Raw genomic sequence first — 52,825 nt, forward strand, 5'->3', positions numbered from 1 at the left:
CTAAACAATATAAAATATATTATATATCATGTAAACAAGTAATTTTTAACTAGACTATTATTTTATTGCAGTTATGTTATCAATCAACTTTGCATGTGTGGATGATAGGACAAAATACCATTTTACTCAAGAAACGTGCAACTTTCACTTTCACTTTCTAAATCGCTCAAATGGGTGTGACCTGATGGGACAGAGCGAGAAGTGCAGCCCCGTGCCATTCTGCCGGCTGCAGTAAGGTCCTTCTAGGTTGAATGAAGCACCCATTGTCGTCTTCGCCTTCGCATTCAGAATGATGGGTGAACGTCATTTGGGTCGGAGTTTCTCCAGCAATCCAGATGCTGAGGCGAGGGTCCTGGTAATAAACACCGGCGGAACTATAGGAATGGCTTATCATGATAACGGTAAATAATAACGGAAGCGCTCGCACACCTGCATGAGGGTTAACACTTGATATATAACTAATATTGCACTCTACAGACACATTGTGTACAGTATTATATTAATATTATTACACGTTAATGGGATAATTTTTTAATTTCCTTAATATAACTTCCAAAGCCAAAACTAAAAGTTCAAGAGCAGTTTAAGTAGTGGGGGCAAACGATAACGCATACCCCACTGTTAAAGAGTGCTTCATCTGGAAAGCACTTGCTGTGCGCAAACATCTGATAAACGTCTTTAATATGTCACTTTTCATAAACATCCTCAAAATCATAACTAAGACATTTTCTAAATGTCCATTATGTCATTCTGAAAATATAATGATATATATTTTTAAATAACACGTATTTATTGTCATAACCGCGATGTTTTGCAAAACATCATGCTTAAAAACTTTTCTTACTGCTAAAAATTCTGTCGATTACGGTGAAATCTGTTTTCTCTCAGGTACATCGCCATTGTAAGCTTCATAATAATTCTACATCACTCTTGTCAACATACACTCTCAAAAATAAAAGTGCTTCACGATGCCATAGAATAACCTCTTTTATTTTATTTATTTATTTATTTATTTTTCTTTTTTTGTCTAAATGGTTCCATAAAGAACCTTTAACATCTAAAGAACCTTTCTTTTTCTGTTTTTTGTTTCTGTTTCTCTTTGTTATAAAAAGCTGAGAAAGAGATGGTTCTTTGAAAAAAAAAAAAAAAAACGTTGACTGAATGGTTCTTTGTGGAACCAAAAATGGTTCTTCTATGGCATCGCTGTGAAGGACCTTTTGAAGCACCTTTATTTTTAAGAGTGTAGTCCTAATTTCAACAAAAATTTGTCTTGAAAATTGGTCCTTATCCTTTACAAAAAAATGTACATTTGTTATTAAATCCTTTACACAGATTTATAGTTTAGTTAAGGAGGGAGCTAGAGCAGACTACAACACAAAAATATGAGTCATAGCCTAATAATGCAACAGTACATTATTAGCATTATTCAGCATTAGGATTTTTCAATAAAGATAATGTACTGATTTTGACATGTATGAATATATTTGTATTAAATATATGTATATTAAATATATGTTAGTTAAATCTTGGGTTTAAGTCATTGTATAAATAACATTCTGTGCAAACAAATTTGAGGTGGTTGTTTTGCAACAAGGTGGACACAATCTCAGTCATAACAGGAGACCTGCTGGTGAAGAAGTAAAAGTTACTACAACAACAACAACAAAAGAAGTACACACACATACATAAGAAGAGAGAGAGAGAGAGAGAGAGAGAGAGAGAGAGAGAGAGAGAGAGAGAGACAGATTGGGGGAAATTAAGAAAAGTAATACGAAAGTGAAGGTGCAGTTCAAGAGAAAACCTTTAATTATTTTGCACTTTAATTATTTTTAAAAAATATTTTATGTAATGGCCAAACAAAAAATAGGGTTGTCTATGGTTTCACAATTAGCTGTGGGTGTAGGATGGCCCTGTGTGAGATTTTCCAGTCTGATTTCCCAGTTCGCCCCTGGACGTATTTCAGATTTGGTGACGGGGGGACATGTTTGTTTTACTTAGTAATGTATGTAACCTGATCTCATGACGAAAACGTACCTGTGGGAACTTTTTTGCAAGACATGAAGTATGTAGTACCATGTACGTTGTGACATATAGTGGACATGTGAAATGTCCACAAAGCTGCACTAAAAGAGTGGTCGTTCTTTTCTCCCCGGAACAGATGAACATACATTTTATCTGATATTGGTTTTGTACGTGTCACCTCAGTTCTGACTTGAAATGTCCATTGAGTGGGGCTATAATGGCCGATAAAATGAACAAAATGGAATGTGATGTAAAAACACAATCGCAAGCATTTTGTTTTAGCTTGTTATTTGATTTCCTCTTTCAGCTCTTTCATCATGAGTCATGTTTTTCCACAGTATTCAAACCCAAGGGTTTCGAATCATAAGTCCAATTCAGCGCTGGGTTAACTACCTAGTAAACTTGTTACACCTTCTGTTTTACCCTCTCTAGTGTTCATTTCAGTTGGAAACTGCAGTGATATGAACTTTTTGGAACTCATTTTGCGTCTTGCGAAAAGTTCTTAAAGGTATGTTTTCGTCATGAGATCAGGTACTTTATATACATACCAGAAAAATGTAAGTTTGGAACATACACGTTTGTGTGAAATTGGGTAAAAGTACATCAGAAAATTTGGAAATGGTAAAGAAAACTTATGGAGAAGCTATATGTTGCCATCTGCATTACAACAATGCATCTAATCAAAGTGCTTTGGCTGTCAGAGAGTTTTTGGCTGTAAAACACATAAGGGTGCGTCCCTATCCACCCTACAGCCATGGCTTGACTCCTTGGGATGTTTTCATATTCCCAAAGATTAAGAATGGTTTGAATGGACACCATTTTGGTAGTGTTGATAATGGCCAAAGTGGATTACGTCATCTCGCTTGAAGACTACCAGGGATGCTATGAAGACTGGAAAAATCGCTGGGACGCTCACAAGGTGCATACTTTGTAAAATTGTACAATCTTTCAATAAAAGAATTGTCAGGGGTGTAAATATAAACCACTAATTTTTCTGAAGAAACAACAGCGACACCAGCAGGTAAAGTTACAGCGTCAGTCCACGTCAGTCTGGATAAACAATATAATGGCATTGATGAGAAGACATTTTCCCTTTAATTTGGGTTGGAGCTGAACTCTACGGGACAGTGACCCCCCAGGAGCAGGATTGGACACCTATGATTTAGACACAGCTGTACATTTATTATCAAAAGTTAAATAAGAGACAAAACCTCTCAGTAAATCTCAGAAGCCACAGGAATATAACAACCAACATAACAATGATGAGAACGGACCATGAAATGAAAGAAACACAGAGCTTAAAGGAACATTATGCCCCTTTTCACTAGATCTAATAGATCTAATGTACTTCATTTGTAAAGTTTAATTTAAAAATTATTCAATGATTAGACATTACAAAGTTATTTAATATTAAGCCACTATATTTAAATTATATGATATACACTGTGATGGGTTTTTGGCCTCATTTTGAATTTAGTTTGCAAACATGACGGTTTGTCACTTCGTTCAGTGTGTATATTAGTTTGATGCATTTGTTATTACATGTGTCTTTTTCATAACTTTGCAGTTCTGTCTCCAGAAGAAAACGCTCTTGTTGAAACACTACGCAAAATCCCTTTTCTACATGATGAGCAATATGCACAACAGACCGCACTGTGTGGCAGAACTCCAGAGAACACATTGGTGCTGCCGTAAGTTCCCAGGCAGATGCACACAAACATGCATTCAGGTTAGACGTTAGTGGTGGTGCATCTATTTGTGTACAAAATACAGGTTTGAAAAGTTGGTTTCTTGCACCAGTCTTAAAGAAATAGTTTTCTGAAAAAGTAACTCACATGTTTTCTTGCAAATTAAAATTAAAGTTACTTTACTAGATACTTGAAAGAGTAATCTGATTACATAACATTGTGTTACTTGTAATGCATTAACCTGTCCTGTAGTTGATGGCAGATTTTAATATTAAAAATATGACATGTGTGTGTTATTTTGACAGGACATCCACTCATTCAGATGATGCTGTATTACATGGGTCCTGTTAGTACTGGTAGCATAATTTGTGCCTTTCTAGAATTATGTTCTTGCATGTGTTTGCATTTTAAACATGCTTGCATGTTTTGTGTAATATATTTGCTGGTTTGCTAATTATCGAACTGTGCTGACAGCATGCCATTCATTGTGTAATACTATGACATTATTTGTCTTGTTCACATAATGATGTGTGTGGTATAATATAATCTTTTATGTAATAATTTTTAAGTTAACAACACTTTGGAATTATTGACACCAAGTGATACAACACAAAATGAAAATGTAAAATATTTGAATGACTATCATTGATATGTATTAATCCCAAAGGAAATTCAATTCAAATTCAATTCTATGTAAGTACTGCTACTTCTGATTGGGCTGAGGCTGGAATTTAGCGACTTGGAAGTAAAAGTATTTGATGAATGTATACTATGTGTTAGCACCCTTGCAATTCTGTCAGAAAATTCAACCCTTCTCTCAGAAAATTGTTACAGTTTCAAATGTTTTGGTTCCCACATGTTTATTGATGTTTTGTTTGTTTGTTTGTTTGCTTGGGCTTTTTTTTTTTTTTTTTTTTTTGTTTGTTTGCATTGGAACAACACACACACACAAAAAAAAAAAAAAAAAAAAAAAACAGAGAAGAAAAGTCCACACGGAACCCAAAAAATGCACTGGACAAAAATATTGGCACCCTTACCTTAAGTTTTGGTAGCACACCCTTTGGAAAAAAATATCTGAAAACAATCGCTTCCTGTAACCATGAATGAGTTTCTTACACCTCTCTCCCGGAATTTTGGACCACTCTTCTTTTGCAAACTGCTCCAGGTCAATTAGATTTGAAGAATGCTTTCTTCCAACTGCTGTTTTGAGATCTCTCCACAGGTACATGGGATTCAGATCTGGGCTCATTGCTGGCCATTTCAGAATTCTCCAGCTTTGTTTGTAACCATTTCTGAGTGCTTTTTGAAGTGTGTTTCGGGTCATTGTCCTGCTGGAAGACCAATGACCTCTGGTGGAGATGCAGCTTTCTGACACTGGCCACTATGTTGCGCCCCAAAATTCTTTGGTAATCATCAGATTTCATGATACTGTTCACACAGTCAAGGCATCCAGTGGCAGAAGCAGCGAAACAACCCCAAAACATCTTTGAACCTCCACCATGTTTAACTGTAGGGACTGTGTTCTTTTCTATGAAAGCCTCATTTCTTTTTCTGTAAATAATGCCATGATGTCCTTTACCAAAAAGCTCTACTTTTGTCTCATCTGTCCACAGTATGTTCTCCCAGAAGGATTGTGGTTTTGTTGCATAAGTTTTGGCAAGCTCCAGTCTTGTTTTTTTATGCCTCTGTGTCAGCAGTGGTGTCCTCCTGGGTCTCCTACCATAGCGTCCCTTTTCATTCAGATGGCGACGGATAGTGTGAGCTGACACTGTTGTACCCTGTGTCTGCAGATCAGCTTGAATTTGTTTGGAAGTTAATCAGGGTTCTTTATCCACCATTCAAACAATCCTTTGTTGTAATTTTTCATTAATTTTGCTCTTCCGTCCACGTCCAGGGAGGTTAGCTACAGCGCCATGGGCTGTAAACCTCTTGTTGATACTGCGCACAGTGGACACAGGAACATTAAGATCACTGGAGATGGACTTGTAGCCTTGAGATTGTCCATGTTCTCCCACAATTTTTTCTCTCAAATCCACAGACAACTCTTCACATTTCTTTCTTTTCTCCATGCTCAGTGTGACACACAACACAAAGGTTGAGTCAACTTTTCTCCATTTTAACTGGTTGCAGGTGTAAGTACTACACATTTTTTTGTTTTGTTTGGTGTGTGTGTGTGTGTGTGTGTGTTGTTGTTGTTGTTGTTGTTGCAGTGCAAACAAAAATGATTAAGCATGTGAGAAATGTTGCATTTTCTGACAGAATTGCATATATATATATATATATATATATCCAGTATCACATTCAATAATAGCTTAACATGGTTATGCTCATAAGGCCATGTTAGAGATTTTGCACAAATGGAAAATTTTTATGCCATCATTGTATCCAGTTACTAATGATACTGAAGTCAGCTGCAAGCAAAAACGTACTCATCCATTGATGCACACAGTTTTTGCTACAGGAGATGCCCCTGAAATATGCAAAACTGTCACTGTTAATGAATAATCCCCCTTTTGTTTGTTTGTTTTAGCTGATCTAGCTAAACTGCATGTTTGCCTGTAAATGGTCACTGGTTTAAATAAGAAGTTTTGCTTTACTTTTAGAGCTTATTGTCAGCATTTGGGTATTCATTAAGCATTACACTTTTGCCTTTTTTTTTCTTCCCACCCCAGACTGTCCAAACAGAATAAGAGGATTGTATATACAGTTATAGAGTACTCTCCACTCCTCGACTCCTGCAATATGACTGCAGATGACTGGGCCACCATTGGGAAAGACATTGAGGTGCTTCTCTGTTTGGCTTTGACTTGCAGGGCTCTTTGCTTACAATGTTTACATTTACAATGTTTTACACTTAGCTACAACAGTGTAGATGCATTTTCACCAGTCACTTGCATCAGTGCACCTAAATATTTTTTACAACTGCATGCAGTAATTTGTAACTCACATGTGATTACAGTAGTGGGACTGTTGAACCCTGAGCTGGACACAACTGCATGTAGTGACTTGTGAACAGAACTGATCATGATAAATCATTTGATTCTGGTATTATTATCATCATCATGTAGATAGTCTTTGAATTTCCGAGATTTTAAACATTGTTCCATCATATTTTATAGAAACACTATGATCAGTATGATGGCTTTGTCATCCTGCACGGCACAGACACAATGGCTTACACCGCCTCTGCCTTATCCTTTATGTGTGAGAACCTGGGAAAGCCCGTCATCCTCACCGGATCACAGGTAACATGTTTTAAAGGCATGGTTCACCCTAAATCATTTATTTACTCTAATGTTGTTCCAAACCCTTTTGACATTTTATTTCAATAAGCTTAGATTGAGGACTACTAGCTTCACAACCATCTTGTATATGGCAGGTGCCCATCTTTGAGTTGAGAAGTGATGGAAGGGACAACCTCTTGGGGACGCTGTTGATAGCAGGAGGACAGTATGACATGCCTGGGATAGCAGGACAGCAGTTTGCCATCCCTGAGGTTTTGTTTTGTTTTGAGAATTGACATTATCAATTAATTTTAGCATTAAAATGGTTTTGTGTTGAAATAATCAGATATTTAAAAATACTTTTTTTAATATTGTACAAGAAATATTTTTTTCTTATTCATTAAATACAGTTTTAAGTGTATTGTGTAAGTGTAAGTGTAACGTTGTGCAAGGAGCAAGAAAATGTTTGTCCTTCTTCACAGGTTTGCCTCTATTTTCATCATAAGCTGTACCGAGGAAATCGTGTCACCAAAGTGGACGCTGAAAGCTTTGACGCATTTTCCTCACCAAATCAGCCGCCATTAGCCAGTGCTCAAGTCGACATCAAAAGTGATTCTTCTAACATTTATGCACAGGCTTTTTCTGCCTTGCAATTCAGGAAATTATGAGTAGAAACTGCATGTGCAGACAAAAATTATTAAAAGAAATTAAAAAAAAAAGAAAAGAAAAGAAAAAGTATGCTTGATATTTCATGTTAACTCCTTTATAGTGATGCTGCTGTGTTATTAATTTCATTCAGACATGTTATTTTGAGTATTATGCTTTATTTCTTACTCTTTAGTTAACTTTAATGCTGTGCGGCATGCCAGTACAACCGCCAAATTCAGTGTCAACACACAAATGAACCGTAATGTGGGTCTCCTGCGACTTTTCCCAGGAATCACTGCTGATACAGTAAGGCTGTTGTAATCTCTACCTTTATTTGCTACATATTATTGACATAGTCTTCATTCAGCACATGAACATGTTCATTATTTGACAATTTTAAATAAATAATGTTAGAAGTTTTGGATGAACTATTCCTTTAAGAGGTTTCAGATGTTTATAGCTATCCTTTCATCAGGTCAGGGCCTTCTTGCAGCCTCCTATGGACGGGATCGTATTGGAGACGTACGGCAGTGGTAACGCCCCAGACAACCGTGCTGACCTACTGAATGAGATCCGTAATGCAACCAGGAGAGGACTCATTATGATCAACTGCACTCAGTGTCTCAGGGGCATGGTCACAACCTCATACGCCACTGGCCAGGTACGGGTGTTTGTTTGGGAAAGGCCTCATGTGGGTGTTTTCCTGGAGTGTGTAATCAATTAATATTCCCTCTCAGGCTCTGAGTGAGGCTGGTGTGGTTGCTGGGCTTGATATGACCTCGGAAGCTGCTCTTTCAAAACTCTCCTATGTGCTGGCAAAACAAGACCTCAGCATAAGAGAGAAGAAGGAGGTATGCAAAAATGTCTCTTAAAAATAAATTTAAACTACATATGACATATATTGTTAAACCTGTTATTTGTTCATTAGATGCTGAGTCGCAATCTGCGTGGTGAGATGGTGGCTGACCCGGGAGGAGCAGAGTATTCTCGGCGACACTCACTTTGTTCAGGTTATAGCTAAGTCCCTCAGCATTGGCTGTAAAGAGGCTATGTAACCGGAAGTTGTTTTGTTTCTAACATTGTTTTGCACTTCAAACACTCCAGAGTAGGGGTGTGCAATAGAGAATATGCACTGACGTCACTTGGGACATATCTAACATGACTGGCTTTAGTAGAGTAAACTGAAATAAAACAAATGATTATCTACTTAAATTAAAGGCAGTTTAACTTGATGGTGAACCTTACAACTTACTAAAGAACCAGTGGTTCATGACATTAACATGTGGCCAGGATCCAGTTTCTTGGCATTTACCTGATTTTAAGTACATAAAGCAAAGCTTGTTAGCACTTTATCTGCTAGACCAGAAGTTTTCAAACCTTTATCTGCTAGACCAGAAGTTTTCAAACAAGAAGGTTCCTTTAACAGACACACCTAATTCAGCTCTTGCAATCTCTACTAATGAGCTGATGAGCTGAATCAGGTGTGTTAGATGAGGGAGACATACAAAATGTGTCGTGCTAGGGTCCTCCAGGACAGGTTTGAAAACCCTGGTGCTAGACAGCATTCTAAATGCAGTATAGCAAAATCTGTCTGTATGTCCTTGCTTTATAAAGAAAATACTGTATAATGCTACCTGTTGTTAGTGTTTTTAGGCCATTGGTTTAAGTGGCAAAGTGCTTGCTGGCTGACAACCTTCAGTATTATAGAAGAATGGCTTGATCTGAGACTATACAGTGTGCTTCTATGAAGTGTTTTGGTAGTTTTAATGCGATTTGATAAATTAACTGCTGTGTCAATTTTCATTCATTTATAATAATTTATCATTTAATCGTTTTGTTATTCCATTTTATCTTATAATAATATAATTTATGTATTTGTTTTATAGAAATTTATCGTTTAATGGATGTTGTTGTGAAGCAGTTTGGTGTAATAAATAAACTCTGCTCCTTTTTATCATTATCACTTTGTCTCCTGTTTCTTCTCTCCCCTGGCTTTTCTTCTTGGCAAAAATACAGTTATGGGTACCAGACAAAATGAATGTTTTCTGATATTTCTTGCATGGAGGGAAGATCTAACAGCTGGTTTTTCACATTGTTAAAATAACAATTATGGTATTATCATAGACCATATATACACCACTAATTCGGAGTGAATTTAGTATAAACAGTGGTGGACAAAATTATTAGAACACTAGTATTTTCAACAGCTAAAAAAATAGTTTATGTAATCTTTTATAGCTACCTGAAAAACTATGCACAGGTGCACCTAGGGCAAAAGCTGCTTTAAACATGAAAAAAAGGTTGATTTAATTTAGTTAATAGATGGTCATTGATTAATAATATTTATCTAATCTAAATTTAAACTTTCTCTTTTTTTTTTCGTTTCATTTTTATCCAGTTTATTAGGGTTTCTATAAGTTGCTTTGGTCGCTTTCACTTTCGTTTTCGAATTTGCCAATCAGAGTAAAGTATGAGGCGGAGCGACAAGTGCAGCCCCCGTCCCACGCGCAGCCATTCTGCAGGCTGCATTAAGGTCCTTCACGGTGGATGTCTTCGCTTGGTCCAAATCCTTCGGCTGTCATCATGAGTGTCTCCAGCAATCCAGATGGTGACGTGAGGGTTCTGGTAATGTACACCGGTGGAACTATAGGAATGTCTTACGGTACTCAAGGTAAACGATAACGGCAGCGCTCACACGATTGTATGAGGGTTCACATTTGATACACGACTAATCTAATATTGCACTCTATTGAAAGATTATGTACAATAATGTACAACGGCGTAAACATTAATGCATTGGTATTTAATGTGTCCAAATGATAATCTTTAGTATGTATCTACAGTTGCCCTGTATTTGTATATATACATATGGCATCAGGTGAGCAGCATGATGCTGCAATAATGGATGCTGCAGTGTCAGGACAGCAGCCCTAGGACCACATTTCTAGGCGGTGTCATCATGCCCATGTTCAACTGTGATCGTGTTAACAGTCAACTGTGGGTCATGCATGTGCACGTAATTACCTGGCTTTCCAGTAGATGCCGCGACAGTCGAATGCGGAAAAAAAATAAATTAAAAAAATGAAAATTAATGTTTTTAAATGTCTGTGTAATTATTTGACTGTATTGTTTTCTTGGTATGTTCTCATGTTCTCATCTTGCACCACTCAAGCCACGTCCGTTATCTTGAGACATGTGTTTCAATTGACATTGATGATGGTTTTTGAAAACAGTTTTAGCGCATTAAATTAACTTGATTTTTTTTTTTTTTTTTTTTTTTTTTTTTTTTTGTAGCTCAGTTTTTTATTGTCACAAAAACTACAAAAACTACAAAAAAAAAAAAAAAAACTACAAAAAAACAAAAAACATAATAACAATAAATAAATAAATAAATAAATAAATAAATAATCAAATAATCAAACTATCATGAAAAAAGTAGGCCATCACAGATTCCGGAACATTTCAAGCAGCGCAACTGTTTCCAACACTGAAGACAGAAGCAATGGTTGCTGAAAATTCAGCTTTGCATTACAGAAATAAAATATATATTTTAAAGTATATACAAATATAATGCTGTTATATAGTACCGTTAATTCAAATTTAAATTTTTCACAATAGTATTTTTTTCTTTTTGTATTGACAAACATTTTTATCTAGTTTATGTAAGTTTCTGTACTTAAACCTAAGATGGGATTGTGGCCGTACACTCCGTAGGTACGAAAGCTTGCAATCACTCATACTCATAGAAACTTGCAGTTGCTTTGGAATGCATGTTTGCTTTTAGCTTTCACTTTCGCCTTTCGAATTCGCTCAAGTTGGCATGGCCTGCTAATTAGAGTTAGCATGGGGCAGAGCAATAAGTGCAGCCCCGTTCAAGGCACAACCCGTCACCTTTCTGATGCATGATCAGGACCACATTTCTTGGCGATGCCATCATGGCAATGTTTAACTGGGGACTGTGTTAACAGTCGACCGGTTGACAGTGGGTCATGCATGTGCACACAATTAATTTTACCTGGCTTTCCAGAAGATTTTACAGAGCACAGCTTTAACCAGCTAAAGAGAATGTGACCTGAGACTGCCTTGGTGATTTATAAAGGGTACCATCATCATGTTGTCCATACAGACAAGGATGAGGTGCCCTCTTAAGGCCGGCAGGAAGGTTTTCAGGGCCATTATTTTGAGACAGTTGATGTTCCGGTATTGTAGTTGATGTCTGGGAGGGGGCAATATTGAGGCCAAGCATCCTCTGGAAAACTTTGAGGGGGTGAGAAGCCCCCAGTATGAGCCATGCCTCTAGTTGCTGAATTGTCAGTGAGCATTCTGGCACGAACCAGGCCCAGATTTGGGCCAAATCGATAACTGTCCCTTTGGAAGACGAGCCCCTGGGCTAGAAGACAAAAAGTTCTTGGCTACACAAGCCAAAAATGGGGATTCCCATCTGCTTCAGGGGGGAAAGAGCTGCATCCATGCACTTTTAAAACTGCACGGGGGCCACAGACAGTTTGAAAGGCAAGAACATGAATCTCAGGAAAGTTAACATCCTCAATGGGCATCTCAGTTCAGGTGTCTGAAACCGAGGATGGGCCTAAGCCCACTATCTTCCTTGGAAACAAGGAAGTAGCAGATGTAAAGGGGTCTGCAAGCAAACTGGAGTGAGTAGCTTTGTTCTCTGATCTGCAGAACCCAGCTTATGACACCCGGGATGGCTTTCCAAGGCTGGAGCCAGGCAGCAAGTTTTTTTTGCGTGACAGATCCTGATGACTGCTGTAGCTGACAACGGGGACAAGTTCTTGATGTCGGGCTGCTGGGATAATTGGTGTGAAACTCTGAGAGTATAGCACAGGATCTAAGATATCCTCTCACGGCATCCAAAATCTTTTGTCCGGTCCATATCCCTCCGAGTCAACCAGCTATTCTACTCAATTGCCCCATCCTTTGGATAGAGGAACAAGAGACTCATGGTAAGATCTGAGGAGTGATGGAAGGTAGGTGCAATTCTGTATTGTAAAGGTAGTTTTAAGTGGTAAGTGGTTTCATTTTAAATTGTTTTTGCATGATAAATGGACCAATAAAGCAGGGATTAGCAGCAGGGCAGCTGGAGGTGGATCTACTTGGTATAGAGCCAACCTTCTGCCCTGGATGATAAGCAGAGGTGGCGGCTTTGCTGTGTGATGGCTCCTGTGCCTACTCACTGTCCTTGACAGGTGGACATGAGCTGAGTTCCATACCATCTCGCTCTACTGGAACCAATGGTTCACAGTTGTAACTTCTAAAGGATCTCCTGACCGGGGAAACAGGGGCAGCTGATAACTGAGCATGCACTGAATGGGTTCTGCGTGTACTCACACCATGGTAGGTATTGGCTCCATCTGTGCCGATGAATGGGGCAGTATGTCTCAGCTGCTTGTACGAGTAAGAGACCCATGGTGCTGGGTGACAAAACAGACATGGTGCAAATATTCTTCATCTCCTTAAATGAGGAAAAGGGCTACTGAGTTCAGTGTATTAACATCTACCTCGACTGATAGGTCAGGGCTCCACCCCTCATATCTTACCAACACTCCCATGGTGATTAGTGATTTAGCCATCTGCTCTGTGTCTGTGGTGGGCTCTGGCTCCGCAGGGACAGTAGCTGTGGATGTGGATGGATTAAAGTCCTTGTCTCTCACGCAGACTGAGACTTGCCTGGAAGAACACACACAGGCTGTCATTGTTATAATGGACTAGATAGCACAAATCCAAGAAGTATGTCTCTCAGTTAAAACAATTCTAAGGGCCCCGGTCACAGAAGGGGCCCAGCAGAATCCCATATTTTGGCATATGATTTTATGATCTATTATCTACAATAATCTATTAGGATGCATGCTATAATGAAAGCACCCCTTTGTGTCAAGAGCTTGTGTGTCCTCTTAAGACAGTCGTTTACAGATTGGTTCTGAACATCTGACTCAATGTGCATCAGGTAGATGGCAGACAAGAGATGGCAAAATCAGAATACCACAAGAGGAAAGAAAAACAAGAAAAAGAAAAGAGAGTGAGATGAGGAATACAGCTAGTCACCCAGTTTTTCAACAAAACAAATCTGTTCCCTGTTTTGTGTTATGATTCTGAAGCTAGCCTGTATGAAGCTGAACATAAAATATAAATCACTCCAATTTTCATCCACTGCTAGTCGCAACAATATTCCAAAAATCTATGTATTCCCATGTACTTAATGAATAGTAATGGAGAAGCATTCATAAAAAGATTAAAGTTAATCAAACAACAATAAAACTACTACAGTGAGTATATTCAAGGTAGCACTGAAACAGCTCTCTTTGAGGAATTGTTTAGGCTGTAGTCATATAAATCTGCTTTAATTGTCCCAGGTAAGTTCATGAAATAAGCGTTGTATAATATCCAATTTGTGAGTGAATTGTTTGAATTGGATCATTTCAATCAATTGGAGAAATTAATGATTAATTCATAAATAGAACTGATTTGGCTCTCGAGGTCAAATCACTACTCCAGTGATTGCTGATTGCGTGTGCTGGTGTGTGAAACTTATGATTCACTCGGTGAATAATAATAAAAATACATTTCCTTGTTCTTGTACAAGCTATTCCTTGACTTATAAACTGTCTCTTCTGTGTCAGAAACAAATACTGGGATAGCCACTCATCCTTTGGCTGAAGAAGATCAGGGGGAGGAGGAAGGGACTAAGATTCCTGAAACAGAAGGTGAGCCTTAGAAAACATACTTTATTATTGTTGTTTAAATGTATACAATTTTAACTTTATCATGTAAATGGTGTCAGTGTGTAACAGCTCATAAGATATGTGTGTGTAAAGGATTTCTGAGTAGAGAAAAGCTCAGAAAGGATTGGCTTGATTACAGCAAAACCACAAATGGGTTAGACTGTATTTCATGCTTGATTTTCTGATATAAGCTGAAAGGAGGTTCCCAGAGTGCTTTAAGCAATAGAGATACAAGGGATACAAGATGTTAGAAGTGTTGTGGCACAGAATCAGTGACATGAATATACAGTTCCTTACTAGAGTAGCTATAGGAAAGGACTTTGCAAGTTTCCTGCAAATAGGGCATATGAGTGAAGATACTGTCTCAGTTGTGTGCCATCCACTAATACAAAACTACCACAGTGATCTTACACTTGAGTTGATTAATGAGATAAGACATCTCAATGCAATATATGCAGCTACTTTCCCTTCAGAGTTGTCCCCACTTAAGCTTTTAAATCAAATCTACAAGATGCAGCTCCAGAGTATGTTCAGTGAAGTGTGCATAGTAAGTGTAATCTTGTAAAGAACTACCTCAGATCAACAATGTCTCAGGAAAGAAATGGTCTAGCCATGCTTTCTACTGAACACGATTAAGCAAGGTGCCTTGCTGTGAGAAAAACACTATGTTTGGCACTTGTGAAATAATACAGCTTATACGATACTCAAGGTTACAATAGTGTTTGTGTATAAGAGAGACAGTACAATGGTATTAATTACTTGTACTGTATACAGCAGAGGTCTTCAACCCTGGTCCTGGGGACCCACTCTCCTGCAAAGTTTATTTCCAACCTGCTTCAGCACACCTGTATTTGTATTATCAAGCAATCCCAAAGAGCTTGATTAGCTGATTTAGTTGTGTTTGATTAGGGTGTGATGTAGTTCGACAAAGGAAGGAAGAAGTCAGAGTTGGATTGTCTGAGGCTCATGCTTTTCATTATAAAGTTTACAGTTACAAACAAGGGTGCGCTCATGAGCTTCAAGCAAAATCCACAGCACTTTGGCAATTCCTCACATAAACAAATTGGTAAGCACAGCCACGAGTCCTCAGTCTGTCTCCCTTTCTCCTGCTTTCCATTTCTCAGCGGCTTTTTACGGTCATTAGATTCCTAATGGGGGTGAGAAGGTTAAATCCATCTTGGCTTCACTCCATATCCTCTTGAAATTTGACTCTGGTGCTTAGAGCATTTCAGAATGTCAAGTCTTTTCAGTCAGTAGAGCTAAAGATTCTGTCTTTGAAGACTTTGCTGCTGATTGATTTGGCTTCCAGCAAAAGGGTAGGGGACCTGCAGGCATTTTTGGTCAACAAGTAATGCCTAGAGTTTGGGCCGGCTGACTCCCATGTAATTCTGAGACCTTGGCTACATGCATGTCTACATGCCCAGGGTTCCTACCACTCCCTTCAGGGACTAGGTGGTGAACCTGCAAGCGCTTCCCTTGGAGGATGCAGACCCAGCCTAAGCTTTGCTCAGAGCAGCTCTTTATCTGTTATGGAGGCCAGCACAAGGTGTGCCCTGCCCACTCAGGTTGTGAGCTCACTTGACGCCTCACTGACAGATGTCTGTAGAGTTGGGCAACACCCAATGTTTTTGGTAAACTCTGTAGCCTTTGTAGTGAGCCAGCGTCCTCCTGTGTTCTCACCTCAAAAGGGTAGTAGCACCAAGAGGCTCTGGCTTAGTGTCGGCTTTCTGCATCATAGTAAGTGCTTATTTTGCTCCAGAGAGTTCCCTGTTGGGCAAACCCTGTTGAGTTCCTACATCACCTTCTGCAGCCAGACGTGGTGGAGCGTCTGGCTCCAGGCCTTCATTTGCTGTATTCTTGAAAACAGGTGGTAGGCTGGGTGCCCATATGTAGAGACTCTGAGGGGATCCCATGTGTGTATTCTTTGACGGTATAGCTTCTAGACCTATGTTTCCCCTTGGCAGAGCCTGCTCTGCCATCTCTACAAAGGTGTAGCTGCCCTAATTGGGTCTGAGCAATCCCAGAGACATCCATATTCAGTACAGCCCTATGCGGTTAATCCATATGTGTAAATTCCACTTAGAACCTCCCTGTGGAGGATGTGGCTCCACAGCATTCCTTTTTCAGTGGAAATAACACGGCTTCCCAGTGTCATCCAAGTCTCACTGAGTGGGTTGTGCAGGAACAGCAGTGATTGACCTTCTCTGCGTAAGCCCTGCCCTATCTTCTAATAGGGGAATCAGAAGGCTTGCACAGGGCATGGGAAGGGGCAGCATCAGTGGCGCTTTGGTAGTGTTTTTTCCAATTTGTTGTTCAAGACGAGACGCCGAAAGTGACCAACTAAAAAGAAACATCTCGGTTACTTGTATAACTCACATTCCCTGAAGGAAGGAACGGAGATGTCATGTCCTGTCGCCACAGTCGTTGCACCACTGCTGAGCGGCCGGGTCACCGGCTTGGCTCCTCAGCAAAAACTTGATTATGTGTTGCACCTACTGCCTATTTATACCCATGCTGCAGGGTGCGGCATTCAGATGTAAATATCGCATGCCAGTGTGCACTAGCTTGTTTAATTTACACTCAAAGTAGATTGGTCTCTACGGCAAAATTCCTAATTCGTCAGTCACGCCATGACATCTCTGTTCGTCCTTCAGGGAACAAGGGTAACACAAGAAACCCTAACATTTAGTGTTACATTTCATTTTGAAAGTTTCATTTGTAAATTATCCAATAAATAGACATTGCCACAAAGTTATTTAATATGTAAACCATTTTATTTATTTCATTTCCAGCATAAACAACAGTTTTGAAATACTATAACATATTTAATCTTATATGCTGTAACAAATTGGTAATACTGTGATAAGTATTTTTATAACACCTAATAATAGGAAATTTGTTTCAAAATATTAAACTGTGCAAGATTATACAGTATACATTGTATCAGATATACAAGATCATTTTGGCCCAATTATTGAATTTGGATCACAAACATGACAGCGCTTACATGACTTTGGTGTATTTGTTATTACGTGTGTATTTGTTCATAACTTTGCAGTTCTGTCTCCGGAAAAAAACGCTCTTGTTAAAACTCTACGCAAACTCCCTTTTCTGCACGATGAGCAATATGCACAACAGACTGGACTGTATGAGAAGACTCCAGAGAACACGCTGGTGGTGCCGTAAGTTCCAAGGCAGATGCACACAAATATGTACTCAGGTTAGAAGTTTGTGGAGGTGTTTATCTAGGACAAGGTCAAGAAAATGTTTTTTCATATAGCACATTTAAAAACAACTAATGTCTTTCAGTGTGCTCAGCTTTTCTACATTTCCATCTGAGAGCTCATATATTGCTATTCAGCCAAGGTTCAGACCTGTGTTTAGGTTTTGAAACTTTAAGAGGAGCAACGGAATCTAAAAAAACAGGAGCAGGCATTATTGAAAAGAGTAATCATCTCTTCTATTCCAAATTTTGAGTTTTAGCACATTCTCAGACAGAGTAAAGAAAGCCTTAGAGAAATGACTGGCTGTATCAGAGGTAACAACACGTGAAACAGACCCTGAGCAATATGATTTTTGAACTAGACCAGTCATTGTGACATTAAAAAGAACAGGTTTATGCTCAGATACATAAAAAATCAGAAATTTCAACATTAGGAAAACCAATGGTTAGGACAAGTTCAGGTGTATGACCATGTTCATGACTAGCACCAGAAATATGTTGTGTATGATTAAAAGAATCAGTGAGATCAACAAAATCCTTAACCAATGGCTTAGAAGGGCAGCAGACATGGATATTGAAGTCAACAAGAATAATAAGGCTGTCCTTAAGAGACACAACGTTAGACAGAAAACTTAAAAAATTACAGTAATTTGGGGTGAGCTCAATTAAAGAATAAAACTCACCGCTGTGAAGGCTCAATGGTATCTCATGATAATTTGTATGTATTTTACATAAAACGTGGTTCTACAAAACACATTTATTTCATGTTAAACTGACACTACAATGTGCAATACTGACGTATTTTCAGCATCTAAATGTAAAATACGGACATTAACGACACCTAAAACAACTTACGTATGAACAACTTTACTAACTTAACTAGCAAATCCTTAAGGATTTTGAAATCGCAGCATTAATTTTATTATTATTGTATCCAGTTGCTATAACAATGGCATTATTAAATCGTTTACTTTCATAATATGAAATGATAATATTTTGTTCTGCTCTGTGTGATTTCTGCTGCCAACTTCAAAAACGTTTTGAAGAATACATAATGTTACAATTCTACACTTTAAACCCTTAAAATAAATAGCATTTCTGCAATCATTTAGTCATTACTTATCATGTCATGTTTACTTTGTTTGCCATAGGACACAAAAGGCATGTTCTCTGACATGTGGTGACTGTTGTGACTGACTGAACAGAACCATAAAATAGACCAAAAATGGAACATAATTTTAAAAAAATAATTAATTTTATTTGTGCACTGAAATCCAGATCTTCAGAATTCATACAACTGCGAGCGATGGCACTGTGGTGATTAATGGGCAACAAATGTCAACAGATCTTCAATCACAAATTGTGTTGAGCGAGGAACAAATGACAGACACAAAAGCCAAACTTGATGCCCTATGAGACTACTAAAAGTCTGGGAAAAATGTGATTTATGAAAGGTATATGTTCGGGTTTTGCAAGGTGGAAGTGGACAAGCCTTTTGACAGCTTTCTCAAGAGGCTGCGGGAACGAGCACAGAGACTGAAATGGCAGGATGGCAAAATGAATAATGAGCAAACGCTCAGGACTGTGTTGCAAGTATTGTGAGGGTGGTCACAAAAAAGGCAGAAAGCGGTGTCCCACATATGGAAAGACATGTCGATCATGTGGTGTATTCAATCATTTCTCCAAGGTGTGTAAAGCCCAACAGAGAGACGACAGGGCAGGCTGAGTGAATGTAATGATGAATGATGGTCAGGATGAGCAAGGACCCTACAGTGAGGGTCGACTTTTCATTGCTGAGGAATGCATTGACACAGTAAAGTCCCTAGGTCCAAGATGGTTCATTAACCCGACACTTAAAAAATACAGGCCTGTCAGCTAGACACAGGAGTAACTTGTAATGTTATGATTCACATAATCAAAGAGAAACTGGATCTTGAAAGTCCCCTGCAGCTGAGTACAACAAGACTGAAATTGTATTCTGGTTCCACAATGCCTTCCCTGAGGAGATTCCACACAGAATGCACCGTAAAGGGCACCAAACACAAATTAGTCTTTGAAGTAGTAGAAGCCGATTAAGAGCCTCTACTCTCGGGTGACACATGTCAGCAGCTAGGACTTGGATCCCAGAGGAGCGTCACAAACTTGCTGCATGCTCAGCATGCCTCTCACAAAGCAGTTAATTTTCAGTTTAAAGGACGTGTTTAATGACTCAGTCGAGTCTGGCAACGTATCGCCAGTGCAATGCGCACCACGGAATTGGCCGGTGGCCTTGCAAGCCAGAGTAAAAGAGCAACTCGAAGTACATGAGAGATGGTCACATAACATCTGTCATAGAACCTACCCTATGAATCAGCAACATGGTAGTCATAGCCAAGCCAGACAAAGAAAGGATATGTGTAGACCCTAAACACCTGAATCAAGATCGCATTACCACATACCAACACTGAAGGACATTCTGTATAAAATATCCAAAGCATATCTGTTGGTACTGGCGGATGTTCATGATGCCTTTTTACACTGTAGACTGGACAATGAGCGCAATTTAATGACAGCTTTCTGGACACCATGGGCGCAGATGAGATTGTGTAAACTGCCTTTCTGCTTTTCAGTGGCACCTGAAATCTATCAATGCAAGCAACACATGCTGTTGATGGGACTCCAAGGCATAGAGCCCATCGCAGATGACATATTGGTTGTTGGCTGCAGTGACTCGGACGCAGAAGCCAAGTTAGATCACAACAAAAATCTCTGCACACTACTGGAATGCTGCAGAGCCAGGAAACTCCGACTGAATGAGAAAAAGTTCAAATTGAAAGCGTGCAAATTGTGCGCTTTCATGGGCACATCTTATCAATGGAAGGTTTACGGACAGACCCAGAAAAAACTAAAGCTGTTCTGACAATGCCGACACCACAGGATGTGAAGGCTGTTCAATGCTTCATTGGATTTATGACATATCTGGCCAAATTTCTCAAAAAGCTCTTGGAGGTGTGTGAGCCACTTTGCTCTTGGACAAAGGTGTTGCGTGGTACTGACTGCCCAAACATGAAAGAGCGGTTCAAGAAATAAAACGCATGATTACAGACATGCCCATTTTGAAGTATTATGACACTGACATGCCAGTGGCAATACAAAGCGACACCAGCAAGAACGGCCTGGGCTGCTGTGGCATTCGCCTCTTGGGCACTTTACTGAACAAAACTATTCCCAAATCAAGAAAAAATGCTTGAGCATGATTCGCATGTCAGAGGTTTTATCACTATCTGTTTGGCAGGAAGACAATCATAGCTGAAGCCGACCATAAGCCTCTTGTGACGTTTTTTAAGAAACTACTCCTGAGTGCTCCCAAACATCTCCAAAGCATGATGTTGCAGCTGCAAAACTACAACCTGACTGTCGTGTACAAGCCTGGCCCTGAGATATACATAAGTGATATGCTCAGCAGAGCAGTGCTTAACAAGCAGGTGTCCGATAAGCCTGGACTACTACAACATACTGTGAGTACCATGGACAGCTCCTCAGAGGAGGAATGACGAAGTACGCACTGAAAGACAAAATGGCCAGCTTTGCCGCAGTAGAAATATAATCCCTGAGTCAGATGCTCCTGTTTCTGCTTAGGTGTTAGCTGGAGATGGCCCAGCTGCATGGGCTCAGTGTCAGCTAAAGATGAAATAGCGGCATCGAAAGAAGGGGACTCCAGGTGGCGCAATGGAGCAGTGGATTGACGCCACTGATGACGACCGTTGAGACGGCCCTCCACACAGAGAGCGAGATCGACCAGATTGTCCAGCTCACAGGGAAGGTCAGAGGCAGCTAATTCATGATCCAACCCATCGAGGAAGTGAGCAGCAGCAAGAGTCTGGAACTGAATTGCATATTCAGTGACAGAGCTTTTTCTTTTAAACAAACAGGACAAGTCAGCCGCCACCTCATGCCCCCGGGCTGGTCAGTCAAACAACCTCACCATCTCCTGGTGAAAATCATCAAAAGCTGCACAGCAGGAAGCCCGAGAGTTCCATTCGTGGGACCGACCTGAGAGAAGTGTGAGAACATATGCCACCTTTGCCTCTTCACTGGCATAACGTCAAGGTTATAGTGAGAACACCAGAAAGCATTGGGAGAGAAAGGCTTGACAGGCAATCGGATCCCCATCGTAAACCGGTGGATTATTTGCTCGAGAGGATAACGTGCGTGGATGACGGGACACTGGTTAGCAGTGCCCCAATCCCGCTGATGATCATCAGCCAGCATGAGGAGCTCACAGAGTCGGGCATTTTGAGCGTCCACTTCCTGGGCGATGGTATTGAGTTGGGTAGAATGCTGGCCCAGCAAAACTCCTTGTTGAATGAGAGCAGAACGGAGCAGACTGTTCTGTCAGGAAATAGGCTGGATTCAGTTGCGTGTTCAGCAGAGACTTTATTGAACAGAAAGATCAGGTATAGTGTGGGATGCTTCAGCGGACAGTTCATGTTGAAGAACTCCCTAACACCCCGATGGGCAGGTGACAATGGCTGGCAGAAGCCGCAACCGTGGCAGCAGCTTAATAATCTGAGCATGAGGCAGTGTAGTCTACTAAGGAGTCCGTAAAGAACCAGAGAAGGAGGGGGCAGAGAAAAGCCCACGGGTACATGAGCGCACAGAGGATGCAGGAAAACAAATTTGCAGCTACAAGCAATGGAGCCTGAGTGAGACAAGACAGGACAGGTAAACTATGACAAACTATGGCAGTCACAACTATGGCATAAACCACAACAGTCTGACAAAAGAAGAGAAACACAGGGAGCTATAAAGGGGAAGAAAATGAGATAAACAAGAACCTAGTGTGGGAGAAGATGAGCTAACAAGCAAAGAAACAAGGGCGCAGAGAAACAACCATGCAGACAGCAAGCACGTGGCGAGCTGTCAAAACAAAACCATGCACACAACACAACACCACATCACACCGTACAAACACAGAGACAGCAATGATACAGGTGATTAGACCCAAGATCTGACTCACAATATCAGATATACCAAATATAAAAAAATAGAAAATCAGTGATGATAATCCACATTAGAGCTGTAATCGGGCCTTAAAAGTTAGGCCCGACAGGGCCCGAGCCCGACAAGTATATTTTGATTGGCAGCTTTTTAAAAGCCCGAACCCGTTTACAGCCGACATTATTCAAATATGCGGAAGCACACAGCTCTTTTGCCTTTTGTCAAGAATAAGTAATTTATACATGTTTTAACATAATTTATTAATGACTAACATAGGCTATAGGCCACTTGGAAGTTGGAACAAAGAAATAAAATAAGTCCTCTGTAACATTGTAACATCTTAGCACTCTAAATAGGGGAACACTTAGCCTATAAAGGGGCCAACGCGCCAGTAAAAATGACTCTTTCTTAAATTAAATTAAGATAAGTTCTAAATTAAGATGGGTATTGGCAATAACGAAACTGAGATAAAGGCTCCGCGGGATTTGCCACTTCTCTCCACAATCCGGCCTCAACGCGACGGTGAATAGCAGCTGAAATGTAACAAGAGAATAATGCCAACATTAGCCTATATACTCTGTCTATATTACTCATTTAAGACTCAATTAGTATTTAGTTATAATTAAAAAACCTTTACTCACCAAGATTAGGCTACATATTTTTGTGGAGGAAAATTATTGAATCCACTGTAGTTTCAGCGCGGTCCTGCGCTCACTGATGGCGCGTCCAGCAGCACCGAACACCCTTACACTGCTGCTGCGACTGTCTGGGATGCATAGTACTGATCTGGCTAATTTTGCCAAAACGTAATCACCAGAGGCAAGCCTCCGTTTCACCTCCTCAGCATCCATTTTCGCATCTTTCTTGCACTAATCGGAATGCATCACATGACCGCTCATTTACCGCGCAAGCCCGAGCCCGGCCCGAGCCCGTGTAAAATGATATAAATTAAGCCCGAGCCCGACCGAACCCGTTGGGTCCCGTTGGGTTTCATCGGGTTCGGGCAAAGATCTTCAGCTCTAATCCACATTCAATTATTTGACCATGTTAGAGATGTTTCACCAGATTTTGCACATTTACTAATGATATCCAAACATCTGAAGTATGCTGCATCCGCAAATGTACTTATCCATTGATGCACACAGTTTTTGCTTTAACTACAGTAGATGCCCCTGAAATATAATCCATTTTTTCCTTGATTTAGTTGATCTAACAAAACTGCATATTTGCCTATAAATGGTCACTGGTTTAAATAAGATGTTTTGTTTTATTTTTAGAGCTTGTTGTCAGTGTTTGGGAATTCACTAAACATTACCATTGTGCTGTTTTTTTTTTTTTTCTTTTTTTTTTTTTCTTTTTCCACCCCAGACTGTCCAAGCAGAATAAGAGGATCGTATATACAGTTATAGAGTACTCTCCACTCCTCGACTCCTGCAATATGACCGCAGATGACTGGGCCACTATCGGAAAAGACATTGAGGTGCTTCCTTTTTTTACCATCTTTATGTTTGGTTTTGAGTTGCAGGGCTCTTTGCTTACATTTTTTGTATTTTGCTGGGTGAAACATAACAGTGTAGATTTATTTTTTCCAGTCACCTGCACCTGTGCACCTAAATATTTTTTTCACAGCTGTACGCAGTAATTATCAGTCACATGTGATTAAAATAGTGGGATTGTTGAGTTGGACACAGCTGCATGTAATGACTTATAAACCGTGCTAATCATGATAAATCATTAGATTCTAGTGTTATTATCACTTTTATTATTATTATTAGGGGCCAAGCACCGAAGGTTTACATTCTGATTGCATTCTGCACCTTGCCCTGACAGTCCTCAAAAAGTTTGGGGGCAGTGGCACCTTGTGGTCAAAAGTTATAAAGAAATTGACAAAAATGCTAATAACTTCTGTTTACATTAGCCTGTTGTAATGAAAGTGATTTCAATAGATTCCATGGGTCAAGCCGAGAACATTGATACCCATTATGCCAATATTGGCCAAACTTCCTGTCCGCCATTTTGATTCATGTACAAAACATACATTTTCGAACTCCTCCTAGACCGTTAGTCCGATTTTCACCAAATTTGACTCAGATCATCTTCAGACCATGCTGGTAAAAAGTTATTTTTTAAAAAGGATTTCGTGTCGATATACGAAACTGTGTTCGTTTAGCGCGTCAACGAATTTGCTGGAAAGATGCCAAACTCCATCTAAGGCTGTATCTCTGCAAAGCTTTGACATATTGACACCAAATTTTATGTGTGCCATTGTCACCTCACACTGACCACGCCACATCAATTTGGTAACAGCGCCACCTATTGGTCAGAAGTAATACACTATTCATTAAACATTAATAATGAAATTTGCAAAAATGCTAATAACTTCTGATTGCATTAGCTTATTGTAATGAAATGATTGTCAATGAAATATTCCTTGGACCATGCCGACAACATACATACCAATTATACCACACTTCACTGAACTTTCTTTTCTGCCATTTTGATTAATATACAAAACCTACTTGTTCGACCTCCTCCTAGACCGCTGGTCTGATTTTCACCAAATTTGACTCAAATCATCTTCAAACTGTGCTGACTCAAAGTTATGGATTTCGTGTTGATAGATTAAACCATTTTTGTACAGTGCCACTACACATTTGAGGCATGATGCCAAAATGACTCTGAGGCTGTTTCTCTGTAAAGATTTGACATAATGACACCAAACTTTGTGTGTCATTGTCACCTCACACAGAACACACCACATCAATTTGAAAACAGCACCACCTACTGGTCAAAAGTGATAAGCCATTAAATTGTTATTGTTTGTATTTATGATTTTTCAGCCATTTCAATTCATATCATCCTAAAATGGCTTTAATTACTCATTGCTGTAGTCGGTCTGCTGCTCCTTGCCGTGCTTAGCTCCTCATTCTGCCTCTTTAGTGCTTGGCCCCACAATTGCTGCTTGCAGCTATATTTATTATTATCATCATTATCAAAATTAACTTTGTATTTCTGAGATTTTGCAAACATTTTCTATCATTTTTACAGGACAGCTATAATGAGTATGATGGTTTTGTCATTCTGCATGGCACAGACACAATGGCTTACACCGCCTCTGCCTTATCCTTCATGTGTGAGAATCTGGGAAAGCCTGTCATCCTAACCGGATCACAGGTAACATATTTCACCCTAAAATTATTTATTTACCCTAATGTTGTTCCAAACCCTTTAGACTTTTTTATTTAATTAAGCTTAATAAGGACTAGCTTTACAACCACCTTGTATATGGCAGGTGCCCATCTTTCAGCCAAGAAGTGATGGGAGAGAAAACCTCTTGGGGGCGCTGTTGATAGCAGGACAGTTTGACATCCCTGAGGTGTGTGTTTGTTTATTTGTTTGTTTTTCCTCTCTGTGAGAGATGCCTTTACAGCCATTACAAATGCAGTGCAAGATACCAAGATCCAATATTTGTGATGCTTTAAAACTCATATTTTGGAGCATGTTCACCAGGGCTGCAGCTATAAAATAGTTGACAAAATTGTACTATCAAATTAATTTTAGCATTATAAACATTTAAATAATAATAATAAAAAAAAACATGGAATAGAATTTTTTAAAATAATATACAGGAAAAAATGTTCATTTTTCCTATTTGATTAAATGCAGTTTTCATAAATTATTGCCAGTATATATGTCTTGCAGTACACTGTGTTTCTGACATGCCAAACATAGCACAATAAAGATACTTATAAAAATTTGATTATAATGCAGTTTGAATTGAGTGAGAAACAAGAAAAAGCCCTTCATGTCTGTCTTTCTTCACAGGTTTGCCTCTTTTTTCATCATAAGTTGTACCGAGGAAATCGTGTCACCAAAGTGGACGCTGAAAGCTTTAATGCATTTTTCTCACCAAATCTGCCACCATTAGCCACTGCTGAAGTCGACATAAAAAGTAATTACATCACTTCGAACATTTATACACAGTCTTTGAGTCTTTTAAACAATTACTTTACCAAATTCTTTAAATACTAATTTACTCTTTTCCTTCTCATATTACTTTAAAGCCTAATTGCATGGTTAAAAACAAATCAAAATATAGCTGCAAGCAGCGATAACGGGCCCTCACACCAGTGCAACCACAACACCAGGAGCATCAGGAAAATGGTGCCAGCGGGCACATGCATTTACAGTAATCTTCTGGCAGTTTGGATTTAAGGGTTACAGCAATGAAAGGGTTACACTTTAAAATCAAATGTGTGAAACACACACATACACCCACACAGAGAGAGGGAGAGAGAGCAGTCAGTGTGAATTTAAGGGTTACAGCAATGAAAGGTTTACATTATAAGATCAACACTCAGACACACACATAGACACACAGGGAACAAACAATATATGAAACTTTGGCAACACTTTACCAGCCAGTTTAATTTGTTGTTCTAATTATTTGAACTGAGCAATAAATGGTCAGACTCAAAAGATTTCTTATACTATCAGTGAGAGAGGTTTTAAAGATTAAAAAAATAATAAATAAAGATTTTAATGCTCTTTAAGCATTTATTCAGTAATTGTGTAAAGGTATTCTGACAGTACAGAATACCTATGCATTCTATGCAGTGTTTTTATTCTGATACATTGAGAATGAGCTCAATAGAATTAGACTTAAAAAGATTCCTTATCCTATGGTCCCTCTGGTGGTCATCCCTGGTATTACAGTCTTCATCTGCCAGATTATGATGTATGATATTTTTATTGATTTTGGAGTCTCTGAGCAAGGTAAAATGTTGAAACAAACTATGTTTCCTAAGAATGACTTGTTCTTTACATGTAAAAAGTTTTGAAGAGTTAGGATAATGCATTTTAAAGATATTATATTATATAAGAAAATTACTGTTACATTTTTACTGTTACTTTAATAAATTGCTGTATAAACACCGTTCAAAATATCCAAAATGTGCTCGCAATTTAGCATCTTTAGTATCTTGGCATCATGTTGACAAAGTTCGGTGTGAACTACTTATTCCTGCTTTGAGGAGTATGAATTTATTTACAGCCTGATTTTTTCCCAAAAATCCACATTCAAATAAAAATAGCTGACTTCCTGTTGGTCGCAGCTAATGGGTGTAAATTAGAAAGTTGTCCAGCTTGATGAGAACAATATATGTACCGAGTTTGGTATCTGTAGCTAAAATTAACCCCCCCACTTTGACAAAAGGTGGCGCTATAGAGCGCCTCCTCCATGCCCATTTATGAGCTTTTGACAGTCTCTAACTATCATTAATACTGATGTGTGTGTTGAGTTTCATGAAATTCTAAGCTTATTAAGTGCCCCAAAAACACAGGAATCAAATGTTAAAGTTTGACACGTTGCCATGGCAACAGCATTTAAATGGAAAACCGTTCGAGATATTAAAAATCCCCTGGCAATTTTGCACCCCCAATGTCTTGAGATCATGTTGACAGAGTTTGGTGGCAATCCGAAAAAAAAAAACCTAGCAGGAGTATCGCAAATTCCAGAGCATGCGCTTTTCAGAAAACCTTGAATATCTGACTTCCTGTTGGGTGAAGCATGGACTGTGAGCACGAAAGCTGTTCAGCCTAATGAGGTCTATATGTGTATGAATTTTCGTAACTGTAGGTCAACCGGTGTGCGCTACAGAGCCCCTCAAAAGTCGCCTTTTTAGGGCTTGGGCCCTAATGACTACACTTTAACTTACTAATGTGTACAATTTATCACAACCATGTAACATATTGAGATGTTCATTTAAATTTGGCATTTCACTATTGAGTAGCTGACAAATATGTATGTGAATGTATAGAGAAAAACCTTTCTATAAGCTTTTTTTCCCCACTATTTTGACTGTTCACTTCAATAATCCTGGTGTGAAGAATAAATTACAAATATTCAAAAAAAAAAAAAAAAGAAAACGGCACATGTATTACCTATGCAAAAATTAAGAAAGAAATGTTTAATAAGTATGTCATATTGCAGGACACTGCTTGAAATTGTATGTGAACTTCCTAATTAGTACTGCTGTTGTGTTATTAGTTTTATTCAGACATGCTATTTTGAGTATTATGCTTTATTTCTTACTCTTTAGTTAACTGGGATACTGTGTGGCGAGCCAATACAACCACCAAATTTACTTTCAACACACAGATGAACCGTAATGTGGGTGTCCTGCGACTGTTCCCGGGAATCACTGCTCGTACGGTAAGGCTGTGTGGTTTTTGCTAAATCTCTTCATTCAGCATTTTACATTTACATTTTTAATTACATAATGATAGTTTTGGATGAACTATTCCTTTAAGAGGTTTCAGATGTTTAAATGATATTTCTTCTTTCATTAGGTCAGGGCCTTCTTGCAGTCGACTATGGACGGGGTCGTATTGGAGACGTACGGCAGTGGTAACGCCCCAGACAACTGCGCTGACCTGCTGGATGAGATCCGTAAGGCGACCAAGAGAGGACTCATCATGGTCAACTGCACTCGGTGTCTCAGAGGCACAGTCACAACCTCATACGCCACTGGCCAGGTACAGGTATTTGTTTGGGAAAGACCTCATGTGGGTGATTCCAGGAGTGTGTAATCCTTTAATGTTCCCTCTCAGGCTCTGAGTAATGCCGGTGTGATTGCTGGGTTTGATATGACCTCGGAAGCTGCCTTTTCAAAACTTGCCTATGTGCTGGCAAAACAAGACCTCAGTTTAGAAGAGAAGAAGGAGGTATTCAAAAATGTCTCTTAAAAATACATTTAAACAACACATGACATATGTTGTCAGTTATTAAATTATTTACATTTATTCTTTAAGGTAAATTGTTTTTATTCTTTTACAAATATATATATAAATGTTCAGACTTCTTAAAAAGGTTTTCTTTTGACAAACTGCAAGCCATTTGTTTTCAATTAATTAATTAAACCTGTTATTTGTTCATAAGATGCTGAGTCGCAATCTGCGTGGTGAGATGGTGGCTGACCCAAAAGGAGCAAAGCTTTCTTTCAGTGACAGTCACCTTAATCAGGGCATTCCCTGGTCCATCAGGTCATTCAAGTCCCTCAGCGTTAGCTGTAAAGAGGTAATGTAACCTGTAATTTCTCTGTTTCAAACATTGTTTTGCACTTCAAACACTCGGGAGTAGGGGTGTGTGATATAGAGTATGCACTGACGTCACTTGCCCACTGGGACACACCTCCTCAGCTGGACTGAGTGGCAATCTTGCAACATGACTGGCTTTAGTAGGCGAAACTGAAATAAATGCATGTGTACAGTGTTTCCTCACCTACTGTATGGGGGATTGAACTAACGAGAAAGTTCTGAAGCTTAGACAATGTTTTTAGTACATCATCCTGATATATGTCAAATGATCAAGGGAAATTTGTTTTCTCAGTTCATGACCCCATAAACAGTTAATTACAAAATATGTGGACTTTTACCTCACTAGCATAATTAATTTAGCAATAAAGGTGTTAAAAATGCAGATTGTGTGTTTGAACATATCAGAGGGTGAGATTCATTCATAGTGAATTCCCACCCAGTTTGTAAATTTGTATACTGTAGCTCTATATGGTAGAACCATATTAAGAAGAAGAAGAGGCTGATGAACAGTTGTGATCAACTATATTATTACTGATATCCACAGAAGCTTGAAGATGCACTAAAGCCCAGTCCGGCCTGTGCTGCTGCTAAGATTGGAGACATTGATGCTTTAGAGATCTTAAGGGAAATGGTAAGAAATTGATACCTGTTCAGACACCTTTGAAAGTATACATGCATACATGCCTTAGAGCAAGATTTGCTAGGAAGTGGGGTTTTATAAGAGTTTGCCCCTTCTCTTTAGGTAAGGTGCCAGTGTGATTTTAATGACCACAGAGGATGGTGCTTTGTAACAGTATATTGTTCCCATCACTATACTGGGGCTTTAGGACCCACAGAGACCACAGGTTGAACTCCACTGCTGGCCCCATTAACACCTCTTCCAGCAGCAACCTAGTTTTCCCAGAAGGTCTCGCATTTAGGTACTGACAAGGCTCAAGGCTTCCTAAAACAGGGGTGGGGAACCTTGATCCTGGAAGGCCTGTGTTCCTGCAGAGTTTAGCTCTAACCATGAAAAAAAATGTTCAGGTGTGTTTGATTAGGGTTGGAGCTAAACTCTGCAGGGACACTTGCCCAGAGGATCAACGTTCCCCACCCCGTCCTAAAACCATCAGCAGTCAGTTCTCCACTCATGCAGGAACTCAAACCAACCACATCCACTGCTAAAACTCCCCTCTCCTTATTCTGTCTCCTCACTGACACAGAAGTATCTAAACTTCTTATCTTTAGCCATCCTATGACCTGTCCTCTAGACCCAGTCCCCTCACACCTTCTTCAAGCTATCTCTCCTACACATTTACCAGCACTAAAACATATCCTCAACCCTGAAAAAAAAAATACCAACCTGTATCCTGAAGACCTTGATTAGCTTGTTCAGGTGGGTTTGGTTTGATTAGAGTTGAAGCTAAACTCTGCAGGGACACCAGCCCTCCATGATCAACGTTCCTCACCCCTGGTCTACAGGGTGATATGGCTAGCAAATCAGCTGTGCTGGTTCACAGTATCAAGTTCAGTCTAGCAAAACAAGATACAGGACATGATTCATGTCTTTCTACATAGGGCACTGACCTGAGCAATCCCAATTATGATGGCCGCACTCCCCTTCACATCGCCGCATGTGAGGGGCATCTGAATGTAGTGAGGTATCTCCTGAATAAAGGGGTCACCATCAATGCCAAAGATCGCTTTGGTGATACACCTCTTCACAATGCTGTTCGCTTGAGGTAAGACTGATTTAAAGACGTAGACCACCCAAAATTAATTCTGTCATCATTTACTTGTCATTACATTTGTCATTCCAAACCTGTTATGAATTTCCTTTTTTCTGCTGAACATGAAAATATATTTTAAAAGAAATGTTGGTAACCAGTTTCAGGTTCCACTGACTTCCATAGTATTTTTTTTGTCCATAATGGGATGCATTTGGTTACCATGAGACAAAGTATATGATGGTATATATATTTTTTCAAGCCTCATCGCACTGTTAAATACAGACTGAACGGCGGCTCAAAACTTCCGACCACTGCACGCAAACTTCATCTTAGGGACCTGCACGGGATGGATTTTTTTGTCCCGCTCCCACAAGATTTTGTCCCGCGCCCACCCGCAAAAGTATGTTATTTCATCCTGTTCCCGCCCGCGACATTCATGTTTTGTCCCACTCCTGCCTGCAAAAGCCTGCACAAAAGTAACTATGTATTTTTTTCACTACATCAATGAAATGTTCATGAAATAGTTCTGTAACAGCTCGTAATTTCCACAAGATCTCACTGAAACCACTGCTATTCTTAACAGAAAAGCAAGCATCGGCTGCGTGCATGCATGGCAAAATGCAAGCAAAAAAAATCCCTTAAAGCTGACATCTTAATTCATCGTGATCTCATAAAGCTCTCATAACACAATAAATATATGCACAATGAATCTTCCACAATGTCTTCACTTTGCGTGTTGTAATGAGAGGATTTGTGAGCATGCAACATTCAGCACTGTGCAAGAACTTATAAGCGGTGAGTGGATTTTAACTTAAACACCACTGATTGGCCAATGCGTTCCAGAAATCAACAAATGGCTACACTGCTCAAGCTGCAAACACGTGCACCTGTTAATAATTTTTATGTTATATTAGTTGTTTTTATGCAATAGATGAATAACAATTTGTTTTTTATTTTATGTTTAGATATTTCTATTTTGCGATTCTTGCAAATTGTTTTATTCTCCCGCATCCCGCCCACACCCGCACTCGTCAGTCAAGTTTTGTCCCACACCGCACTCTGTTGCGTCATGTCCCGTGGGAGTGCAAGTCTCTACTTCATCTCTTGGCTGCATGAAACAAACCGTCACGCTAATATGAAGGTAAAGACGATCAGAGTAATACTAACGAACTTGCGCGTGCCTAATGTATGACACTCTTGTATATCAGAGTCGTACATTAGGCATGCATAAGTCCCCTATTGATTCACAAACTATTCGCGGTCTAGTGAGTGGTCTTTTGGCATCCCCCTGTTGTCCTGTTTGGCAGGTTCACTTACTTACGAAAAAGTACTCTGAAGTTGTAAAGAGTGTCTTAATTAAAGAATTCAGGAGCTTTAAATCTGTAAATGTATATATGTTAAAAAGTTAGAACTGAGCAGAGGGTTTTCTTTTAAATTAAAAAGTATAGCTTTAATTTAAAATTTGTTTGAATTTTGAGTTTTTTTTATAACATGCAGTAGAAGAATAAAAAGGCAAAACAAATGTTTTGGTTAATAAAAAAGGTTTAAAAATAAAGAGAATTAAGAGAAAATGTCAGGCATAGGGGGGTCTTGCAAAACTGACTGGAGAAGGAAGGGGGGCCCCAGTGTAAAAAAGGTTGAGAGCCCCTGCTCTAGTAGACACTTAGAGAAAGCCGTGTCCGTAGCACTGTGTGAAAACACTCCAAATCAATTGTACCGCGCAGCCTGTGGCGTCATTAGTGGCATGCCCGGAAGTGTCTGGAGACGTGAAACAGTCAGGCCCTAGGCATGGCAAGAGAGACGTTCCCCTTTAAGGTGTCTTACACTGTGTCCTCTAGTGGACACTATGGGGAACAAAATTACCCATATGCCATTCCTTGGTGCATTGCCTGTCCACCTGGTGAGAGAGCACTAAACATAGTGGCAAACATACACCAATAATGCCCGGACAGTTAAACTAACTTGGGGGAAATAGGGAACCCAACCAACATTAATATTAAGGAGGAACATACCAAGTTGGAAACACAACTGTCCTCAAACATCTATGTTCCTAAAGACAATGGGCCATTTACTTAACCCTCTGGACTCTAAGGGGGTTTTGAGGTGGTTCTTAAACAAGTACATCTTTGATAAACTTCCATGTAAGTAAAGAAGAACTGCTTCTTACCTTTCCCTCAGCAGTCCTGCGAATGCATACAATGAGCACATCCCACATTCTCCAGAGTCTAACATACTCCATCCACACATTTTCACAAAGAAATAAGCGCAACAAGGACATTCAGATCTCTCAAGAATGAATACTCGTGCTTCTTGCCCACACACACAACATATGAGTCATGTGAATCTGCAGGCATCAAAGCAAAGCCTCTAAATGAGGCTAAACATGCGCGCTCCTCACTCATGCACAAAACACATCAATCAAGCGTGTCCTGAGGTCCTCAAATTAAGGCATGCACTACCTGGAATGGTTTGCTAAATGTTGCCTGTATGTACACAAACATATGGCTCCTGAAGACAAAAAAGCTGATGTCATGCATTACAGGCACCCTCTTATACTTCCGGGCATGCCGCTAATGATGTTATGGGCTGCACGGTCCTATGGATTTGGAGTGTTTTCACACATGCTTTAGACAGTGCTCATGCTGATGGCATTTCCCAGTCCTGGGGGACCTCTGCTCTGCACATTTTGCATGTCTCCCTTATTTAACACACCTTATTGAGATCATCAGCTCGTTCGTTATGTTCATGGATATCTCTCCTAATAAGCTGATGATCTCAATCAGGTGTTTTAAATAAGACATGCAAAATGTGCTGAGCAGGGGTCCCCCAGGACTGGGTTTGAAAACCACTGCACTAGAGGTGAGTTAACTCCTTGAAGGGGAACCCTATTTTAATAGACTTATGTTTCTCTGTGCATAACTTTTCTATATCTGTAGGCACACCAATGTTGTGGAACTGCTGAGGAAGCCTGGAGCTCACTTTTCCCAGGATGAAATGGAGAGTGTTAAAACAGAGTTGTGCAGGTTTTATTTACCTACTCATAATTTCTTCACAATCCCTCCTTCTCTTATTGCTTTTATAAACCTGAGGACACAGTGAATTGATAATTGACACAACCCTAACAACACACAAATGTCTGGCTGATGTTGACCCCAAAAGTTAAATTGGCAAGATGTAGCTGAAAGAGCGCATGCTGACTGGGAATATGTTGCAGAGTTAGCATCTGACTGCAATTGCTCTCTGGCTAATGTTTGGACTATGCAAAGCTGTAAATCCCGGCCGCTCTGCGTAGCACAGCGGTTCCTAATTCCAATCCTCATGACCCCCCCACTCTCTTCACCTGCTTCAAATCATCATGAATTTACATGGTCCCTACACAGTGTTCTTTGCTCTCTACTTCAAGAATGAGAAAAGTTTCCTTCACTTTGAAACATTCATTTACAAATTTGCACTATGCCACTGCTGCAGCATCTTCACACACACACACGAACTTACTAGAGAAGTGTGAAATGTGACAATATACCTCTGTAAATAAATACAATTTAAATTCATGTCTCACACAATTTAATGCCCTTTGAATGGTACATATATGTTCACTTAGAACTGGAATCATCATGCTGTGAAGTGCACATCTCAGGAAACTATATGGTCGAACAGTACAAACATCTGAAGTGATAAGAGATACATACAAAATGTGTAGGGTTGCAAAGACTGGAACCCTACATCCTACACCGTACAACCCTACAAAATGCAGAGTAGTTGCAAGGACTAGAATTGAGAACCACTGTACTAGCGGACCACTTCTCCAACAGTGGTCTGCTGGTTTATAATAAATGTTTTCTGGCGGCCCACTGTCGATCTAGGGTTCATAATTCTTCCCACTGCCCATAATGTCCATCCACACAATAATAAAAAAAAAAAAAAAAAAAAAAAAAAAAAAAAAAAAAATCAAAAACAATATTCTTTCTCCTTCTCCATGTACGAAAGCACAGCAAGGCAATGAAGGATCAGGCAGGGCAAGACAAGACAGGACAGGAACCTACAAAGGAGCATTGGACAACAAACTGTCACAGGAATGCAAACACACAAGGAGAATAAATAGGGAGCAAACAAGTCTGGTATTTGACTAATTTAAACTAAAAGAGTGTGTGCCTTGGTCATCTGTGAACAATTTTATGTTTTACCAGTTTGACCGGGCACTATGAATATTGGACATGAGCACTCCTGAACTAAAAACAAACTGGTATGACCTAAACATTCCACTGCTCAACATCTAGTCCTTACCCTCCGAGAAATTGCTGGAAATACATTAATATGTTAACAGCAATTTTAAAAATAGCTACCGTGACCATTAGTTAAACAAGTTGGTTATGAGCCAGTCTCCTCACCTGTCCTGTAGTACACTGAGCGCCTTACTAGTAACTTTTAAGTGTCACAGAATTAGTTTTTTTTTTTTTTTTCTGATTTACCTCAAGCGAAAACTGAAAACCACAGATGTTGCTGGAATTAGTCACTTTCTCTCTGGTGGGTTGCAAAGAGATGAAAAACTGGGCACACGCAAATAGATAAGCACGGCATCGCCCTCTGATAGTGTAGACATTTGATGAGAAAAAACAGAGCACTGAACATATCCGCCTATGCCTGGCTGATAGTTCTTATTTGATATAGAACAACAATTTACAAATAATGTACTCACCCCTTTGTCATCCAAGATGTTCATGTCTTTCTGTCTTCAGTCGTAAAGAAATTATGGTTTTTGAGGAAAGCATTTCAGGATTTTTCTTCTTATAATGGACTTCATTGGTCATTTTTTTCAAAAAATAAAAAATTGTATACTTAAGCAAAAAAGCTTGTGTAGCACAGGCTCTGGGATGCGCGTCCACAATGTTATCCATCTTATTTTCTCCTACAACTTTAGAATCGTCTGACATAGTTGTACCTTTTTGTTTGTAAACAGCGTTTGACTTACTTGCACTTCCTTAGTCTTTGCGCTTTGTAAAGACTGGGTCTGTAGTTCCGCCTACGTTACACGTGACCTTTCGACCTGATTCAATAGTACGCAGAGTCGTGGACGAGCATCCCAGAGCTAGTGCTGCACGAGCTTTTGTGCTTAAAAAGTATACAAATTTTATTGTTTCGCTAGATAAGACCCTTCTTCCTCAGCTGGGATCGTTTAGAGCCCTTTGAAGCTGCATTTACACTACATTTTGGAAGTTCAAAATCAGGGCAGAAAAATCCTGAAATGCTTTCCTCAAAAAACATAACTTCTTTACGACTGAAGACAGAAAGACATGAACATCTTGGATGACAAGGGGGTGAGTAAATAATTTGTAAACTGTTGTTCTGGAAGTGGACTTCTCCTTTAAGGAGGCCGATGTTTCACTTAGGCTGACGTTGGCCAGAAGTATGTGTGCTGTCCAGGAAATGTTTTTATTATTATCATTCAGTAGTAGTAGTAATAGTATTACTAATTAATTTTATAGTAGTAGTACTTTTATTGCAGTAGTACAGTTAATTACTTTAACACATTAATGTAAAGTTTACTGTGACACATAAACACAGTAAATGTGTTATGAATGATGAATGCACTTATAGAGATTCTAAGAAAATCTGTTTTTTACAGTCTTGCAGCAAGTGGCAACTTGGAAGAACTGAAGACTTGGGAATTAGCTGGGGTTGATCTAACCATGTGCGATTATGTGCCAATGCTCATTAAAGTGGTGAGTTAATGCAGGTATTTGTGTGTGTAGTACAGAACTATACCCAAACAACTGTCAGTTTTGCCGACATTTAATTAATATTGCAGGATGAAATTAGTTACTATATACTGTTGCATTGGGTAAAAAATTCTGTGTTGTCAAAGCAATGTCCTAATGTTAATAAATGTCATAAATTCTTCCTGTAATCTTTTCATGAATCTCACCTTCAGGCAAAAGCTGCAGGACATAAGAATGTTGTTGAGTTCTTAAAGCAGCCTACTCAGTGCCAGGTAATTCAGGTAGGAAACATTTATTGAAAAATGTGTAACTAACATGTTACTTTTTTCTGTATCTGTTAATTCATTCTAAAATACGAAATTAAATGAATCAAGTAGTGCGACTCTTCAAAAATGTAATGATACTAATAAATTCATGAATATTTTTACATACAGTACTGTGCAAAAGTCTTAGGCCACTAGTATTTTCATCAGCTAAAAAATGGTTTAAAGTCAGTTAAAGTCAGTCTTTTGCTGTAGTGTGTCAGTAGGAAATATCAGATTACATTTCCAAACATTCATTTTGCCATTAATCTTAATAAGCCAGTGAGATTATTGCACAAGGAGTCTGACAACAGTGAGGGCTCTGCACAGAGATCTGATCTCATCATCATCCAGTCTGTCTCTGGAATGACATGAAGAAACAGAACAAACTCAGACAGACTAAATCCAGAAGAACTGTGACAAAGTCTCCAGGATGCTTCAAGAAACCTACCAGCAAAGCTGCAGCACTGTTAAAAGTTTTAGGCACTTAAAAACACTGCAAAATGAGGATGCTGTCATAAATAGATTTTCTTTATCAATTACCTTCTATTAACTAAATGAAATCAACAGTTGGTGCGATCATTCTTTGCGTTTACAGCAGCTTTTGCCCTAGGTGCACTTGCGCAAAATTTTTTAGGTAGCTTTGCAGGTAGGTCTCTTGAAACTTGACGTTGCCACACTTCTTCTGGATTTACTCTGTTTCAGTTTGTTCTGTGTCTTCATGTCATTCCAGAGACAGACTGGATGATGATGAGATCAGATCTCTGTGTGGAGCACTGGCTGTTGTCAGACTCCTTGTGCAAACAAAAATCTCACTAGATTATTACAATTAATGGCAAACAGAATGTTTGGAAATGTAAACTGATATTTTTTTACTGACACACTACAGCAAAAGATAGAAATAACTTACTTTAAACCATTTTTTAGCTGGTGAAAATACTAGTGGCTTTTGCACAGTACTGTATATAACATGAATTTTTTTTTTTTTTTTTTTTGCACGAAAACTAAACAAAAAATGTTAATAATTTAGTTTAAAAAAAAAAACTTCCTTGAAAACTATAACGATATAGATGCAGGTATAAAGATATTTTATTACTTTTTACTTGATAGTTACACCATATGTTATAGTCATTAAATTGAAACTTTTACTTTTTTTTTTTTTTTTTTTCTTTTTTTTTTTTTCAAGACTATGCAAAACTTATATTTGTTGTTTTTAAATATTTTACCTAGAGTGGTTTGTTTCAAATGGTTCTGTGGAGTGACGTGATTTGTTAGAAATGCATGTATTCCATTCTGTATTGTAATGTATTCCACATACATAAGGAATGTGCTATTTGAAATATTTATATAGCTTGTATATTACTAATGTAAGTTATGTTTGTCAGCTCCCCAAAAGAATTGTATCAACTGAAATATGCTGTATATGCCTGTCTTTCCATGGATTGATACATATTAAAAAAATTAGTTCACTTTCAGAATAAAAATTTCCTGATAATTTACTTACTTCTCTCATCCAAGATGTTCATGTCTTTCTTTGTTCAGGCGAACAGAAATGAAGGTTTTTGAGGAAAACAGGAATCTAAAATTTGTCTCCATATAGTGGGAGCCAACTGGTCTAAGTTCTAATGCAGCTTTAAGGGATCTACACAATCCCAGCCAAGGAATAAGGGACTTATCTAGCAAAACGATCAGTCATTTTCTTAAAAAAAAGAAAATGACTGATTTTTTTTTTTTTTTTATGCTCACACTAGCTCTGCGATGCAGGTACACAACTTGGCGTATTATGTAATTATGTTGGAAAGGTCATGCGCAGTTCTTCGTCTGTGTACTCCTGTTCAATCATCGGACATTGTTGGCATTTGACTTTCCTTTTATATATGTATGTGTATATATATATATATATATATATATATATATATATATATATATATATATATATATATACACATACACACACAGTAGTCAACATATATATATATATATATATATATATATATATATATATATATATATACACTACCGTTCAAAAGTTTGGGGTCAGTAAGACTTGTAATAGTCTTTAAAGAAGTCTCTTATGCTCATCAAGGCTGCATTTATTTGATTAAAAATATAGAAAAAAAAACAGTAATATTGCAAAATGTTTTTACAATATAAAATAATGTTTTTTATTTTAACATACTTTAAAATAGAATTTATTCCTGTGATGAAAAGCTGAATTTTTATCAGCTGTTACTCCAGTCTTAAGTGTCACATGATCCTTCAGAAATCATTCTAATATGCGGATTTATTATTAGAATGATCAATGTTGGATAATATCAACAGTTGTGCTGCCAAATATTTTTTGGAACCTGTGATTTTTTTTTTTTTTTTTTTTTCAGGATTCTTTCATGAATAACAAGTTTAAAAAGTACAGTGTTTATTCAAAATATAAATATTTTATAACAATGTAAATTATTTATTATTAACTTTTAATAAACTTTTAATTATTAACTTAATACATCCTTGGTGAATAAAAGTATTAATTTCTTAAAAAAAAATAAAAATGTACTGACCCCAAACTTTTGAACGGTAGTGAATTTTTTTTGTTTTTTTTTTTTTGGTTTGTTTAGAAAATGACAGATCGTTTCAGTACAGAAGACCTTTCTTACTTGGCTGGGATTGTGTACTGTTCCCAGTCTCTGTTCCTGTGTTGCCTTATTTAGTCATATTCCTGTTTTCCAACCTGTCCTACAGGCCCCCTGCCCTGCACATTTTGCATGTCTCCCTCATCTAACACACCTGATTCAAATCATCAGCTCATTAGACCTGATTTGGGTGTGTCTAACAAGGGAGACATACAAAATGTTCAGGGCAGGGGGGCCTCCAGGACAGGTTTGATAACCCCTGATGCAGAGCCCTTTAAAGTTGCGTTGGACCTTAAATCCATTGGCTCCCATTGAAGTCCACTATATTAAGAAAAATCCTGGAATGTTTCCTTCAAAAACCGTAATTTCTGAAGAAAATGAAGAAAGAAAGAACATCTTGGATGACATGGGGGTGAGCAAATTATATGGAAATTTTTATTCTGGAAGTGAACTAATCCTTTAACAAAGGGGTCTCCAAACTTGGTCCTGGGGCTGATGTCCTGCAAGGTTTAGCTCCAACTTGCCTCATCACACCTGCCTGGAAGTTTCTAGTAGGGGCCTGTGCCTATAATACCTTGATTAGCTTATTCAGGTATATTTAATTAGGGTTGGACCTAAACTCTGCTGGACATTGGCCCTCCAGGACCGAGTTTGGAGACCCCTGCTTTAACAAGTATTTTGTCATCAGACAGTGAGTAATGAGGTAAAAATAGTTTCATTCATTTTACCCAGAGTAAAATTGTAACACATATTTAATATTTCATGTGAAAAAATCTCTCTCTCTGTCTCATATATATACCAACACAGCAAACACCTTCTCAAGGTGGGAAAGAATGCTGCAAAGTCACATAGAAGTGATTGTCTCGTAAGTGAAACTGACAGGAATATAGACCTTCTTTGATGTGTTTTCACCCCAGTCTCTGTTCTTGTGTTTCCTTATTTGGTCATATTCCTGTTCTCTTTTAGTTTTATTAGTCATTCTGTTCAGCTGTGTTCCCTCGTTACCTCATGTATTTAAGTTCCTGTTTGTGCATTCCTCTTTTGTCAGGTCTACTAGCTATGTACGTGTGTTTGTTCCTGCTCCTGTTGTGGATTTACCCCTGTGTTCACCTATTACAAAGACTGTTTACATTTATTCGTGCCTCCTGCATGCTTCCTGAAACAGCATACTGTGAGTCCTGTTTCCTGGAGAAACTTGCCAGTTCATATGCCGTCGGACCAGGTGCGTGAGCCGGTGACCACGCCCGCCACCAAAAAAGAAAGCCGTGGCCAGTGAGATCGCCAGTGAGAGCTTTTAATGGACCTGGGTATAAGGAAAGCGGAGGGAGATCTTATAGACTTGTATGTTGACCTGCCCCCTCTCCTCCCTCCTTCTTCGGGGCCCTCTGTCACCCTTGTTCCTACGTCCAGCCCAAAGAGGGCTCTGGTTTCCATGTCCAGCCTTGAGAGGGCTCCTGTTCCTGAGTTGAGCCCAGAAAGAGCTCCTGTTTCCAAGTCAAGCCCTGAAAAAGACTCTGTTCCCAAGTTGAGCCCAGAAAGAGCTCCTGTTTCCAAGTCCAACCCAAAGAGAGACTCTGTTTCTAAGGGCATCCCCAAGAGCCCGGAGGCTCACAAATGCCCGCCCTCCAACCCACTCCTGCCTCTTCCACCTCTGTCATCTGGCAGCCGCTCTTTTTACCCTCAGTGCTCCATCTGTGCGGTGGGCTCGCTGCGAGTCTGCCAGTCTCCATCTGCGTTATGGCTGGAGGATCCCTTGTCTCCGCCACCAGCCTCGGAGTCCAGGGCTCCACCTTGGCCCGGCAGTCCACTGGCTCCACTGGGCTCGCTCGTCCCTCCAGCTTTACCTCGGTCTGTCGTCGACCATCCTGCGCCTCGGGACTCCACTCCTCTGGCTTCGCCTCGTCCCTCTGGCTCTGTCTGGCTCCTCCATCCCTCAAAATCCACCTTGATCCTCTGTCGCTCCGGCTCCACCGCGGCCTCCCGGATCCATGCCTCTGTCGCTGGCGCCATTGGCTCCACCTTGGCTCTCCATCTCCACCTCATCTTCGCCGCTGTCGGTCGGCCCCCTGGAGTCGTCAGCCCTTCCTCCTTCTGTTTAGCTGTGTTTCCTCGTTACTCCCATGTATTTAAGTTCCTGTTTGTGCATTCCTCCTTTGTCGGGTCTACAATTTGTGTACATGTGTCATTCCTCATTCCTTGTGTGGATTACGCTGTGTTTCTTGGTTTTATTAAAAACTGTTTCGCTTACTTACGTCTCCTACGTTCCTTCCAGCAGCGCTATGTGACAGGAACATCCACTGCTGTGATAAAGGCATGTCAGGTAATGTGACATGGTCTTCGTGGCATGTTTTTTAACTAAAGTTACCAAAATCAGCAGCTTTAAGTTGACAAATAATACCTGTTTTTTACTTTGTATATTAGCTGTATATTGTTCAGGACATTTGATGTGTAACTGTTCAGGTGCAGTTGTAGTTTACACTGAGTTGTGCTGTATTCCAACAATGTTTGACCATTTTTATATCCATAAAAAAAAACTGTGATTCTGAATAACCTGGAGTCTTGATACATTAATATTTATATAAAACGATGTTGGACAATTTTTTAACATTAACATGTATCCAAATAATTTCAGAAAGTGATAAATAATAACACTAATCTGCATTTTGCAAATTGAACATTGCATTACTGCTTTAATTTGCATGAAAACATTATTACATTTTTGTCTTTCTGTCTTTTCTCTAGAATGGTGAATATATCAAGGCGTACTTTCTGCCACTTCTATTATCTTCCTTACTTGGACAAACATCCTCTTCAAATATAAAGAGCCCCACCCATACTTTTCAGGTTTGTCCCTCTAAGCAGTAAACAATAAGATAATAATGCATTGTGATGTTGTATTGCGACAGTAAAACATTTATATATCCTATTCATGTACAAGCACATTATTCAGACTGTATTACGGTACAGATACTGTAGCTGCTAATGTTAGACAATATGTCATAATTTCAATGTGATGTATTTATTGTTTCAGTGTATAATGAATTTAAATATCTGAAGATGTCAGAACTACTAGCTATTATTCTTTCAATCCAGTGTTCTTCATGTATTCACATACTGAATGTGCTTTATCACCTCTGCTGCTGTATTAATGTGAAATTATAAATAAAAGCATAAGGATGATTTTATGTACCATATTTACAGAGATGCAAAACAAAAAAAAAAGTAAAACCAAAATGCATATTAAAGTAGAGCAATCTCAGTGTTTTTCTTTGTTCTTTAGTTTTGTTCATCAGCAAATCTTTCTTATTCGTAGTAGTCATGGTTGTGTCGTTACATGACTAAAGAACAAATTACTCAGACCCAAAGCCCAGAGAGGTGAACTAATCATTTTATTTTCGGTACAGACTGCAAAGCCTATAGAGTCCAGGGTTCCTCAAATCTTGCCCTGGAAATCTTTACCCTGGAAATCTTAAATTATCAAATCTTTACCCTGATCAGACTTACCTACCTGTCATATCTAATGATCCTGAAGACATTGATTAGCATGTTCAGGTGTTTTATTAGGTTTACAGCTAAACTCTACTGGAAAGTTGATCTTGTGGACCAGATTTGAGGATCCCTGCTTTAGTCTATGGGGCTGGGATGACAAATGACTCAAAACCAAACCCAAAGACTTAAAAGGTGAACTAATAATTTCTGTTTCCTGTAAAGAGTAGGATGTTGTGCTTACGCAGTCAACACGAAATTAACAAATTCCTCACTGAGACAACTAAACAAGGAGACAACTTTCTCCGCCTGTCACGCAGAAGACCGGGGTTCGATTCCCGACGGGGAGAGCACCGATCCCCTAGCTGCTCCCTGGGTGCAATAGCAATATGGCTGCCCACTGCTCTGGGTTCACGGTGTGTGCATGTTTGTTCACTACTTAGTACTGTGTGTGCACTTGGATGGGTTAAATGCAGAGCACAAATTCTGAGTATGGGTCACCATACTTGGCCTCATGTCACATCCTTTCCTTTAAACAAGTGAATTTTGCCAAGATATTTTCAGAGATGATAGACAAGATATTACAGAATAATAATTTAATGGAAACCTAATTTTGACAAAACACATTGACATTGACCTAGTTTTCGAATTTCCTGAAAACCCAGCGTGATATCCGACGGGTTTTCCAAGATCACATCACTTATGTAAATATATAAATAAGGTAATAGGGTCATTCCAGCTGGAATCATCAAATGGTCCCCACCTGACCCCCTCAGATTTGTCTGAAAAAAATCTATGTGATGGGTAATATGCCCAATAGATCATATACAAAATTTCAGATCTCTACTGTGCATACTTTTTTTACAAAAAATCTGCACAAAAGGTTTGTTTTTCACCCCGTTTTGGCATCACTGTCTGAGTGACCATGTTCAGACTAAAATATCTCCAGGACTATTTGTGCCAGGTCCATGACATTTTCTGGGCTAAGAGTCCTAGTCCAGAACTGCATGAGTTACCACTCACAGCATTGTTACTGAATTTACACCTGAATGCTGGCCCTCTACTTTTCTTTGAAACTATTACTTTAAGGGTTTTCCGATGTCCATAGAAACCTCAATCTTCAATGTATAAGCATCAAACTTGGTAAATGGTCTGATATGTACCATGTCTTTCACATCCTTTGACATCAGACAATAGAGTCTTATGGATGTTGAGATATTAAGGTCCAAAAATTGAAAAAAACTCATTTACACCAATGTTCAGAGCAATATTTCCCATGAATGACACCAGGTGTGAACATGAAACTTTTTTTTTTGAAAGAGCAATTATTACATTTTTCTGTAATCATTTTTTTAAAAAATCATTGTTGTGTGACATTCACAACTACTGTAGTACCAGCTATTTTTCATATGCCTAAATTAATGCTATAATGCAGCATTCCATTGTGCTCGGGACTCGGGGAAATCCGACCTCCACCTCGGGAAAGTGCAATGGAACGGCCACTTAAGTTGGGGTTCCGAAACACACACTCGGTCCAGTTCAGTGCAGACCAAGTCGGTTGGAATTATCCATAGGCATCCATATTTTTGCCAACTGTTACAATGGAACGCATTTACGACGGACATCGGGAAAACTAACTCGGATTCACTGACTACCGACATTCAGTGGAGTGCAGTAGTAAGTACCTAATCTTGATGTTCCACCCAATCCAGTGAATAATACATCCAGTTTCATTGAGAAAGCAGGGCAATATTGATTAGAAATAATAATATTCAGGTGGTATGAGATCTAGCAATCAATCAATCAATCAGTCAACAATGATCAATTCTGAGGTCAGTCGAGTATCAGGAACACCAGGATTCCATGTCAACTTTGAGGTTGACCCAGTTGAACAAGGCCTTCACATCACAGATATGGCCCCAGGACAATATGTTACTTGTGTGTATGACCGACAATGGTGGGTTGGTATCATCAGAGACGTCTCTGACACAGAGCAAGACATTCAAGTGCTTTTTTTGCATCCCCATGGCCCAGCTAGAGGCTACTTTTGGCCAAAAAGGGAAGATGTCTGTTGGGTGCCTCTCCAGCACATCATAATGAAAATTGATGTGCCAGTTACTTCCACTGGATGATGCTATGTCATAAAATAAAATGAAACTGTGGATTCAGACACTTTCATGAACACTTTTCAGTAACTGTTATGTCACACATTTATTTGTGTTGGTGGTATACATTATTAAAGTGACTCATGTCTGGAAGTATGTTTTTTTGTATTTTGTATTTTTTGTATAAGTGGAACATTAATAAATTCTGTTGAAATGCCCATACCAAGTTGAATAGCAAAAGTGAACAACAGGATCAGTGACGAAACTCTGAGTTTAAAAAAAAAATCATTACAGAAAAATGAGGCAAAACCCCATCCTAATTTTTTTAGATTTTATCAATAACAATATGCTCTTTCAAAAAAATAAGTTTTATGTTCACACCTAGTGTCATTCATGGGAAATATTGCTCTGAACATTGGTGTAAATGAGTTTTTTTCAATTTTTGGACCTTAATATCTCAACATCCATCAGACTCTATTGTTTGATATCAAAGGATGTGAAAGACATGGTACATATCAGACCATTTACCAAGTTTGATGCTTATACATTGAAAATTGAGGTTTCTATGGACATCTGAAAACCCTTAAAGTAATAGTTTCAAAAAAAAGTAGAGGGCCAGCATTCAGGTGTAAATTCAGTAACAATGCTGTGAGTTGTAATTCATGCAGTTCTGGACTAGGACTCTTAGCCCAGAAAATTTCATGGACCTGGCACAACTAGTTCTGGAGATATTTCAGTCTGAACATGGTCACTCAGACAATGATGCCAAAACGGGGTAAAAAATAATTTTTTTTACAGAATTTTTTGTGAAAAAAGTACGCGCAGTAGAGATCTGAAATTTTGTATATGATCTATTGGGCATATTACCCATCACATAGATTTTTTTCAGACAAATTTGAGGAGGTCAGGTGGGGAACTTTTCCAAAATTTGATGATTCCAGCTGGAATGACCCAATATGCGTTCTGAAAATGTAAACAATTCAAATAATAAGGTATCTAGAATTATTCACATATTCTGAAATGCCCATGATGGCACTGTGCACAACACAGTCACTGTTGTTACACTGGGACAACATCTTCAAAATGCCTCTGAAATGTCGAATTAAATTGACAAAACACGATGCAGCATCGACACAGATAGCCTAGTGGGACCAAAGCATTTGTGGAACCTGAAAGATTTTTCTGAAGGACAGCAGGCAGTTTAACTGTTTAACATGAACAGCTATCACTTGACAAAAAAAACACAGCTGTGGATCATTCCAGTAACAACACAGTATCAAGAATCAAGGAGATGTAAACTTTTGAACCGGGTCATTTTTTATAAATTCAACTATTATTTTTTCTTGTGGACTATATGTAAACATCTTATATATGAAATAGTTTATTCAGGGCAGTACTAAATAAACAATAACAATTTTGTATGATCCCTCTTAAAATAATTTAAAAATTTTTTTTAATGATTCTGAAAGGGGGGTGTAAACTTTTGACCTCAACTGTAAGTTAACCCCTTAACCCCTTAGGTGTCACCCCCCCATTTTTGAACATGGATGTTAAAGTGCACTATCCAAACTTAAATTGCATCCAGAACACTTAAGAAGAGGTGATGTCAACCCCTCAGAGGACTTCAGATGATGCCAACCCTGAAACAACATACAGCACTACTGAATTCTGCTACTAATTTATAGTGGTCTTTGTCTGTTTGATTACGTCATTAATTGATTAATCTCTGCAATATGTACATCAACTTGACATAGTCACCACTAGTAAGCTACTACTAAATATAATGTAAAAACTTTAATTTGCTGTGAAGTTGCTTTGCAACGATACGTATAGTGAAAGTGCTATAAAAATAAATTTGAATTGAATTGAATTGAATTCATGAACGCTTTGGAATACAGACCTAAGGCTGGACTCTTTTTTTTTTGTTTTGTTTTTTTTTATGACGACAATCTGCCGACTATTGCGGAGGTGGAATCATTTCAATATATTAAAGTATTAAAAAGTTATTTAAGTTTAAATGTACTGTAAATAAAATGCATTGTACCATTTTTGATTTTATATAAAATAAATATTTTACAAAATATTTTTGAATCCAAAATATAAAATTAAAGCCTTATGTCTAAATAAGTTTAAAGTTTGATATTAAAAAAATTGAGGTTCCAGTGAGATTTTATTTAGGGCATTTTACCACAAACAGCCACCAGTTGCCATCAAAACTTCATTTATTTTTTGTATGCATTTTTTCTGTCACAAATGTCTACATTTCTCTGTCATTTCTATGTTGTTTCTCACCAAATATGGACTTAGACCTTTCCGATGATATGTACTTTGTCAAGATTATAAAAAGTTTGGATTCTAAAAGGCCGTAAGTTGACTCGGGTCAACTTACCCCTAACCTGGGGCAAATTGAGCCAAAGGAACACTTTTTCATAAGAAGCCATATTTTTAGAACCCTTTGTCATAGATACATTCTGATCATTTAAAATGATAACGAAACATCCTGAAATTACTTTAGATATTTTAATTGTACTTGTGCCTCATTTTCCTTTAACCTGAGGCTCACATAAGTAAAAAATGTCTCATCTTACCCTACTCTCGCCTAAAATAGCTTTGACAGCCAAATTACTGGAGTTCCACAACTACCAAAGAACTTTGTTCTTTCCCACCGGAATTGTGTGTGTAGGTGAGGCAGAAAGTGAACCAAAGCGCTGACAAGTTTCTGTGCCTGTATTTGATGCATCTGTCTGTACTGTATGTGTGTGTGTGCGCGTGTTTGTATGAGAAAGAGCGGGAGAAAGAAAGCGTGCTTTTAGTGGATAATAAAATTTAATTTTGCAGGGAAAGATGGAAATAGTTTATATCTTTTGCCATTGTAGGTAGCCTATAGAATAAACTGCACTGATAGTCAATTTTCACATATCATCTGATTCTGGACTATTAATGCATTTGTAATCCTGTGAAGTTTTATTTTAAAGCCAGGGTCATGAGAAAGCAAATTAATATGTAGCTGACAGAAATCCTGTCACATGCCACTCACATAGTTTTCCTTTAAATTACATTGTTTTTGTCACAAATCATTGTTAATGTGCAAAATGACTCCACCACTGTATTGTGCATTTGTCTGTGGCTCTAATAAAGTCTGTGTGCTTCAGATAGAGCTCTGCTTTGTCAAACACCAAACTTCAAACTCATTGACGTCACATTGTTCATTAATAAAGTGAACTTTTGCCGTTTTGGTGATTAAATTGTTTTAGACCGCTGCTTGAATGTGACGCGTAAAGATGAGGACTCACCAAGCCTAAGCGTCAGTCGGCTTTAGTTTTTCCACATACCAAGCCGAGCTGGAATGGTAACACTTTACAATGAGATTATGTTTGTAACTGTTAAGGTTAATAAAAGCTGGTGAGGTATTGTTCCTTGTCAGGTTAGTGTGTGTTCATTTCAACATTTAGTTGAAACCTTTTTTCTTAGTAATAGAGTTCAGCAATATTTTCATTTTCATTCAGTATCCATTTTAAAAATGGCTGATTAATCAGTTATTTGGGCATTGTGGTCCAACCGACAGTTTACTGATGTCTGGTGCTTGCTGGATTAGAGGTTGACAGACAGTGGATCCGTCCACCTCTAATCTCAACGTCACGTTGTATTCACTAGGCTTAACATGGTAGTCAGTGTTACCGGTCACATGTTTGGCCTGACACTGATTATATTATTCAAAACAGAAATGTCCTCTCTTCACACAGACATTAAACTACTAAGACATAAACTGAACAACTTTCACGGGCATTTGATGAACAGTAATGAAACAACGGGTCCCTGAACAGGGGTCCAGTCCAGGCTCTTTCAGCCTACTGTGGACTCTTGGAGGGACTGTGATTTCCTGGAATAACCTGGCTGTTATTGTTGCTATCCTGTTTAGGGATGTGGAGATGAAGCCTCATCTAGCACTGAGTTTTCCTCTGACTCATCCAGGAAAAGATTCAGTTCTGAGAGTCTTAGAAACAGTGCCATCTGATGGTTAATACAAAATAAAGCAGCCAAAAGCTTGTGGAAGTGACACAAGCTCCATCAGAAGCAGCAGCCAACACACTCCATAGTTTCAATGTTATTTGTACAAATAAAAGCCTTATGTGTGTATTTGTGTGTATGCGTGTGTACCTGGTATTTCCTACATTATAGGGACCAAATGTCCACACAAGAATAGTAATATCAGTAAATTTTGACCTTGTGGGGACATATATTCCATCTCTTTTGAAAATAATCTAAAACAGCAGAAAGCTTTCTATCTATATATATATATATATATATGAAGAGTTCAGATGCAAAACCAGCTAAATCCATCTGACGTCTTTCTTTAAAAAAAGCATTTTTATCAGGCTCAGATGTATAGGTTTCTATGTAAGTACTGGTACTTCTGATTGGGCTGAGGCTGGGATTTAGAGAGTTTGAAGAAAAAGAATTGATGGACGTATAATATGTGTCGAGAGCATTGACTCAGTATCATTATCTCATTTTTGACCGAGATGGCTTTTAGCTGGGTTTGCATCTGAACTCTTCATATATATATAGACAGTCCTGGGTAGTTACTTAGGTAATCTGAATTACGTAATCAGATTCCAAAAACGTGTAATTGTACTATATTACATTTTAAAATGTTCATAATCAGATTTTAGTTCCTTTTATTATTGGATTACGTATTCGTTAAATGGCAGTAAATTATTTATTATTGATTCTCCCTAATCCTTTTTTTTTTAAGTTTCCTTTAAAAACCTTACTGTGTCATAACATTTAGCTTTGACTATATTGACAAAATTGAATGGCTATTTAAATGCCATGTAAATAAAATAGTTTCAAGATTCAGACCCGATGTGCATCATGTTAGCAGGGGTTATTGAGGGCTGTGCATTTTCAAACAGATAGTGGCCAGAAAAGTGAAAGTGTCCCCTTCTTGGAATTTGTGCTCTGCATTTAACCCATCCAAGTGCACACACACAGTAGTAAGTAGTGCGCGCACACGCACCCGGAGCAGTCATGCGGCTGCTTACAGCTTGCTGAAAAGATTGCTTTAATCTCTCTATTTAAAAAAAAAAGAAAACCTCTCCAAATTCTCAAAACATCCTCTCAGTGAATAAAGACACGTAGGCGGGTGAAGCCCAGGCATTGTTCTGTGAATCAATAGGAGCCAAAAGCAGCCCAACAAACACAAACAAGAGGCCTGACTGTTCACAGCAGCCTCCCCTCAGATGAACCCAAACTGACCATTTAAATGAAAGGGTGCCATAAGAAAACACTCAATGTGCTTAAAGGGTTAGTTCACCCAAAAACGAAAATTCTGTCATTAATTACTCACCCTCATGTTGTTCTAAACCCGTAAGACCTTCGTTCATCTTCGGAACACAAATTAAGATATTTTTGATGAAATCCGAGAGGGCTCTGACTCTCCCATATAGACAGCAAGGGTACTACCACGTTCAAGGCTCAGAAAAGTACCAAGATGATCGACAGTAGTAGTCCATGCGACATCAGTGGTTCAACTGTAATTTTACGAAGCTACAAAAATACCTTCTGTGCGCAAAGAAAACAAAGATAACGACTTTATTCCACATTTTCGTCTCTGCTGTGTCAGTTGTGGACGCACGTGGTGGCGCCGGCGCTGACCCAGATCCGGCGTTATGACGTAGAGCACATGCGTTGTGCCTTCTTTACATTTGGAAAAAGAGGCACGCTGTATGAAAGCTATTCTGCGTCAGCGCCATGAATGCGCATTCACAAATTACACAGTAGAGAAAATATGGAATAAAGGCATTTTTTTTTTTGTTTTCTTTGCTAACAATAGCTTCGTAAAATTACAGTTGAACCACTGATGTCGCATGGACTACTTTGTCAATCATCTTGGTACTTTTCTGAGCCTTATATCTTAATTTGTGTTCCCGAAGATGAACGAAGGTCTTACAGGTTTGAAACAACATGAGGGTGAGTAATTAATTACAGAATTTTCATTTTTGGGTGAAGTAACCCTTTAAGTGTCAATGTATCATTTACCAAACAATGTTGCTATCGGGATGAATTAAAGAGAGACAGCAAATGGATATTGTTTTAGCACTTTAGTCAGTCATCTGTGGCAGTTCTTCAAAACTAATGCTATATAATATAACAGTAACAGTATAAGGGTAACATGTTATAATTATTAGATAATGCATTAGGTAACATTGTTTTACGTCAATTATTGATCTGCTGATGTCAGTTTATGAAAATACTGTTGTTCATTGTTTATTAATTCCTGTTTGTATTACATTAATGTTAATTTATACTACTTACATGCTAAATAATATATTATAATATAGAGCAGAGGTGGCGAACTCCGGTCCTGGAGAGCTGCAACCCTGCAGAGTTAGGCTCCAACCCTAATTAAAACTCACCTGCCTGTAGCTTTCTAGTAACCCTTCAGACCTTGATTAGCTTGTTAAGGTGCGTTTGATTAGGGTTGAAGCAAAACTATGCAGGGATGCAGCTCTTCAGGACCGACATTCGCCACCCCTGATATAGAGTAAAAACAACTATTGTGAAATATGTAGACAATTTAATGTAACTGTTTTTTTAACAGTTTTTTTTTTTTCAATCTTTTACTCGTTTAAAATGTAATCTCAAAATTCCTGCAATTGCAAATCTGAACAGCATCATTACTCCAGTCTTCAGTGTCACATGATCCTTCAGAAATCATTTTAATGTTGATTTAGCGCTTATTTAACATTTATTATTCTTATCAATTCTTATGAAAACAGTTGTGCTGGAAAATTACTTTTTTATTTTTAATAATTTATTTTAAATAGATTTTACTTCCGCTTTTGATCAGTTTCTTTGCCAATTAATAAATATCTGACTGCCCTCAAACTTTTTACCAGTTTGAACCAGCACTGTCAGAGGAACATTTTGAAAAGATAAAGAAATTGCATCCTCCTTGGACTACAGGGGAGAAACACCTCTAACAATTTCTGACTGTTTATTTAACCAATAATGTTGAACTTCGGTGTCGCTAGCATCACCAAACACAATTTCAAAACTAAATGACTTCAGTTTTCTGACAGACTGAATACTAAAGCCTGTTTAGCAGCAAACAGATGCAATGCTTAATGAGCCTTTTCAGGGCAATCATTTGTGTCTGAACAGTAAAATGGGACATGAGAAAGTTATATACAATATACAGTTGAGGTCAAAAGTTTCCATACACCTTGAAGAATCTGCAAAATGTTAATTATTTT

General features: G+C 38.6%; 1 protein-coding gene and 1 pseudogene across 4 annotated transcripts; both read left to right on the top strand.

The window, feature by feature from the left end:
- Positions 1-237: 237 nt before the first annotated feature.
- LOC127179576 (60 kDa lysophospholipase-like) lies at positions 238-9,542 on the top strand (annotated as a pseudogene).
- A 550-nt stretch (positions 9,543-10,092) lies between these two features.
- LOC127179572 (60 kDa lysophospholipase) lies at positions 10,093-43,217 on the top strand. 4 transcript variants are annotated; one of them, XR_007829532.1, is made up of 19 exons: positions 10,093-10,253; positions 14,221-14,304; positions 17,381-17,504; positions 23,894-24,005; positions 25,574-25,699; positions 25,818-25,901; positions 26,351-26,477; positions 28,627-28,739; positions 28,877-29,062; positions 29,138-29,251; positions 29,466-29,603; positions 30,168-30,254; positions 31,181-31,344; positions 34,269-34,355; positions 36,956-37,052; positions 37,262-37,330; positions 40,783-40,840; positions 42,251-42,295; positions 42,718-42,811. XR_007829532.1 is itself a non-coding variant. In XM_051133189.1 (18 exons), the coding sequence occupies exons 1-18, from the start codon at positions 10,130-10,132 to the stop codon at positions 42,838-42,840; spliced, it is 2,007 nt and encodes a 668-aa protein (XP_050989146.1). In that variant the 5' UTR covers positions 10,093-10,129; the 3' UTR covers positions 42,841-43,217. The 4 variants fall into 4 exon arrangements, 1 of the variants encoding a protein (XP_050989146.1); XR_007829531.1 differs by having other exon boundaries at positions 42,248-42,295; positions 42,718-42,793; XM_051133189.1 differs by lacking the exon at positions 40,783-40,840 and having other exon boundaries at positions 42,248-42,295; positions 42,718-43,217.
- The last annotated feature ends 9,608 nt before the right edge of the window (positions 43,218-52,825 follow it).

The sequence above is a fragment of the Labeo rohita genome, chromosome 17 (assembly GCF_022985175.1).
Source record: "Labeo rohita strain BAU-BD-2019 chromosome 17, IGBB_LRoh.1.0, whole genome shotgun sequence".
Lineage (NCBI taxonomy): Eukaryota > Metazoa > Chordata > Actinopteri > Cypriniformes > Cyprinidae > Labeo > Labeo rohita.

Bases quoted from the DNA above. Each gene is read 5' to 3' on its own strand.
- LOC127179572 (XM_051133189.1), top strand. From the start codon at position 10,130: ATGTCTTCGCTTGGTCCAAATCCTTCGGCTGTCATCATGAGTGTCTCC. The intron at 29,604-30,167 runs GTAATGTAACCT...TGATATCCACAG, and splicing joins TCAGCGTTAGCTGTAAAGAG to AAGCTTGAAGATGCACTAAA. The intron at 34,356-36,955 runs GTTTTATTTACC...TGTTTTTTACAG, and splicing joins GTTAAAACAGAGTTGTGCAG to TCTTGCAGCAAGTGGCAACT.